At 37.0% G+C, this 72,089-nt stretch overlaps 4 protein-coding genes and 1 long non-coding RNA gene across 5 annotated transcripts; 3 read left to right on the top strand and 2 right to left on the bottom strand.

The window, feature by feature from the left end:
• The first annotated feature begins 29,042 nt into the window (after positions 1-29,042).
• LOC113327992 (zinc finger MYM-type protein 5-like) lies at positions 29,043-30,101 on the top strand. The gene has a single exon (XM_026575092.1). The coding sequence runs from the start codon at positions 29,043-29,045 to the stop codon at positions 30,099-30,101; it is 1,059 nt and encodes a 352-aa protein (XP_026430877.1).
• A 38-nt stretch (positions 30,102-30,139) lies between these two features.
• Positions 30,140-31,389, top strand: LOC113327991. The gene is made up of 2 exons (XM_026575091.1): positions 30,140-30,409; positions 30,610-31,389. Exons 1-2 carry the CDS (start codon positions 30,140-30,142, stop codon positions 31,387-31,389), a joined length of 1,050 nt encoding a protein of 349 aa, XP_026430876.1.
• Positions 31,390-32,316: 927 nt separating this feature from the next.
• Positions 32,317-33,918, bottom strand: LOC113327990. Its single transcript, XM_026575090.1, has one exon. The coding sequence runs from the start codon at positions 33,916-33,918 to the stop codon at positions 32,317-32,319; it is 1,602 nt and encodes a 533-aa protein (XP_026430875.1).
• A 7,094-nt stretch (positions 33,919-41,012) lies between these two features.
• LOC113327988 lies at positions 41,013-42,548 on the top strand. The gene has a single exon (XM_026575089.1). The coding sequence runs from the start codon at positions 41,013-41,015 to the stop codon at positions 42,546-42,548; it is 1,536 nt and encodes a 511-aa protein (XP_026430874.1).
• Positions 42,549-46,006: 3,458 nt separating this feature from the next.
• Positions 46,007-50,368, bottom strand: LOC113327719. Its single transcript, XR_003349158.1, has 3 exons — positions 50,197-50,368; positions 46,434-46,523; positions 46,007-46,343 (listed from the first exon to the last, which is right to left on the bottom strand). It is a non-coding gene; the product is annotated as an uncharacterized LOC113327719 (long non-coding RNA).
• Between the last annotated feature and the right edge of the window lie 21,721 nt (positions 50,369-72,089).

Below are 72,089 nucleotides of genomic sequence, written 5' to 3'. Positions count from 1 at the left end.
TTTAAAATAAAACAAGCAATTCAACACATAAATCAACTAAAATGAAAATTAAAACAACCAATTCAAAAATTTAATCATGCAATTCTGAAATTAAGAACAAAAAAGAGTTAGGGTTTGAAAACTTACGAGTTCTAGGAGACATTCTGTGGAAACTTATTGAAACACTAACTCTCCAAATACACTGAAACAGATCGATTGAAACCCTAAAATCTCCCAATACACTGAAATTATTGAAACCCTAATTCACTGAAACCATTGTTGTAGTTTTGATTGTGTATTAGAGACGGAGGATGAAAGCAGTTTCTAGTATTGTTGATGGTGGTGTTGACGGTGGATGAAACTGATTCCCCTCAATTTGTTATGAGACAGTGGATGAAAACGATGAAATTGAAGAGAAGATAAAAACGATTTCTGGTAACTGGGTATGAAGATGAAGATGATGAAAACGATTTCTGGTGTGGGGATGAAGATGAAGGACGGTGGGGGTGAAAACTCTCTGATTTCCGGAGGAACGTTGTGGTTTTAGTGAAAAGAGAGGGAGATCGTGGGTGGTTTTGATGAAAACGTGGGGTTAGAACGGTTACAAAAGGGTAGTAATGTCTCTCCACACTAAAAAGATTCCATTGGCTATTTGACCCAGGCCAAATTCTAACTGTCCATTTGGCCCAGAAAAAGAGCCTTTTTGCCTATATGACCCATTTTCTGATAAGTAAAATAGTAATGCCGTAAAAGCAGGCGGCTAAATGATGTCTACAAGATACCCCATAAGTTGTAAGAACTTTAAATTAATGGTTGGATTTGAAATTTTGATACTTTCTTTCTTACATAAGTTTGATATTTAAGCCGAATTTTATACGACAAATGAATATTACATGTAGTTTTTGAAGTAAGTATAGTAGAGGATTCATGGTTGTTTAAGTAATATATACAGATAAGGGGGGACAAATTTACAGATACTAAAATTTTCCAAGCCTAATATGGTAATTAGGTAAATCCTAATATGTAATTAGGAAATTCTAGCTGGGGATTGCGGTCCCCATCAGACCTGGTGTAACTCCATTTTTCCCGATTCGAAACGAAACGGCTTTTGAGTGGTAATCGTGGTTGTAACGTTTTTTTACTATTACGAAACGGGGTGCTACAAATCTTTTATGACGGCCCATTAGCCGTTACTATATGGAAAGTCCTAACAGGTTTCAGCTGTTACGAATTATTTTGTAACAGTAACACTGTAAGTAACAGCCATAAGCCGCTACTACGTGTCAGTAAAGCATGCAAGTGAAAGTTTGATAATGACATAAGCCATTTGAAAACTTCAATAACGCCCGGTACTGCCACAAAAATGGGTTCTCAATCATAGGTACCTTCCATTGTCTCTTGTAGTCGGGGTTCTTAATTTGCTGCCAGTATCAAGAGAATAGTTAGAGGCTGGGTATATCTATTACTTCAAGTAAATATATTATACATAACTAGATTTTTTTCCCGTGCTATGCACCAGGCGGAACCGAAAACCATCCACCAACATTTTTTTCTTTTTCTTTTAACCACAATTTTGATTTGGCCTCTCCACTTTGCCTCTCCACGCCGCTTAAGATTTTTTATTTGGTGTGGCTCGGCTTCGTCTCGCCCTGTCGTTTAGGATTTTTTATTTGATGTGGCTCGACTTTCCCCCATTGTAAGCAGCTGTAAGAATCCCTTATGATATGCAACTGAAACAGGTTCTTGCTAACGGTAAAAAGGGGGCTTTGAATGTAGGGGCTGTTCTTATTTTGACTGAGGGATTCAAATTAGGTGATGCATACCTCCAGCATTTCTATGACCACCACCAGGATGCTTTCAATGTTTCCTACACGTTCATGGGACATAGCTTTTTCAGAAGTCAAATTGAATGGTTACAATAGGAACACAAATTACTTAGTTTTTTAATCATTGCTGAAGTATAAAAGAAAAAGATATTTACTTACATGCGCATATTGCATTTGCTGCGCAGCAATGACTTTTTTCTTGGACTGTAAACAAGAGCTGAAAGTTTAGTTAGTATTTCCACCCAATTTCATAACAACTCTTCATAACCTGAAAAATTCAAAACCCCAAAACTCAAACACTATTAAAAGTTTGAACTGGATGTGAATGTATATAGTAGACTTGGTATATACACTATCAATATTATGTATTTTGTCTGCGAAGCAAACTGCAGATAACCCGCTAGGAACCAATCCTTGCATTTCTTTGGTATTTTCTCTTAGATGGTGTAAGGTTTCACCAGCCAACACAGACAAACTCTCTTCGTCACCCTAATTAAGCAGTGATCCTAAAGTAAATGGGGTTAAATCATTGCAGAGCCACTCCACCGGCAACACTACATTGTTAATAAATTTAAAAAATATTAATCGTTTTTATATACTTGATTAATTGTTTTGTTAACATCAAAACTCTGCTAAGGTAAGAAAACTGTGAATCAGATATTTAGATAAACCATTCTATAACCGTGCATATCTATTTTGAGAAGCAAATATACGAAGAATTGCTCAATACCACAATCAGTTTTGAGAAACTTACTTGGAATCCCTCGTCAAAGATAGTCTGTTGCTTTCCCCTCGTCTCCAACACAGATGCCCACTGTGCATCACACATCTGCAAAAATTCAACTTAACCCGAATTGAGAAGTAAAGGAATTTCTTGACTCATTTACCGAGAGATATTGACCACTTGGCAGTAAGCATTATTATCATTCAAAATGTATCACGACCTGGTTGAAGCTTAATAAGGTAACTCAGTTTCCCATTTCTATCATATGGTCCTACCGCTCATTTTAGGTATTGTTTCTGTATTATAGCTTCGTAATCTAATGTCTGTAAAAAGCAATTGACGTTCAACAATTAATTCATAATGGACTGAAGCATGAGCTTCAACAAACAAAATTATGGAAAGACTCAGGTCCATCTAATATTTCAGAAGGGAACTTTTGCATGCTTATACTATTAATTATTGCGGTATCCATCAAACAATTAGAGATTTTATAGCAACCCATTGTTGATTACTAAAAAGATCTCCAAGTAAAAGATTATGAAAGAACTCTAAGTAAAAGATTATCCCCAAATCCCTTAACAGCATGCTTGCTTTGTATAGAAATCAGATATGTACCCAAACCTCTCATAAAGAAACAAACCATAAATACGAAAATCAAGACTAAACTTTAAAAACATTTCAAAACTAAACCCTTTACAGCCAATTGACTACCACAATAAGAGCTCTCTCAAACCCTAACATACCCGTCTCAAATCTGTATTCAAATTAGGGTTTCCATTCGATTCTCCGTAATCAAACTGCTGAATAAATTTCATAATTGGAATTTCAAAAATCGCAACTGAAATTAAATTAAAACTTTAGATCACTTTTTTTGGTAACAGATCAATAAAATATAAAAACACCAAAATCTCAAATCTCAAATCTCAAACCCTAACATACCTGTCTTAAACCCTAAAAACTCTATATTCAACTTGAGAAAAAAAAAACGATAATAACAAAGAAGAAATACCGTAACTCAGCACCATCACCACTCAATCGTTTTGAATCTTGGTACTTAGGCGTGGTCATCACCAAAAAAGTTCCCCAGAAAATACCCTAATGTTTCCGGTAAGTATCTGTTGCTTTTCGGTTCGTGGTGTTGAAGATGCAAACATAGGAGGAGGAGTTGAAAGAGGGGAACTGAGAAGAAAACTTTGGATCTAGGACCGATCCAGTTGGTATTAGCTAGGATCCGAAACGGATGTGTTGTATACCTCCCGTTAAGTATTTGGTGTAAACCAAGTCTAAGTATTTAATTAGGCGTAAATTTACACATAGGTGTTGTATACCCACGTTTTTGCTAATGATGTTACAAACGACCAGTTAAATAAAGTTTGTAAACGGAGTGTAATTCAAATTTTAATGTTCCGACCAATATAATCACCACTTGTCCACTCCAGAATTGCTCTAATTCAAAGCTTTTATCTCATTTAATTTGAGGGGATGTCACACTCAACGTGCGACGTGGGAGCTCATATGACTTAATGTTTTAAAGGAGGGGAGATTGTTCAAACCTTTGCTATCCATGGTCCCATGTATTCAGGGTTGGGAACTGTTGAAGTTGTCCATTCACCATATTCTATCTCATCTTAGTCTGCAGATTGCAATAGGAGTCATCACTTGCAAATTGTAAAAAGCATGGATACACATAGAAACACTTACAAGTTGTGCATAACTGACTAGCTAGCCTTCTCTAATTCTTCCATGTCATGGCACACCTGTTCCAAACGGTTGTGAACATTCTAATAAGGTTATAAACTCATTTCATAATTGTTCCAACTTGTGTCTCATCATTTGGATGCTCGCAAAGCCAAGAACCAACTATAACCGTCACTTGAGACATAATGCGAAATTATTGTGTTGCATCACTGCGCCATGACCTTGATCTGAACTTGCTTGGACGCTTAAGTTAAGTCAAACTCATGCCAAAATTCCTTCCAAATGATTCCAATAATGCACTCCGTATTATTTGCTCATCTGGGTCATTCTTTTTACATAGCGAATTGCTAGACAATAATAATGCATACTCTTGCACCACTAGTTTGCTTACATTGTCCAAGCTTTGGCCAGTCTTGGACTAATGCATAGACCGACTCTTGGCATGTTCCATGTTCTTGCATCATCCTTGAGTTGGGCTAACTCAATTCCACTGATATGCATCAATGCTAACATCGCATGTTACATTTTTCATTTGAACTTGTCTTGTCTCCCTCAATGAAGATTCATTGTGTCGGACAATAAGCTTCATTGCTTAGCCACTGACTTGACAGTGTACGCTATCTTAGCGCTTTATTACTGGCCCTATAGGGTCCCTCTATCTTTGTGCTTCATGGTCTATGCAGTGTAACATCATTATAGTTGAACACTCACAAGACCGTCTATGCTGTGACGCGCCACTATGACGCTTCACTAGCCATACCTGTTATAGTTACTAAGTAATGTAGTAGTACGCTGTTTGGAGCTTAGCTTGTTAGGCTTCCAACTAGTTTCTTGTTTTTATACTATGTTACCAACTATATTGCATAAATTCTAAGTACGTATCATTTATGATCTCAAATTAAGCCTACGATGTGTTTGCTTAGATGGGATTCTAAAGCTGCTAATCAATCCTTCATGAAGAAGATTTACCTTGATTTGGTGGTGGTTTCTTTATAGAGATGAAGGTGATGGATGGAATCAAATTAAAACTTATGTACAACCAATGGACTAAACAGTCCATCACTTTCTTAGTGATGCCTTATTATCTCAAACATGAGACTAACTCTCCTCTTTGTTAGTCTACTGTTTGAGAATTCCTCTCACACTATTTATAGAGTAGTTACATGGCCATAACCGTGTATAACTGAATGCACCAAGCCTTGGACAACCAAGTGTGCAAGGGGTAGTTTTCATAACTGACTAAAGTTGTGCATAATTGACTAGCCTTCTCTAATTTGTGCAAGTCATAACACACCTGTCTGTTGGAGCTAGAAATGTAGTCCTAAAAATTCTACTGCAAGTGCACAGTGTCGGCAAGCAACACAGGGCAAGCACAGGTCAGTTCCACAAGGACAAGGGGGAGCAAGTGTGATATTTCTTATTGTGACATTAAACAGAACTAATCATTAGCATTCAACAGAACTAATCATTAGCAGTTATTAACTTCCCAATCATTACACAGAATTAGCATTTACTTTCCACTAACAGCCATCAACAGAACAAGCATTAAATTCTCAATCATTAACAGTTATTAACTGAGCTAGCATTAACTTCTCAATCATAAACAGAACTAGCATTTATTAGACAGAACTAACATTTATTTTCCACTAACTTTAAACAGGACTAGTATTAACTTCTCAATCATCAACAGTTGCTAATCATTAATCAGAACTCACATTTATTTCAAACAGAAGTAACAGAACAAGCATTAAATTTCCACTAACAGTTATTAACATTCAATGCATTGACTTCAGGTTAGCATCAAAATCAACACAGTCTTTATTCCTGAAGCATTTATCACTAACTACTAATCATTTACATTAACTGAACATTAACATTAATCATTAACCATTGACTAACATTAACATTAGCATTTATTTCTGGAGCACTAATCATTAATCATTGATACCAATCATTCACATTAACTGAACAACAGATTTGGAGGCAGAACATTACACTAATTCAATCATTGAGATTGAAGCAAGGTTACACAGAGAACTGAAGATGAACAAGCAAATGATGAGGAGAAAATTTCTGAACAGGTAGTAAAGATATGGTGAATCAGATGAATGGAAACCAGGGTTGAGAATTCACCTCTCAGCCCATACTAGCATGTTAGCTATTGCACTACTCAGCTTCTTAAAGTGGATAAATCACCTCCAATCACTCAATCAAGGCAAGCATTAGTTGTCTGTTTAAAGCACAACTAATCAAAACACAGTAACAAGCAATTTAGAGTCAGTGAACATACATAGGGGAATTCTAACTACCTAGGATGCTTGACATTCTAGGTGAAAGCAACATGTTGTTCATCAACAAAAATTATATCCTACACAGTGATCTTGGCATAAAACAGCAGCAATAGACATACATTCTAGTATTAAGGCTAAGGGTTTCATCTTAACCCTAGTTAAGATGCTTAGTTCATGATTAGGGAGCCTAACATGATACTAACAATGTGGGTATACATGGAGAAATGCAACAGAGACAGAACACAGAACAATTTCAATTGATAGAGAAATTTTCACTGAAATTAAACTTGGGTCTCCCCTCCCTTCCTTCACAATGTTACACAGTGCCCCTTATATATCAGAACACTCAACCTAATGGTAAATCCCAAAAACAGAAAATTAGGTTTTCTTAAAATACAAAAAATTGGACTTACAAACTCCCAAAATATGCTCGACCCATGCTTTCTTCTGCTCCTTGCTGTCGATTACCCATACTTCCTTCTGCTATGAACTCAGTTACCATCACCCTAGTTCTCTCATGTCAGAACCCTAACAGTGGGTAGAGTTAATGAAATGGGTGAAATAGGGTGATGGGCTTTGTTGTCTGTTGATGGAGATGGTGGTGTTGTCGGGTGTTTGTGGTGGTGGTGGAGCTCGAGGTCTGGTGGTAGCAGGGAGTTGCAGGCGATGGTGGTTCTGGAAGATGTCGGGTGGAGGAAGATGAGATCGATGTTTGGGAAGAAGGGGGTGTTTGGGTGGTAGTATAGGCTTCGGTGCTAGGGTGTGAAGCGGGATTATCTGATTCGATGTTTGGCGAGCTGATCCGTAGGATGTGACGATGGTAGGTGGATCCAACGATGAGATGGGAGGCTGTGGGTAGCGACCGTCGGATGGAGGAATGCAACGAAAAGGACGGCCCAAGATGGAGATCGGCGTTGCGATGTAAAGCGGAAGCTTCGGAGTTTGATGTGCGATGATGGAGCGACCGTCGGATGCTGAGATGCTTCGATCTGACGGCTGAAATCCGATACGGGCTTGGGTAGTGGAAATGGGTTTGAGAAATTAAGGGTTTTGGGCCTTGGGTATGCCAGGCCCATAACTTCTTTAAGAGCAATTCTTCCTTCTTGAGCCCATTTCTACCCTCTTGGTCTTGTGCACAACATTCTTCGTGGCTTCCTCGCGTAATTCCTCCCGGCTTTTTACTACTTTTCTGCTCTTTTTGCTCCGCAATTCATCCAGACTTCATTTATTACCTAAAAATATAAAATTAAGTAAGAAAAATATTTATTCTTGAAAACACTGAAAATACAGAATATGGGATAAAATGTAGAATTAGTGCACAAAAGATGAGTTAAATGCCAACAAAATTATATATAAATATGCACTATTTAGCACTCATCAAATACCCCCAAACCTGAATTTTACTTGTCCTCAAGTAAAACAAGACTAAGGAAATCCTAATTATACCACTGTCGCTGGTCTCTCGAATGCATTTAGCATATGCACTAAGCCTTTTAAACCACTAAGTGTCCCTAGTGGACGAGTTGAAGTCTCGTGAAGGTTTACCAGAGGTGTGCCTACAAAACCTAAGGACAAAATATAAGCTCATATTCCGTCAAATGTGACATGTGCAAAACAGTTTAAGCTCACAGCAAAATGGAGATGTCAATCTAGCTATCAAGGCACAATCCTAGCACTGATAACAAATAAGGACATGTGATAAGAGTGTAAAGTGTATCTACACATGTGTAAAGAAAGATCTGAAGTTATGACTACTAATCACCAAGAGATAGTTTCTCGGGCTAAGAACTGAGGTTGAAATCTAGCTAGCTGTCCGGACTTTACGAGAATTGTGAATGAGTTGGAGGTATTTCACAATTACTCGCGTTGTACATCAATGGCATACACCCTTCCTTGCTTATTACAAAAGAAACAACAAAAGAAGACTATTTACATGACTCTTATTTACATTGACAAATCTCTTTTTATTTTTTTGGAACAAGAGATGATGGAATTGATAAATACTTGATTTTTTTTTATTTTTTTTATTTTTTTTATTTTTTTTTTTTGATAGATACTGATTTTTACATATGGTAGCACTTTTGATAAATAACAAAAAAGAAACAAAAAAATTACATGACACTTGCAAGAGGTAGCCCTTTTTGATGCACCCAGTTAAATTCGATGGTTGTCTTTCTTAATGTAACCTCCATCTTCTATCCCAACCAACCAAAGAACAAGCTAGTCAAGTTTCGTTCAGTATTCTAAAGTGATTGGCAATCGTGACTTCCTATCCAACACCTTGAAGATCGAGGCCATACATGTATTGGTAGATCGTGCGCGTGCAAATTTCTTATCACTATGTGAATTGTGCTAGAATCAGGGTGCCTAAATATCTAGACTAAGACTCCTAATAAAAATACATATTTGCACAAGAGTCAACATTTCACGGTAAATGAGCTCCATTTTTATGATTTTTTCATTTTTTAATTTTTTTGAATTTTGATTTTTATATTTTTTTTTTTTTTTTTTTTTTTTTTCAATTTTTTCAAAAAGATGGAGTTCGTTTTCTATTATGGCAATTTATCATGGTATCTACTCTATACCCCCAAACCTAAACTAAACATTGTCCTCAATGTTTCAAAACATGGAAAGAATTATAAAACAATATATGAAGAGGAACATGCTGAGTAGAGTAAAAGGAGAGAGAATACCCGATTGTACGGTGGTAGCTCGATTAAAACTCCGTTATTCAAGGCAAAAATCCATCATATTAGCAGTCACAATGGATGAGCACAAAATATATACAAAAGGAAATTTAACTAACACATTATCTACAAGAAATTTGGTTTTTAATGGGATTGGACTTTTTGGAAAATTTTGGTTTTGTCGGGAGACATTTGGTTTGGATGGGAAAAAGAAAAATTTTGGTTTTTAGGGAGAAAAACATTTGAAAACTTTTTGGTTATTTAGGGAAAGAGTGGACCAGTTTAGTCCACATAGACCGGGTCCTCCAGGTTGGTTGTTTCAATGTCGGGTGGGAATGGCTCAAGGAATGGCTTTAATCTCTGCCCGTTGACTTTGAAAACGTTTTGTTGGAGACATCCTCCAACTCTACAGCTCCATGAGGAAAAACTGTGCGTACTAGGTACGGACCCTTCCATCTGGAACGCAGTTTTCCTGGAAAAAGATGTAATCGGGAGTCATACAGCAAGACTTTCTGACCAGGAGTGAAGGATTTGCGCAGAATACGCTTGTCATGAAACATCTTCATCTTCTGCTTGTACAGCTTGGCACTGTCATAAGCCTCATTCTCAATTCTTCCAACTCGTTGAGTTGAAGTTTCCTTGAATTCCAGCTTCGTCCAGAGAAAAGTTCAGCTCCTTGATTGCCCAGTAGGCACGATGTTCTAATTCCACAGGTAGATGGCACGGCTTTCCATACACTAGACGATAGGGGGACATGCCAATTGGTGTCTTATAAGCTGTTCTATAGGCCCACAAAGCATCATTCAATCTTAATGACCAATCTTTCCTAGACGGGTTGACCGTCTTCTCCAGAATGTGCTTAATTTCCCTATTAGAAACTTCTACTTGTCCACTAGTCTGAGGGTGGTACGGAGTAGCAACCTTGTGAGTTATGCCATACTTGCGTACTAAAGACTCAAAGTACTTGTTACGAAAATGTGAACCGCCGTCACTGATGATAGCTCTAGGGGTACCAAAACGTGCAAATATGTTTCCTTTAGAAATGAAAGTACCACCTTGTGGTCATTTGTTCTGGTTGCTATGGCTTCTACCCACTTAGAAACGTAATCAACTGCGACTAGGATGTACAATCTACCGTCAGAAATAGGGAATGGACCCATGAAGTCGATCCCCCAAACATCAAAAATCTCCACAATCAAATGGGGTTCAATGGCATCATGTTTCTCCTCGAAATGCTTCCTAGCTTTTGACAGCGTTCACAAGCAACGCAATAATCATGGCAATCCTTGAACAATGATGGCCAATAGAATCCACACTGCAAGATCTTTGCAGCGGTTTTCTTGGCACTGAAATGGCCTCCACATGCCTGGTCATGACAAAAATATCACATCTTTCTGTGCGGTGTTGGGGACACATCTCCTAATGATTTGGTCCCGGCAATACTTAAACAGATATGGGTCATCCCAAAGGAAGTGTTTAACTTCACGCCAAAAACTTATAGCGGTCTTGTCTCGACCAATGTGAGGGCATCCTACCTGCAGCAAGGTAGTTAACGATATCAGCAAACCAAGGAAGGTCTGAGATAGACATCAGCTGTTCATCTGGGAATGATTCTCTAATCAGCTCAGATTCATCAATAGACTCTAAAGTTAATCTAGACAAGTGATCAGCAACCACATTCTCACACCCCTTCTTATCACGGATTTCGATGTCGAATTCCTGTAATAAGAGTATCCATCGAATAAGGCGAGCTTTAGCATCCTTCTTAGAAAGAAGATACTTCAAAGCCGCATGGTCAGTGTATATGATGATCTTAGATCCTATCAAATAAGATCTAAACTTGTCTAATGCAAATACCACGGCAAGTAACTCCTTCTCGGTAGTCGAATAGTTGAGTTGAGCATCATTAAGAGTTTTACTAGCATAGTATATCACATATGGTAGTCTATCAACACGTTGCCCTAGAACAGCGCCAACGGCATAATCAGAGGCATCACACATGAGCTCGAACGGAGTTTCCAATCTGGTGGTCGGACTATAGGAGCGGTGGTGAGGAGAGTCTTGAGTTCTTCCCATGCCTTCACACAAGCAGCATCGAAGTTAAAGACAACATCTTTGGCAAGTAGGTTACACAAAGGTCTTGAGATTTGGCTAAAGTTTTTGATGAATCGCCGGTAGAACCCAGCGTGACCTAAAAATGATCGAATCCCCTTCACAGAGTGGGGTTGAGGTAATTGCTGAATGAGGTCGACTTTAGCTTTATCTACTTCAATTCCTTTTTCCGATACGATGTGTCCTAGAACTATGCCGGAGTTCACCATGAAGTGGCATTTTTCCCAGTTTAAAATCAGATTCTTTTGCTTACATCTTGATAGCACAAGGACTAGATGGTCCAAACATTCGTCAAAAGAGGAACCAAACACAGAGAAATCATCCATAAAGATCTCGAGAAAACTATCTATCATGTCTGAAAAAATGCTCATCATGCACCGCTGAAAAGCGGGTGCATTACACAGCCCGAAGGGCATACGTCTAAAAGCAAATGTCCCAAATGGACACGTGAATGTAGTTTTTTCCTGATCTTCTGGTGCAATGTGATTTGGTTATAACCGGAAAAGCCATCTAGAAAACAGTAGTGACTGTGTCCAGACACACGTTCTAGCATTTGGTCATGAAAGGGAGCGGGAAGTGATCCTTCCTTGTTACTGTGTTCAACTTCCTGTAGTCGACACATACTCGCCATCCTGTGGTTGTACGTGAGGGACTAACTCATTCTTTTCGTTCCGAACTACAGTAATGCCTGACTTTTTAGGCACAACTTGAATGGGACTAACCCATTTACTATCTGAAATCGGATATATGATACCCGCATCAAGTAGCTTCAAGATCTCACTCTTAACGACTTCTCTCATGTTAGGGTTAAGTCTCCTTTGCATTTCCCTAGATGGTTTGGCATTCTCTTCAAGATTAATGTGGTGCATGCAAATGGTGGGGCTTATCCCTTTGAGATCTGAGATGGTCCATCCTAAGGCTTCTTTCTGCTCCTCAAGTACTCCTAAAAGCTTGTTTTCCTGTTCTATGTTTAATTGTGAAGAAATGATAACAGGTAAAGTATCAGAAGGACCTAGAAATGCATACTTCAAAGTATCAGGTAATGGTTTCAATTCCTGGTTGGCCTTAGGCGACTCATCCGAAGATATAACAAACTCCTCAGAAAGTGGGGGTTGTTCCACTGTATTCTGCCACTTAGTGATGTCCATTTGAGGTACAGATTCGAGCAAAGATTGGACTTCACTAGTGTATTCATCATCATACAACTCCAAGTTAACACCTTCCAAACATGCTTGCAGGGGATCTTTTGACATAATGCTAGTCAATGAATCTTGTATCAAACTCTCAATCATATTGACTTCATGTACCTCCTCATCATCAAGATTCACAGGTTGTTGACTAACATTAAACGCATTCAATTCTACAGTCATGTTTCCAAAAGAGAGTTTCAACACTCCATTCCGACAGTTGATGATCGCATTGGACGTCGCCAGAATGGACGTCCTAAATGACAGGAATGTGACAATTTGGGTTTTGGACAGGTTGGGTCTAAGACAATGAAGTCTACAGGAAAATAGAATTTTTCAACCTTAATCAAAACGTCTTCTACCACTCCACGAGGAACTTTGACAGATCGATCTGCTAATTGGAGAGTTATAGGTGTAGGCTTCAACTCTCCAAGACCTAACTGCACATAAACAGAATATGGCAGGAGGTTCACACTTGCACCTAGATCTAATAAAGCTCTATTGACCGTGTGTTCTCCGATAGTGCAAGAGATTGTTGGACAACCTGGGTCCTTAAACTTGGGTGGAGTTTTGTTGAGAATAATGGAACTCACTTGTTCAGCTAAGAAAGCACGTTGTGCACATTAATCTTGCGCTTTTGAGTGCACAAATCTTTGAGGAATTTGGCATATGCAGGGATTTGCTTAATTGCCTCAAGAAAAGGAATGTTGATGTTGACTCTTTTGAACAGTTCTAACATCTCATTGTAGTGGGTGCTTATCTGTTGGCGAACTAACCTCTGAGGAAAAGGAGCAATAGGAACATTAGGAGGTAGAGGGACATTCCTAGCAGTAGGTTTGTCGGCTTCACTAATGTGCTCGGATTCTTTTTCTGGACTGGAGGTTTCCTTAGGTGGTGTAGGCAATGCTAAGTTTGGCTCGGATTCACTTGTTTGTGGTATGCCTACATTGTTCTCAACAACTTTACCACTTCGGAGAGTGGTGATGGAATGGACTTGATCGGGTGAGGTTCTTTCGCAAGATGATGATGTTGTGCCTGCTTGAAATATCCTCTTTGGTTCTTGTTGGGGTTGGCTAGGAAGTTTACCCTTTTCTCTTGTATTCAATGCATCGCAAATTTGACCCATCTGTAGTTCTAGAGCGGTGACTCGCTGATCAGTTGCTTTCTCGTTTTTCATCAGATGTTGGGTCAATTGATTGATACTTTCTTCAATGTTGGACAATTTCTTGTCAGCAGTGTATTGAGGGTACGACTGCTGTTGAGGATTTCTAGGGTATTGATAGCCTTGGTTGTTTTGATAGCCTTGATTTGGTTGAGATGGTCCTCCTTGGGCAGGGCCTTTGGACCATGAAAAGTTGGGGTGGTTTCTCCATCCTGGATTGTAGGTCTGTGAATATGGGTTGTGCTCTTGTTTTTGAAACATAGCATGTGCTTGCTCAAGCTTAGATTCCTGGAATGCATGCATTTCCGGACAATCATTGACTTGGTGATCAGATCCATTACATAGAGCACAGATAGCCATTTCGACATGTTCACAAAAGGTAGTGGGAGAAGGGTTTGCGTTTTTCTGTAGTTCTAACGCTTCTATTCTTCTTGCTAGCGCAGCCATCTTTGCACTTCCTTCAAAATCAGACTCAATCCTATGGACTCTAGCTACAGGTGTAGTCTTTCTAGGTTCACGAATGGATTCCCACTGTTGCGTCTTCTCAGCTACTTCAATCAGGAAGTCCCAAGACGCATCAGCAGTCTTGTTTACAAAAAGACCATTGCACATTGACTCAACCGTTGTTCGGGTGGACACATCTAGACCTTCATACAAAATTTGCACAAGTCTCCATTTTTCAAAACCATGATGGGGACATTGGAGCAATAATTCATTGAATCTCTCCAAGTATCTAGCTAGGGTCTCACCCTCTAATTGCACAAAGCTATTCAGACTTTGACGAATTGTCGCAGTCTTGTGATTTGGGAAAAACTTTTTGAAAAACTCCTTGATGAGATCATCCCAAGACATGATGGATTGAGGCTGTAAAGCATACAGCCAGGCCTTAGCCTTATCTTTAAGGGAGAAAGGAAAAAGCCTCAACTTTAGGATTTCGTCGACATTTGAGTGAAACGCAGAGTTCCACAAATCTCCTCAAATCTCTCACGTGGTGGTACGGGTTTTCATTTTCTACACCCTAAAAACTGGAAGCATTTGTATTGTGCTCGATTTCAGCTCATAATGGCCATTGGCTTCGGGTAGCACAATACAAGATGGTTGACTAGTTCTAGTTGGGTACATATAATCCTTGAGTGTACGGGGTTCTCCCATTGTTTCTGATTGATCTGGACTGTCTACCTCAGAACTAAGGATTTCGATTGGATCGTCCGGGTTAATTCTAACGAGTCTGTTTGTTTGGTCTCTGTAGGTCACAATCATGTCCTAGCAGGTACCTCAACTAACATGTTGGTCAGAGCAGTCGGAAACAATTTTTGAACCACAAAAGGCCCAATATTTTGGTTTAAAATGGGTTTTTTGATGATTTGGTTTTGAGTGGGTTTTGGTTTCACAATGGGTTTTGGTTTATAAAATGTAGAGCCCAATTTTTTTTTTTTTTTTTTTTTTTTTTGTAAAGTTAGGAGCCTAATGGATGGGATATAAACCTAAAGTCCAAATTAAAAGACAAGCCCACAAAAGAAAAGAAAAGAAAAGAAGTAATAACAAACAATAAATACAAGCCCATAAAAGAAAAGAAAAAGAAAAAAAGAAAGAAAATTAAAAATTATTACAGGCCCAAATAGAAAGAAAACTAAAATTAAAAATTATTACAAGCCCAGATTGAAAAAATTAATACAAGCCCAAATGAATTTAATGAGGCCCAGTTGGGTTAGCTCATGGGTTAGGCCTACCTGAATAGCACAGCCCAGCTGTTCGGTTTTAGTTGCAAAAGCCCAGTTGGGCTTGGATCGTCCTACACAGCTTTGGCTCTTCTGAGGCCCAGTTGGGCTTTGATTCACCTCTGCAGCTTACGCAGCTTACAGCCCAGTTGGGCTTTTGGTTCAGCAAAGCTGCAAGTGCACCAGCAGCAGCAACACAACAGCAGCAGGAGCAGCAGCTTGGGAGAGGCTAGCGGGTAAGCAGCGCAAAGCAGCAACAGCAGGAGAAGTAGGTTGGCAGGGAAAGAAATCTGCAGCAGCACAGCAGCTTGGCAGCCCAGTTGGGTAACAGGCTTAGCACAACAGCAGAAAGAGAAGCAGCACCACAGCACAGTTCAGTGAGCAGCAGCAGTTTAGGATCAACCCACAAGAGAGAAAGAGCAAGTGCGCCGCAACCGAGTCCCCGGCAGCGGCGCCAAAAACTTGTTGGAGCTAGAAATGTAGTCCTAAAAATTCTACTGCAAGTGCACAGTGTCGGCAAGCAACACAGGGCAAGCACAGGTCAGTTCCACAAGGACAAGGGGGAGCAAGTGTGATCTTTCTTATTGTGACATTAAACAGAACTAATCATTAGCATTCAACAGAACTAATCATTAGCAGTTATTAACTTCCCAATCATTACACAGAATTAGCATTTACTTTCCACTAACAGCCATCAACAGAACAAGCATTAAATTCTCAATCATTAACAGTTATTAACTGAGCTAGCATTAACTTCTCAATCATAAACAGAACTAGCATTTATTAGACAGAACTAACATTTATTTTCCACTAACTTTAAACAGGACTAGTATTAACTTCTCAATCATCAACAGTTGCTAATCATTAATCAGAACTCACATTTATTTCAAACAGAAGTAACAGAACAAGCATTAAATTTCCACTAACAGTTATTAACATTCAATGCATTGACTTCAGGTTAGCATCAAAATCAACACAATCTTTATTCCTGAAGCATTTATCACTAACTACTAATCATTTACATTAACTGAACATTAACATTAATCATTAACCATTGACTAACATTAACATTAGCATTTATTTCTGGAGCACTAATCATTAATCATTGATACCAATCATTCACATTAACTGAACAGCAGATTTGGAGGCAGAACATTACACTAATTCAATCATTGAGATTGAAGCAAGGTTACACAGAGAACTGAAGATGAACAAGCAAATGATGAGGAGAAAATTTCTGAACAGGTAGTAAAGATATGGTGAATCAGATGAATGGAAACCAGGGTTGAGAATTCACCTCTCAGCCCATACTAGCATGTTAGCTATTGCACTACTCAGCTTCTTAAAGTGGATAAATCACCTCCAATCACTCAATCAAGGCAAGCATTAGTTGTCTGTTTAAAGCACAACTAATCAAAACACAGTAACAAGCAATTTAGAGTCAGTGAACATACATAGGGGAATTCTAACTACCTAGGATGCTTGACATTCTAGGTGAAAGCAACATGTTGTTCATCAACAAAAATTATATCCTACACAGTGATCTTGGCATAAAACAGCAGCAATAGACATACATTCTAGTATTAAGGCTAAGGGTTTCATCTTAACCCTAGTTAAGATGCTTAGTTCATGATTAGAGAGCCTAACATGATACTAACAATGTGGGTATACATGGAGAAATGCAACAGAGACAGAACACAGAACAATTTCAATTGATAGAGAAATTTTCACTGAAATTAAACTTGGGTCTCCCCTCCCTTCCTTCACAATGTTACACAGTGCCCCTTATATATCAGAACACTCAACCTAATGGTAAATCCCAAAAACAGAAAATTAGGTTTTCTTAAAATACAAAAAATTGGACTTACAAACTCCCAAAATATGCTCGACCCATGCTTTCTTCTGCTCCTTGCTGTCGATTACCCATACTTCCTTCTGCTATGAACTCAGTTACCATCACCCTAGTTCTCTCATGTCAGAACCCTAACAGTGGGTAGAGTTAATGAAATGGGTGAAATAGGGTGATGGGCTTTGTTGTCTGTTGATGGAGATGGTGGTGTTGTCGGGTGTTTGTGGTGGTGGTGGAGCTCGAGGTCTGGTGGTAGCAGGGAGTTGCAGGCGATGGTGGTTCTGGAAGATGTCGGGTGGAGGAAGATGATATCGATGTTTGGGAAGAAGGGGGTGTTTGGGTGGTAGTATAGGCTTCGGTGCTAGGGTGTGAAGCGGGATTATCTGATTCGATGTTTGGCGAGCTGATCCGTAGGATGTGACGATGGTAGGTGGATCCAACGATGAGATGGGAGGCTGTGGGTAGCGACCGTCGGATGGAGGAATGCAACGAAAAGGACGGCCCAAGATGGAGATCGGCGTTGCGATGTAAAGCGGAAGCTTCGGAGTTTGATGTGCGATGATGGAGCGACCGTCGGATGCTGAGATGCTTCGATCTGACGGCTGAAATCCGATACGGGCTTGGGTAGTGGAAATGGGTTTGAGAAATTAAGGGTTTTGGGCCTTGGGTATGCCAGGCCCATAACTTCTTTAAGAGCAATTCTTCCTTCTTGAGCCCATTTCTACCCTCTTGGTCTTGTGCACAACATTCTTCGTGGCTTCCTCGCGTAATTCCTCCCGGCTTTTTACTACTTTTCTGCTCTTTTTGCTCCGCAATTCATCCAGACTTCATTTATTACCTAAAAATATAAAATTAAGTAAGAAAAATATTTATTCTTGAAAACACTGAAAATACAGAATATGGGATAAAATGTAGAATTAGTGCACAAAAGATGAGTTAAATGCCAACAAAATTATATATAAATATGCACTATTTAGCACTCATCACTGTCCCAAACGGTTTTGGACACTGTTATAAACTCACTTCATGACTGTTCCAACTTGTCTCGCATCATTTGCATGCTCGCAAATCCAAGAACCAATTATAACCGTCACTTGGGCCATAATGCGCCACTATTGAGCATCAATGTGTCATGGCCTTGAGATGAACTTTCTTGGACGCTTAAGCTAAGCCAAACTCATGCCATAATTCCTTCCAACTGATGCCAATAATGCACCCTGCATCATTCTTGCTTTACTTAGTGAATAGCTCGACAACAGTAATGCATACTCTTGCATCACTAGTTTGCTTGCACTATCCAAGCTTTGGCCTATTCGATGTTCTTGCATCATCCTTGAGTTGGGATAACTCAATTATACGGGTATGCATCAATGCCGACATTGCAAGTTGCATTTTCACTTGGATGTGTCTTGTATCTCTCAATGAAGATTCATTATGTCAGCCAATAATCTTCAGTGCTTGGCCACTGACTTTACAGTATAGCGTCATCTCAACGCTTTATTGGCCCTGTATGTACCACACTCTCTCAGTGATGCATGGTCTATGCTGTGTAACACTATCATGGTTGAACACTGACTAGGACGTCTATGATGTGATGCGCCACTATGGTGCTTCACTAATCATACCCAGGGCCGGCTTATACACAAGGTAGTATAGGCATCCGCCTACAACCCCATTTTGCTGGGGGCCCAAAATTTTTAAGTCATGCTACCTATATACATCCGTCAAAGAAAAAAAATCTCTAGATTGCGTGTCTCTTTCTCTTACACAACTACCTTTCCTCTTTTAAAAATCTTAAACGAGATTGCATCGTTAAATCTTATCATCTCGATCAAAAATTCACAATCAACATCTATTTGTAGGGTTTGTGAGTCTCATAAGGTATTATTTACTTGCTCTTGCAGATTAATATGTTGTTGAATGATTAATGATTTGATGTTGAAAATGTGGGGGTATAACAACCATACTCAACAATTCATTTGGCAATCTGAGAGGACTTACTCCAATACATTTTCTAGAGAATCAACTAGACAGTCAAACTCAATCTAGAGTAAATTATATCAAAGAGATTAATATCTCTAACTCTTAATTCAATCCGCAATCAGCAAATAGAAATCTGCGACCCCGATTGAATATAAGAGGAGTTACTTGAACGGTACTAAAGACCAATGTTCAAGTGTCAATCAAAGTAAATCAACAACCAAATGTTGGATATTCTAATTGATTGATCTTAACGCACAACCTGTGATATTTCAATTATATAACAAAATATAATGCGGAAAAGAAATAACACAGACACCAGAATTTTGTTAACGAGGAAACCGCAAATGTAGAAAAACCCTAGGACCTAGTCCAGATTGAACACCACACTGTATTAAGCCTCTACAGACTCTAGCGTACTACCAATTAACTTCGGACTGGACTTTAGTTGAACTCTAATAAATCTCACACTGATTCAAGGTATAGTCACGTTCCTTACATCTCTGATCCTAGCAGGATACTACGCAATTGATTCCCTTAGTTGATCTCACCCACAACCAAGAGTTTCTACGACCCAAATTCGAAGACTTAATAAAAAAATCTGTCACACACAGAAAAGTCTGTAGATTGAATAAATTTGTCTCCCACATAAATACCCAAGAGTTTTTGTTCCGTCTTTTGATAAATCAAGGTGAACATGAACCAATTGATAAACCAGACTTATATTCCCGAAGAACAACCTATTAATATCAATCACCTCACAATAATCTTAATCGACTAGCGAAACATGATAATGTGGAATCACAAATGATGACACGAAGATATTTGTGATTACTTTTATCTTTCCTATCGTAGAAATTAATCTCGAGTCAATTATTTCAATTGTACTCAATACGATAGAATCGGGAAAGATCAGAACACACAACTACAAAAAAATAATTGGGTCTGGCTTCACAATACCAATGAAGTCTTTGAAGTCGTTAACCTACAGAGTCTCGATAGAACCCTAAGGTTAAAGGAGAATCGACTCTAGTTTATGCAACTAGTAACACACCGGGGGTGTGGGGATTAGGTTTCCCATTTGCTAGAGTTCTCCTTTATATAGTTTTCAAATCAGGGTTTGTAATCCAAATTACCTTGGTAACAAAGAATTCAATATTCACCGTTAGATGAAAAACCTGATTCAACCAAGCTAATATCTTTCAATCGTTAGATCGAACTTAGCTAGTTACACACAAATGAAATATACCGTCATTTAGGTTTTTGTAACCGTACGTACCTAAACGTGTACACCATGTTGGTTCATAAATAGTTAACCGAGGTTATCCATATGATTACTCTCATATCAACCTTATTCATCTTAACCATAACTAGTTCAAATGAAACTAGTTAAAAAGTTGTTCAATTGCTATATTCTCATAGAATTATACAAGAACACAATTGAAGCAAAATCGGTTTGATTCACTTTAATCAATCATGAAAATTATAGCCACGGTTTGCAAAGATTGCATTCCTTATTATATAAATGTTTATGTTCATGTTTAAAACCGATTTTAGAACTTTAACCTTCAAGTATGCAAATGGGTACGCATACTTGAAATATCTGGACTAAGATTGAGTTACGCCAGTATGCAAACGGGTACGCAAACTTCAAATCCCAGCAGAAATTCTCGGACATGAACCTGTACACCAGTACGCAAACGGGTAGGCATACTTAGGTTCCCGTATTTCTCAAACCAACCGGTACGCAAACGGGTGCGCATACTATGGTTCCCGTACATGGATTACATATGTGCAAGAGTACACAACATGACATATCCAATAATGGTTAAGTGTTCTAAACTCTTATTTCAATCATTGAAACTTTCTTAAAGGATGACAACAGTCGTTTTTCACACACTAATAACATCAAAGCAATTCAAGTTAGTGAAATAATCATTACGAAACATTCCAAGATAACACCAAATGATTGTATCACATAAAGCATATAGAATGTTACTCGGCAATTTTCACATGATATAAGATGAACTTGGTCGAAACGAAAGCTTGCCAACACATATTTCGAGACATATGTAAGCGAGTTAAACTCAGCTCGAAATCTCAAATGTGTATATAGAAAACTATATCGTAATACGACTTATGTCTCAATATAGGAGATAGAGTAGAAATAGACTTTCCAAGTGATAGATGAGTTCAAGTCTCCACATACCTTTTTTCGATGAAGTTCCACAAGTTCCCCTTAGTAGGTTTTCATCTTCAAATGATGAACGCCGTGAAAACTAAGTTCAACTACACAATCTATGTCCTAGTCTGAGACATCTATAAATAGGCTAGAAATCAAGACTTATAGTTTTGATTACTAACATTGACAAACATGCTTGAGATAGCAACGCATGCGAGTTCGATCGAGCAGTGCTCTAAGAATCTCACTCTTTGTCAATTTTACTGACAAAACTATCAATACATATGGATTACAAAATAAATAAATAAATTTAGCTTCTCATCCAAATGCTTGATCTCCTTGACATCTTCAACAAGACTCGAAAACTTCGTTACTTCCAAGTACTCCATGATCCTAAAGGTGTTCAACTTAGCACAATAGTTGTTGAAGATACGTAGCGATAACAATGAGAAAACAAATGCTCTCAATCATTGTTATACAATGTCATAGTATTATTACACAACATAAAAGTTCAATTGTATCACAACTTTGACAACAATACTCTGGTGATATGTATCACTCCCCTTTAGTCAATACTTCATCTCAACATGAAAACCACTCCCCCTTACATAATGATCCGTAAACCATATGATATTGCACATTACTTCTCCCCCTTTTTGTAAATATAAATTGGCAAAGGTACGAAAACTAGTGGTATCCTCATGAAATTTTCAGAGAGATACTTCATGACCAAAAGAGAATAGCATACTAACTAATTTATATGCAATCATAAAGCCGAATCTAAATGCATTCATCAAGGAGTTTATAAAGATACAAGATAACCCCTACAATATTCCACAGTCGCACTCCCCACAAAGATTTTCCAATTGAGCACAAGTTCAAAAAGAACTCTCCCTCATAAAATGTCATTCCCGAAAGAACAACAAATGCGACCTTACTTTTACAAGAAAAAAAAGGATTTCGAAAGAACACTAGGATACTTGACAAAAACACATCTAATAGAAACAAATGCAAACATGAAGAAACACCTCTCTAGGAATTCCAAACTCAATTGCCTGACAGATTGAGATAAAAGAAGGGGCAAGAGTTATGGAGAACTAATGAACTAAAACAACACCAATAGACTGTCGTAGGTGTTGAAATGTGACAGTGTCTAATGGTTTGATGAGAATATCAGCCAATTGTTGTTCAGAAGGCACAAATTCCATAGTAATGATACCATTTTCATAAAGATCTCGAATAAAATGGTACCTTATGTCTATGTTCTTAGTCCTTGAGTTCTCAACATGATTCTCAGTGATGTGAATTGCACTTGAGTTATCACAAAAGATATTCATTATTCCGGAACCATAATCATCAAGCATTTATTTCATCCGTAAGAGTTGAGTACAACATGAACCTGCAGCTATGTATTCTGTTTCACATATTGAGAGAGATTGTGAATTTTGTTTCTTGCTATGCCAAGCTACAAGATTCATCCCTACATAGTAGAACCCCCCTGATGTACTTTTTCTGTCTTCCACACATCCCGCCCAATCAGCATCTGAATAGGCAGTATGGTCAGTGTTAGTATCAAAATTGTAGGAAAGACCATACCTGAGAGTGTGATTAATGTAATGTATGATCCTCTTTGTGGCGGAAAGATGAGATTCCTTTGGATTTTCCTGGAACCTAGCACAAAAACCAACACTAAAAGCAATGTCAAGTCTCGTGGCAGTGAGATACAAGAGACTTCCAATGATAGATCGATAAAGTTTTTGATCCACATTTATACATTTCTCATCTCTATGTAGTTTACCCGTGGTAGGCATATGAGTGAGTTTTGGAGTTGACTTATCAAGACCGAATCTTGAAACAAGATTTTTTGCATATTTCTATTAAGATAAGTAAATTCCATCCTTGTGTTGTTGAATAGGTAAACCGTAAAAGAATTTTAATTCACCAACATTGCTCATGTCAAACTCCTTGCCAAGAGAGAACTTGAAAATCTTTTGCAAGTTTCTCTGATATTGATCCATAAATGATACCATCTACATAAACTTGAGAAATTACAACATCTTTCCCACTCCATTTGGTAAACAATTTTTTAACAGCTCCACCTCTTGAAAAAACTTTCGTAAGAATGGAAGTAGTTAGTTTTTCAAACCAGGCACGAGGTGCTTGTTTTAACCCGTACAATGCCTTATTGAGATTAAGAACATGATCGGGGAAATCAGGGTTTTCAAATCCCTTAGGTTGAGCGACATAAACTTCTTCCTTTAAGTTTCCATTTAGGAAAGCGGATTTAATGTCCATTTGAAACAGCTTAACCTTAAGAAAACAAGCATGAGCTAATAATAATCGAATGGACCCAATGTGTGCCACAGGAGCAAAGGTTTCGTCAAAATCGATTCCTTCAATCTGTGAATATCCCTGAGCGACCAGTCTAGCTTTGTTTCTGACAATGGTGCCAAATTTATCGGACTTGTTCTTAAATATCCATTTGGTACCAACAATATTTATATTGGGGGCACAAGGTACGAGTTTTCATACATCTTGTCTTTGGAATTGATTTAACTCTTCATGCATAACATTTACCCAAAAGGGATCACTAAGTGATTCATCAATATTCTTAGGCTCCACTTACAATAGATAACAACCAAAATTCCAAATATTTTGAAGTTGACCTCTCGTCTTAGCAGTAGAATCCCTACCTCCAATGATATTGTTAGTATCCTGATTCCTTTGAACCCAAAGATGTCGTGGAGTGACACGTTATTGTTCTAAAGGAATAGCCTGACTAGGGCTTTTCTCCTCATCACTAGAGACATCAGGATCAGTAACTATTGGAACAACTTCTTCTGATTCTGACGTTTCTTTGATTTTCTCAATTGTCTCGGTTGGAGGCAGTTCAGCAGGAGAGTCATCATGATGAAAATTACTTAGGTCATCCATGATAACATTTGCCGATTCCATCATGACTTGAATTCTGAGATTAAAGACTCGGAAACCACGACTGTCAGATGCATATCCAAGAAAAATACCCTCATCGCTTTTTGAGTCAAACTTCCCTTTTTTTTCACGATCCTTTAGAATGTAGCACTTACTTCCAAACACTCTAAGATAGTGTAAGTTGGGTTTCTTACCATACCACAACTCATAGGGGGTGTTTAAGGTCTTTGACCGTAAGTAAACACGATTGATCAAATAGCAAGCCGTAAAAACAGCCTCACCCCAAAACCTTAATGGTAAGTTTTTGTTATGAGCATTACCCTTGCCATTTCCTGAATGTTTCTATTCTTCCTTTATGAAAATCCGTTTGCTTGAAAGTGATAGGTGGAGAGTATTATTGGATGATTCCCAAAGAACCACAGTATTCAAATACTTTGGTGTCTTTGAATTCTTTGCCACGATCGCTTCTAATTTTCTTTAGTTTGCGGCTTTGTTCATTCTGGATTCTATTAACAATAATCTTAAACTCACTGAGTGCTTCATTCTTGTGAGCCAAAAACGCCACCCAGGTGAATCTGGTGTAAGCATCTACCATAACCAAAGCATACTTCTTCCCAGCCACTGTAGATTGTTGAATTGGGCCAAAAATATCCAAATGAATTAAATCAAGTGGAGCTTTGGTGAGAATATTTCGAGATGATTTGTATGTAAGTTTCGTATGTTTACCCTTTTGACAGGCACTACATACACCTTCAACCTTATCATTTATTTTGGCAACGCCTCTAACAAGTTCTTTGTTAATGATCTTAGTTAGAAGACGATAATTGATGTGACCAAAACTCTCATGCCAAAGGTGTGTAGATTCTGCCTTAGTCAAATTGCAACAATTACTGAACTGAGTATCTAGAAGATAACAGTTATTTTTGGCTTGTGATCCTTGAAAAATCATTTTTTCAGATTTGTCGACAATGTCACATCATTTATCATTGAAGACAACTTTATGGCCTTCGTCACAGATTTGACTAATAGAAAGAAGATTAGCAGTCATACCTTTAACATATACGACGTCATGAATTTCAGGAACGCCAGGAAACTTGATCGTTCCCTTCTTGCTTATGTAGCAGCAGTTTCCTCTCCAAAAGTTATTAGTCCACCATCAAAATCTCTTGAGTTGATAAACCATGAGAGATCTCCAATCATGTGCCTTCTACACCCACTATCAAGGAACCATTGAAAGGGTGATGTTGACTTCAGAGAAAAATCTCCCATACTAACACTATTAACCACTTTAGGCTTTCTTGTTAGTATTGAATGTCTTTTAAGGGATGACAAAAGTTGAATAGCTTTCATATGAAGATCACCAGTAACCTTTAGTCTTCTCTTGAAAGACAAACACACATGCTAAAAGTGATTATGATAACCACAAAACAAACATGTACCAACATCATGAACCTTGTTCGAAGAGTTCTGAGCACTGTCAGGTTTCACAAAGCCTAGACCTTGCTTATCACCTGACTTATGACAATTATTCAAGGAAGAATTAAAGGAGTCATTTCAAACCTTTGAAAAAGACTTTATAAATTTCAAATCCTTAAGCTTTGCAATTTTTGCAGTAAGAACAGAATTGATCTGGATTTGTCTATCTAACATTTTCTGGAGGTCAACAACCTCTTCAGAGAGTTCTCGAGGTTTAGGTTTTAAGATATAACCTTCGCAATGAGAACCATCAATTTCCCTTTTCCATCAAAGTTTTTCGAGACAAGAAATTGATGAGTTTTTTCAAGTCAGGATTCTCAACCTTGTCGATGGTTTCTAAAACACTCTCGATCTTGAGTTTATCCATTTCTGGTGAAGCGTTTTCAAAGACAATATTATCCATCATCAGATCGCTACAAACACAGACTTTTAAGGTCTTTAATGTGTTTTCCTGCTCTGATACCAATTGAAAATGCGGGGGTCTAACAACCAAACCCAACAATTCGTTTGGCAATCTGAGAGGACTTACTCCAACGCACTTTCTAGAGAATCAACTAGACAGTCAGACTCAATCTAGAGTAAATTATATCAAAGAGATTAATATCTCTAACTCTTAATTCAATCCGCAATCAGCAAGTGGAAATCTGCGAGCCCGATTGAATATAAGAGGAATTACTTGAACGATACCAAAGACCAATATTCAAGTGTCAATCAATGTAAATCAACAACCAAAGGTTGGATATTCTAATTGATTGATCTTAACGCACAACCTGTGATATTTCAATCGTATAACAAAATATAATGCGGAAAAGAAATAACACAGACACCAGAATTTTGTTAACAAGGAAACCGCAAATGCAGAAAAACCCCGGGACCTAGTCCAGATTGAACACCATGATGTATTAAGCCGCTACAAACTCTAGACTACTACCAATTAACTTCGCACTAGACTGTAGTTGAACCCTAATCAATCTCACACTAATTCAAGGTACAGTTGCGTTCTTTACGTCTCTGATCCCAGCAGGATACTACGCACTTGATTCCCTTAGTTGATCTCATGCACAACCAAGAGTTGGTATGACCCAAAGTCGAAGACTTGATAAACAAATCTATCTCACACAGAAAAGTCTATAGATTGAATAAATTTGTCAACTATATAAATACCCAAGAGTTTTTGTTCCGTCTTTTGATAAATCAAGGTGAACAAGAACGAATTGATAAACCAGACTTATATTCCCGAAGAACAACCTAGTATTATCAATCACCTCACAATAATCTTAACCGACTAGCGAAACAAGATATTGTGGAATCACAAACGATGAGACGGAGATGTTTGTGATTACTTTGATCTTGCTTATCGGAGAAATTAATCTCGAGCCAATTATTTCAATTGTACTCAATACGATAGAATCGGGCAAGATCAGAACACACAACTACAAAGAAAATAGTTGGGTCTGGCATCACAATCCCAATGAAGTCTTTGAAGTCGTTAACCTACAGGGTCTCGATAGATACCTAAGGTTAAAGGAGAATCGACTCTAGTTTATGCAACTAGTAACACACAGGAGGTGTGGGGATTAGGTTTCCCAATTGCTAGAGTTCTCCTTTATATAGTTTTCAAATCACTCTTTACAATCCAAGTTACCTTGGTAACAAAGCATTCAATGTTCACCGTTAGATGAAAAACCTTATTCAACCAAGCCAATATCTTTCAACCGTTAAATCGAACTTAGCTTGTTACACACAAATGAAATGTACCCTCATTTAGGTTTCTGTAACCGTACCTAAACGTGTACACCATGTTGGCTCACAAATAGTTAACCGAGGTTAGCCATATGATTACTCTCATATCAACCTTATTCATCTTAACCATAACTAGTTCAAATGACTCAAATGAAACTAGTTAAAGAGTTGTTCAAGTGCTATATTCTCATAGAATTATACAAGAACACAATTGAAGCAAAATCGGTTTGATTCACTTGAATCAATCATGAAAATTATAGCCACGGTTTGCAAAGATTGCATTCCTTATTATATAAATGTTTATGTTCATGTTTAAAACCGATTTTAGAACTTTAACCTTCAAGTTGCAAACGGGTACGCATACTTGAAATACCCAGACTAAGATTGAATTACGCCAGTACGAAAACTTCAAATCCCAGCAGAAATTCTCGGACATGAACCTGTACACTAGTACGCATACTTAGGTTCCCGGATTTCTCAAACCAACCGGTACGCAAATGGGTGCGCATACTATGGTTCCCCGACATGGATTACATATGTGCAAGAGTATACAACATGACATATCCAATAATGGTTAAGTGTTCTAAACTCTTACTTCAATCATTGAAACTTTCTTAGAGGATGACAATAGTCGTTTTTCACACAGTATTAGCATCAAAGAAATTTTCAAATTATTGAAATAATCATTACGAAACATTCCAAAAGAACACCAAATGATTGTATCACACAAACCATGTAGGATGTTACTCGGAAATTTTCACATGATATAAGATGAACTTGGTCGAAGTGAAAGCTTACCAACACATATTTCGATAAATATGTAAGTGAGTTAAACTTAAATCGAAATCTCAAATGTGTATATAGAAAACTATACTGTAATACGACTTATGTCTCAATATAGGACATAGAGTAGAATAGACTTTCCAAGTGATAGATGAGTTCAAGTCTCCACATACCTTTTTTCGATGAAGTTCCACAAGCTTCCCTTAGTAGTTCTTCGTCTTCAAATAATGAACGCCGTGAAAACTAAGCTCAACTACACAATCTATGTCCTAGTCAGAGACATCAGTAAATAGGCTAGAAATCAAGACTTATAGATTTGATCACTAACACTGACAAACATGCTTGAGATAACAACGCATGCAAGTTCGACCGAGCAGTGCTCTAAGCAATATTACTTTAGTTATTTTGAGTTATTTTGTTAGGATTTGAGAGTTGTGAACCAAAATATCGGATATTTATGAATGTTGATTGTAAAAAGGAAGTAAGGAACAACCAACAGTTAACAATCGTGGATTTATGTGTAAATTAGAATTTTGAGATGAATTTAATTTCAATTTAGGCATTTGCTAAGATTTTCTGCAATATACTTTTTAGTATATGAAATGGGCTTTTGCCAATTCTGATACTTTTATCATGTGTGTTACTAACACCTTCATAAACAATTCATTTGTTGGTCTGTGTACAAGGTAATATAAGCAATTCAAGCCGACAACCATGATTAGAAAGCAGAAAAGTGGTCACGCCAAAGCGGTAATACGACAAAGAAGGGATGCCGTAGAAAGATCTCAAACCGGAGATATGAATAAATATTTGGTACCAAGAATCATCCAACACACAGAGACAGTAAGCGATGAAGACGAAACCAATGATATTGATAATGATGAGGAGTATGAAAACTTAGTAAATAATATGTTAGAAGAGGATGCTTTGCTGAATGGTCGGGTAAACGATGAAAACGTGCAAGAAGAACTAAGTGACCAAGAATTAAATACAGGTGAAGACGACTTAGAAGAGAATATTCAAGATGACTTGGAAGAGGTTCAAAATAGAGACTTTGGACCAGTAAATATTCATGATCCGGGGAATTGGAAAGAGATTAACCATTACTTGAGAAACCTTTTGGTAGAGCATGGTCATGTCAGAAGAAATAACACTGATTTTGTTTTTCCCAAAGGTGCCGGTGCCAAAGTTAGACGTTTTGAACATCACCACTACATAAGGCAAATGAGCAACGGGGAAACCGAAGATAGAAGATGGCTAGTATATTCAAATGTTTTGGATCGAGTGTTTTGTTTTTGTTTCAAATTATTCAAGCAAGGTGGACGTAATTATCAGCTGGATACAAATGGCAGTAGAGATTGGCATAATATGGGCGCTAAGCTTTCACGCCATGAGTTATCTACTAGGCACTATACTGCCATGCATAAATGGAAAGAATTGGAAATTAGACTTCACAAGAATGAAACTATTGATAAGGAGATTCATGAACGAATCAAGAGGGAGAAAGAATACTGGAAACAAGTCTTAATAAGAATAGTTGTTGTTATAAGAACCCTTGCCAAAAATAATTTAGCATTCCGTGGAGCAAACGACAAGGTTGGGGTAGCGAATAACGGTAATTTCTTAAGCTTTATTGAAATGATTACAAAATTTGATTTGGTAATGCAAGAACATCTTCGACGTATTAAAGACCATGAAGTTTATCATCATTATCTTGGTCCTTCAATCCAAAATGAATTAATTGCATTGTTGGCACGTCATGTGAAAGATTAAATTGTTCAGAAAATTCAAGAAGCAAAGTATTTTCCGTAATGCTTGATTGTACTCCGGACATAAGCAATGAAGAGCAAATGTCTCTAGTTATAAAATGTGTAGATATGTCCACGTCTCCGACCAAAGTTGAGGAATACTTTCTGGGATTTGTAAAGGTGGACGACTCGACGGGAAGAGGACATTTTAATAAACTTGAAGAGCTCTTACAGGACCTAGACCTTGATATTCGTAATGGTAGACGGCAAGGGTACGATAATGGAGCTAATATGACAGGAAAAAATAAAGGGGTGCAAAAGAGACTACTAAAGGTAAATCCTAGATCTTTTTATATGCCATGTGCTTGCATAGTCTTAACCTTGCACTTTGTGATATGGCTAGTTCTTGTCCTAGAGCAGCCTCCTTTTTCCAAGTTGTGCAACATATATATATATATATATATATATATATATATATATATATATATATATAACTTTTTCTCAGCATCTGCAAAATGTTGGACGTGCTTAAGAAACACGTAAAAGGTCTTACCGTTAAACCATTATCAGATACTCGATGGGAAAGTCATATAGAAGCTATCAAAGCAATCCGATTTCAAGCTCTTGAAATACGAGATGCCTTATCAGAGTTGTTGAGTTTGGCTGATTTTGATGCGAAGACAAGGGGTACTGCTTATTCCATATTGACACGGGAGATTGATAATTTTGAGCTTATTCTTGGTATGGTTGTTTGGCATAAACTACTTCTTGCGGTTAACTCAGTGAGCATTAAACTTCAAACCAAAGATATGCATCTTGATGATGTTGTTACTAAATTAAAAGATTTATTTTTTTTCTTTAAGGATTACAGAAGGAATGGATTTGAAGAGGTATCGGAAGAAGCTAAAACACTTGCAACATTTATGAATATAGATTCTATTTTTTATGAGGTACGAGCACGAAAAAGAAAACAACACTTTGATGAAATTGAGACAGAAGAAGTACAATCACCACTGCAAGGCAAAAAAGCCTTCCAAATTGAATACTTCATTTTTATAATGGACCAAGCTATATCTTCTCTAAAACGTAGGTTTAAACAGTTTCAAGCATACAAGGAAACTTTTGGTTTTTTGTTCGATATAGAAAAAGTAAGGTATCTTGATAATAACACCTTAAGGAATTCTTGTGTTAAACTTGAAAAATACCTAAGCTATGAAATGGAATTAGATATTAATGGGGATGAGTTATATATGGAGTTGAAGGTTTCACAAATCTTTTTGCCTAAGGAAACTAAAAAAGCTATCAAGTGTTGAATTTCTTAACAGATATGGGTGGCTGCTATTCAAATGCGTCTATTGCATATAGAATTTTATTGACAATCCCTGTTACAGTTGCAAACGCAGAGACAAGTTTTTCGAAGTTAAAGTTTATCAAATCCTACCTTCGATAAAAGATGTCTCAAGAGAGATTAAACGGACTAGCAATGTTATCTATTGAAGTAGATACGCTATGTAGTATTGACGGTGACAGTATTATAAATGAGTTCGCATCGGTAAATGCTAAGAGGTCCATCTTTACATCCATTACTAGCATTGTATCTTCTTGAAAAAAATGATAAATGTTTGGTAATATTATACTTAAATCACCATGTGTTGTCGGGTATGTTTTTTGTTGTTAATATTACACTTGAATCATCATTTACTGTCAGCTAAGTTTTTTGTTGTAATGTATTGGTAATTCGGTAATACAAAAAAGGCCCCATTTTTTTTGGTCGCCTAGGGTACCCCGATTCCGTAAGACGGCCCTGATCACACCTGTTATAGTTACCAATTATATGGCATAAAGCGTATGATGTGTTTGATTAGATGGGATTCTAAAGCAGCTATTCAATCCTTTGTAGAAGAAGATTTACCATGATTTTGGTGGTGGTTTCTATATGGAGATACAGATTGATGGATGGAATCAAATTAAAACATTTTTTTTAGGGAGAATTACATTTCTCAGGGGAAACCACTGTTTAGTAGGCGTGGCGCTTGACAAATTACTCATGAACCTTTAAAATTAGAAACAGACAAACACACAAGAGAGACATCAATTTTCCGGTGTTGAGCAGAAAAACAAACAAAGAAGCAAAGTCAAACAAACAAGCAAACGAAGATCACTGCATGCAAATCGAGGTGGATGCATGCACTCAAATTCGTCAATCATCACCATCATTATAGCCACCAATAAAGCGAGCTTTACTCTAGAGCTGGAAGCGGCTCGAGTGGTAGCGGGGCAACTTCGAATTTATAGCCGTAGCCATTGTTGCCAGTAAAAACACCATCGTGCCTTTCAATAGGTTTTTTATCCCCATTTTTTAATATGTCATGCTGAGTGTACGAGAAAGGTATGTCGTACGAAAGCCGTGTTGCCATCAGAGTCGCTTTCAACCTATTCATAGGTTCCACTGTAATCGTTTTCGCAGATCCCACTTCAACGCTTTCTTCCTCTGTTCCTCCCCAATCCGTAGATGTGGTACTCTCAGCGGAAACCTCAAGCGAACCCGATGCTATGAATGGGACCCCATAGGTTAAAGTCACCTTGACACCCACTTTGAATGCGACACTCGTACTCCAATTAGTTGTATTAATAACTGAAGTCTTAAGATCTACCTCCGACGTTAAGGGATTCGGAGTTCTGTTGCTTGAATCATCAGTTATAAGCGCAACACTTTTCTCATTGTAAAGACGTGCATCAGTTAGGTGATATATTACGTTAGAGATCGTCCTTGATACAATGGGCTCCTCAATCTCCAAAGAACTCCACTCGTCGGGATAGGGAGAAAGTGTGGCGAGGCCGCTCAACCTACCATCGTGACTGTATCTGTTGCAGAAAAGGCCGTTCTTCAAGCATTTCATAATGATGCGGTTGCCATCAAGTACAGTGGGCAAGAAAACGGTGTTGGTGGCATGGACTGTGGGGTCATCAAGCTGCTTTAATAATACCCAAGAACTGGTATCCATATCTGTCCAATAGGTGCCAAATTGAGTACTCTTCAGGCGGACGCCTCCGTCGCGACTCGGAGACACCTCATAGTCAAACATTGAGGAATTATCGGCTTGTTGAAGGAAGTCCATATACCCATCCCCATCAGAGGCCTTAAGGTGGTTTCCATTATCGCCCTTGATCCTGATAAGGTCGGGCAACACAACGACGTCATCCCAGTCAATGAAGGTGCACACATCGTCATCTTTGTCATCCATTAAAGACAATGAATGGTCGTAATGTCCGGCACCATAAAATAGTCTAACATAGTAGCCGGTGTTGACATGGCGGAGCTTAAGCACACGGTTACTGTTGGAATAGACGAAAATTGGCTGGAAGAGTGTGCAGTATCGGTCAGATTGATTCTCCTCAGGTTTGACGGCCATGGCAGTAACCCAATTGTTGCCCGTACCAAAATTTGCCCAGTACTTATTGTTTTGCAAACACCGGATATGGACGAGTCCCGCTCCGGTGGTTGCTGGCACCACCTCAAACCTAGTTTCGAGCCCGAAACTGTAATCTCCAGTATACCGGAGGGCATCAGGCACGTCTGGATTTGCTGTGTACAAGTGCACATACACATTATTAAGGTTTGATTGGATGATAACATACTTTGGGAGTGTTTGTGCCATGATGGCGTGAACATCTGTATCATTTCCATTCAAAGAAATAACTACTCCTTCTTGTCTTCCATCAACAAGTGGAATCCGACTTTCTAATGGTACTTCCTGCACGTACACGTGAGTGGTGTCATCATCATTAAGAGTTAGAGAAGAAAAAGTGGTAGAAGTTGCTGCTGCTGATCCTGCTTCCATTTTTCTCTTTGATTCTCAAGTAATTTCTTTCTTTTTTTTTTTTTTGTTTCTGTTTGTGTTTTTTCCTTCGTTGTGTGTTTGTCTCGATATAAATCATGTGGTATTTATAAGCGCCATTGCATGACTAGCCAAGACTGATAGATAAAAGCAATCATTCACCTACTGGTCAAACATGTAAAACATTGTAATTCACCAAGTCAGAACCATCAGTCCCATCTCAGGTGGTGACAGTCATCCATCAAACAAACAAAAAAAAAAAAAATCTAGCATATAGGATCATTTGTTTTCCTTCTCAGATGGACTCAGCGGCTGGTTTTTTTTCCAGGCCCCGACCAAGTGTTTAAAGAAAAAGAAAAAAGTTCAGGCCAGTGGACTGGAGATCTACCTAGGCTAAAGCCTACAAGTTATTCCTCTCGTAGGTTTATCCCTACTTCTTAGGAAACTTGAAAAAAGAATTGTTAGTTTAGGCATAGTAGTGGGGAAAATCTGCACCAATGATAACTTTGTTTTCTTCTTTTTTAGCAAAATACTAAAAGAAATGTTCGTTTAAAGATGGTATGATTGGGAAATATCTGCAAATATTATGCCTGTTTGTTGGAAAGCCAAAGAGACCACCTATGCTAAATTTATATATGCAAGTGCGCTTCTATGTTCGTTTACCTATAGTCGGGCTAGTCCCAACAGTCATTCAACACTAGAATCAAACACAAGATTTTTAAGGGGGGAAATCCCATCTTCACTAACATATATTCACTTCATGTAATAGTAATAATCTAAGATGTATTGAACACTACCCAGTGCTACTACTTCATGTAAAACAGACGCGGAGAAATCCCCTCGTACAGTCGAACCTCGATAAATGAATGCTCTCGGGACAACGCAAAAATATTCGTTTAGCGGGGTTATTTATTTATCGATACATGAATATTTATTCATTTAGACAATATTTTCTCAATTAAGAAGTTAAATTGTATAGGAGAAAATGTACAAGTATACCAGAAAATGGTCAATTAGAAGAAAAAATCCAAAGATTAATTGGTGTCGTTTCTAATTTACGTTACAGAAATGTGATCTTTTGAACTATCCTAACGAGAATGATGCAGTTATGGAGTCTCCAACAGACAAAGAAATTATTGAGTCGGTAATGAATAATGAGAATGATCCTGAACCAGATGATAGTAGCGCCGTACCAAATGTGTCATCTAAGTGCTTTTAAAGCGATAGTCACTTTAAAAAAATACTTGCTACAACACGAGCAAAATATTCCAGAAATTGTTCAAACATTGCATAAAATTAAGTATACAGTGCATTTTGGTTTGGGTGGAAGAAAAAAACAATCAACCATAAATGATTTCTTTTGAGTTCATTCCTACATATACTTTTATGTAAAATTTTCTGATTATGTATTTTGGTATATATATATATATATATATATATGTATATATAGTTCACTGATTATTCGTTTATATTTCTATAGGGTCTTTAAGGATCCAATTTTTTTATTCATTAATGCATTAAGCGAGGTTATTCATTTATCACCTTGGCCCAAGTCGGGATCGGAGAAAATTATTCATTTGGCGAGGTTATTCATTTATCGAACATTCGTTTATCGAGGTTCAATTGTACATGTTGAAACTAGTAATTATCGTATGAAACCCCCCCCAATCATGCACAAAATCTGGAAATTTAAATAGTTTGAAAGACTCATGAACGCTTGCACAACTGAATAAGCAAGCCTTCACAAGAATAATAACCCGCTCTTTCATTTAGTTTTTTTGTTGCGAAAAACTCTTTCGTTCCTCTCCTAGAGTTGCTTCATACCGCGAAAGGCAAGCGAAACTTAAAAAATTTAGCTCGTTCAATGTTGAATTTCAACTGCCAAGACATACACGAATCTGGCGGTCTCCTCTGTAGCTCTAATAGGTCTAAGAAATGATTCCACACCTTCTTTGCAAAAGCACAATGAATAAAGATGTGTGATATTGATTCATTTATTTGACGACATAGACGTCGGTTTATGTTTGTAATTGACATACCTCTTCGAATAACACGATCAGTCGTTTGTAATCCATTCTTTCTGAGAAATCTTGAAAACTGATGGTATTATTATTACACAAAAACGTTATCTCATACAGATATAATTATATACCTTAAATAGGCAATGATTAACACAAATATAAGACACACAGGACTTTCACACACTTACAGAATAAGGTCAAGTCAACATTAGTTGACTTGACATACAGTGTCCAATACACCCCCTCAAACTGGTAAGAGCACACACAATCAGTTTGAAAAGTAAAAAAAAAAAGAAAAACTATAACTCTGAAAGACTGAATGCTGAAGTAGACTGTAATTGAGAACTCTGTAACTGAGTATATCTCTGTAAGACTGAGCACACACAATCAGCTGAGGATGCATACGAGAACAGACAAGGAAACTATATCTCTATAAGACTTAATGCTGAAGTAGGCTGTAGTTGAGAATTCTGCAACTGAGTATGCATAAGAGAATGGAGCAACATGTTGAATTTGTAAGAATCCCTGCTCAACCAGCTTCCTTATAGTGTGATACTGAATTTTTATGTGCTTTGTCCTGGCATGAAAAACAAGATTAGTTGCTAAAGCCATTGCACAGGTATTGCCACAATAAAACAATGTTGGAGTAATAACTGAAATATGTAACTCAGATAGCAAATATACTAGCCACTTCAACTCAGAAAAAGCTACATACATACACTTATATTCAGCCTCAGCAGAAGACTTAGAAACAGTGGGTTGTTTCTTAGAAGACCAAGAAACTAAATTTTCACCCCAAAAGACTGCATATCCTGAAGTAGACCTTCTAGTATCTGGACAACCAGCCCAGTCTGAATCTGTAAAAGCTTTTAAACACTCTAAACTACCTTTCTTCAAGGTAATACCCATACCTATTGTGCCTTTCAAATATCTGAGTATTCTCTTAACTAGTTGAAGATGAACATTTGTTGGAGAATGCATAAATTGTGACACATAGTTGAATCCAAAGCAAATATCCGTCCTTGTGAAAGTTAAATACTGTAAACTACCTAAAATTGTTCTATATTCACTGACATCAGTTATCTTAGTACCATCATGCAAAGACACTCTTGCTCCTTTTGTAACTGGTGTATCACAAGGCTTACAATCAAGCATGTTTTCCTTAGACAACAAGTCCAAAGTATACTTATTCTGAGTTAAGACAATAGAATCAGGTCCTCTAATAGATTCAATTCCCAGAAAATAACCCAAATTTCTTAACTCTTTCATAGAAAATTCATTCTTAAAAGCAATAATCAAATCATCAATCAAAACATAAGAACTGCCAGTTAACAAAATATCATCAACGTATAGCAATAGAACAATGATATGCTGCTGAGAGAAGTATACAAACATAGAATTATCTGAGACTGCCTTCTGAAAACCTTATGAAATCAAAAAACAACTAAACCTATGAAACCAATATCTAGGAGCTTGTTTCAACCCATATAAGCTCTTCTTCATCTTACAAACAAAATGAGAAGGATAATCAGGATTGATAAAACCTTGAGGTTGTGTCATATACACATTTTCAGTCAATTACCCATGAAAAAAGGCAATACTCACATCCAACTGCCTAATTTTCCAATCAAAAGCTAAATCCAAACACAAAATAACTCTCACATTGTAGCTTTAACCACTGGACTAAAAGTTTCATTAAAGTCTATTCCATCTTGTTGATCATAACCTTTTGCAACCAATCTAGACTTGAACCTATCAACTGTTCCATATGGTTTCTGCTTGATCTTATACACCCATTTACACCCCAAAATGTTCATATGTGGCTCTGGAGCCACATAATCCCAAGTATCATTGTTTCTCAAAGCAACATATTCATCCTTCATAGATACTCGCCAGTCAGGAATACTCATTGCTTGCTTAAAAGTTTTGGGCTCAGATAAAGTAGTTAACATAAAAGTAAAAGCAGAAGAAATAAGATATTTGGAGGAAAAATGAGCAACATGTTCTGGAAACAATTTAGGTTTTAAAATACCTTTTTGGGATCTAGTAACCATAGTAGTTTTAGAAGAAGAATCAAGAAGAGAAGGTGTCTCAATAGGTAATGAATCATGGAAAAAAGAATCATCAGGCACAAATAAAGAATTTGAGAAGTAGAACTGAGTTTCATCAAAGACAACATTTCTTGAAATATAAAGCTTTTTAGCTACTGGGTTATAACATTTATACCCTTTATGGAAAGGACTATAACCCAAAAAGACACATTTAACAGTTTTAGGAGACAATTTGTCAGCTCTTGCATAAGCTAGATGAGGATGACAAATAGTCCCAAAAATTTTAAGAAAAGAATAATATGGAAGTGTTCCAAAAAGAAATTCAAAAGGAGATTTAAAATTTAAGACTTTTGTAGGAGTTCTATTGATCAAATAAGAACCAGTTAATAAAGCATCATACGACAATTCTTTGGGACAAAAAGCGTTGAACAACAAAGCATTGCCCATTTCAATAATGTGTCTATGCTTTCTCTCAGCTAGACCATTCTGCTCTGGAGTTTGGGGCAAGAATTTCTAAGTTTAATACCACATTGATCAAGAATGGTTTTAAAAGGACCTTTCACAAGTTCAGCAGCACCATCCACTTGAAAATAAATAATTTTTGTAGAAAACTGATTCTCAGTGTGTTGTTTAAAATGTGCAAAGCACTGAGAAGCATCAGACTTAAGTTCCATTGGATATATCCAATTGAACCTACTAAAGTCATCAATAAAACAATATAATATCTATATCCATGCAAAGAAGAAACAGTTGGACCCCATAGATCACAATGTACAAGAGATAAAGGTTTGTTTTCATGAGAAGTAGACAAATCAAAAGGAAGTTTCTTGCTTTTGGCAAGCTGACAAGGATGACACAAAGACAAAGAATGAGAAGTTGACAAAGAAATTTGATTTTAAGATTGTAATTTTTGAATAATAAGATTAGAAGGATGACCCAGCCTATCATGCCAGACTTGAGAAGGAGCAGACAAGACAAGTTGTTTGGATGGAAATAAAACAGAATGATTCAAAGGATACAATTTATTAACTACATTACCATGAGCAAGCAAAGCATGAGTATCCAAATATCTAATTTCATAACCTTAAGGAAACAGTTGAAAGTAACAATGGTTTTCTCTAGTATATCTAGCAACAGACAACAAATTATGCTTCAGATCTGGTACTAACAAAAAATTGTGTAACTCAAGACTAGTTTTAGGTATTGAAATAGTTGATATACTAGTAGAAGAGATAACAAGACACTTACCATTGCCAACTTGAACTGAGTCTTTGCCTTTATAAGAAGAAGTATTCTGAATTAAACCATCATTGCCAGTCATATGTGTTGTATCCCCTGAGTCAGCTAACCACTGTGGAGTTTCAGAAGTAGAAGCAACTGAATGATTTGAAAAGTGTACATCCTCCATAGATGAAAACCCATGTTGTGGTTGAAGCTGTTGTTGCTGAGAAACATTTATAGAACTAGTAGCTGAAGAAGATGGTGGTGGATAGTACCTAAAATGGCACCTACTAGCATAATGTCCTTTCTTTCGACAAATCTGACACTCAACCTGAGAATAATCTCTCCTTCCACTTGCAGCTCCAGAAGAATTCGAATTTGAAGTATGAGAATTCTTGTTGTTGTTGTTGTTATTGAAATTACCACCTGCTGAAGGTTTATTCTTGCCTCTCCTATAACCATTACCAACATTGTTATTGTTATTACCGAATCTTGAATAAAAACCAGAAGGATGTTGAGTATCAAAAACAAAATTGGTAACTTGATTTTGTTCTGTAAGCCATTGCTCATGACTTAATAACCTTGGTTTAATCTCAGCAAAAGTAAAATGAACTTCTCTATTTTGTGTAGAAATCACAAAATTATCGTACTCTCTTCCTAAACCATTCAACACATACATAATCAAATCTGATTCACACACTTTTTCTCCAATAACATCTAAAGAATCAGCATTTTTCTTAATAAGTTGAAGATATTCTTGAATATTAGAATTACCTTTCTTGCAACCATGTAATTGACTCCTAAGCATACTTTTATGAGCCATGAATTGAGTCTTGAAGCTAACTCCTAAGCAGTTGATAACCCCAATACATCAGCAGAGATAGAAGGAGTAAAAGTAGCTTTTAAACAACTCATCACATAAGAATCTGCCTTTTTCCAATAGACCCACTTTGGATTTGCAGAAAGAATTCCATTAACCAAGATTTGTTTTTCTGGTTCGACTTCTTCTCCATTAACATACCCAAACAAAGAAGCAGAACAAAGAATCGATTCAAATTGGTCTCGTCAGATGAGAATGTTGGATGAATCCAATTTTTCTGAAACAAAATTACTTATATTTGTAAAAGGGATAACAAAATTACCATCATTATCAGCCATATTCTTTCGTCTAGTATATACGATGAGAGGATTCGCAGCGGACATTAACAAATTTCAGAACAAAGAATGCCAATTTTGATGAAGAACCCTAATTTGATTTCTGAATATGAATAGTAATTTTGATAAAAAGATTGTTTGAAGTGAATCAAAAGATTATCGAGGAAAGGTTGTTGATGGATTCACACACTGCTGAAAAAGATTGTTTGTAAAAAGGTGTATTGCAGAAAAAAATCAGGTCCTTTGGATTAGAACCAATGATACCATGAGAAATCTTGAAAACTGGCAGTATTATTACACAAAAACGTTATCTCATACATACATAATCATATACCTTAAATAGGTAATGATTAACACAAATATAAGACACGCAGGTCTTTCACACACTTACAGAATAAGGTCAAGCCAGCGTTAATTGACTTGACATACAATATCCAATACATTCAACAGGACCAGTTGCAGATAAGACTGATGGTTCTTATAACTTGGTGAAGTACAAACGTCCTACATGTTTGACTAGTAGGTGAATTATAGCTTTATCTATCTCACTTGGCTCATCATGCAACGGGTTATGGGTCTTATAAATACCACTTGATTTGTACCCAAAGATACACACAACCAAGAAAAAGCAAAAAAAAAACAAAAAAAAATGGAAGCAGCAGCAGTAGCAACTCCTACCACTGTTTCTTCTTTTGATGATACTACTACTACTCGAGAAGGAGATGTAGGAGTGGTTTTTAGTTTGAAAGTGGGTGAGGCAGTTGTTAATGTCAACGAGGCAAATACACTACCTAAATATGTCATACTCCAATCGAATCAAAACGATAGATACCTGCATCACTACCCAGAAGATCCAGTTTTATCTAATGCACTCCGGTATACCGGAGATTACAGTTTCCACCTCGATACAAGATTTGAGGTGGTACCAGCTACCACTGGAAATGGACTCGTCCATATCCGGTCTTTGCAGAACAACAAGTACTGGGTAAAAATTGCTGGCCCAAACAAATTTGTTAGTGCTATGGCTGACAAACCTGAGGAGGATCAATCCAACGAATTTTGCACGCTCTTCGAGCCTGTTTTTGTTGATTCCATCAGGCTCCGTCATGTCAGCACCGGCTACTACGCTAGGTATTTACAGTACCCTGGCACACCTTACGACGGTTATTTGTATTTATCAGATACTCACAACGACGATGATGACGTGTGCTACTTCATCGACTGGGAAGACGTCGTTGTGTTGCCCGACCTTATCAGGATCAAGGGCGACAATGGAAACCACGTTAAGACCTATGAAGACGGGCACATGGACTTTCTTAACAAAGCCGATAATTCCTCAATGTTTGAGTACGAGGTGACCCCGAGTCGTGATGGAGGCATCCGCCTGAAAAGTACTCCATTTGGCACCTATTGGACGGATATGGATGATAGTGAATGGGTATTGTTAAAACAGCCAGATGACTCCACAGTGCATGCCGCCAACACAGTGTTTTTACCCACAATACTTGATGGCAATCGAATCATTCTCAAATGTCTGGGGAACGGCTTGTTTTGCAACAGATACAGTCGTGACAGTAGACTGAGCGGCCTCGCCACAGTTAATGACTATCCCGATGATTGGAGCTCCATGGAAATTGAGGAGCCCGTTATCTCAAGGAAGATCTATAATGTCACATATCATCTTACCGATGCAAGGCTCTACAATGAGGTAACTGATTCACTTATCGATGATGATTCGAGCAACAAATCTTCAGATCCCGTAACGTCACAATTAAATCTCAAGAAAATAGTTACCAATACAACTAACTGGAGCACAAGTAACTCGTTGACAGTTGGTGTCAAGATGAGTATAACCTTTGGTGTCCCATTCATGGAATCGGGTTCGTTGGAAGTTTCCGCTGAGGGTACCAAATCTTCGGATTGGGGTGGAACTGTGGAAGAAAGCCTTGAAGTGGGATCTGTGAAAACTATTTCTGTGCCACCTATGAGTAGAATAAAGGGAACTCTGATGGCAACACGAATGTCTTATGACATACCCTTCTCTTACACTCAGCATGACGTATTGAAAAATGGGGATAAAAAAACTACAGTAAAGCAGGATGGCATATTTACTGGCAACAATGGTTACGGCTATAGGTATGAGATTGTCCCGCTGCCTCTCAGCGATGATGAAGGTGGTGATTGACGTATGTACTCCCGAGTACAGCTTGCTTTGTCGGCTGACTGGAGATGCGGATTGACCTATTTACTTGCATGTATCCACCGCAATTTGCATGCAGCGACTTTAATTTGCTTATTTGTTTGTTTGGCTTTGCTTCTTTGTTTGCGATGTGTTTGCTTCTCCGCTCATAGTCTGTGGTGTGTCTGTTTGCTTGGCTAAAGATCGCGCAATAGATATCTCTTCCGGTTGTTGTCTACTCACTCAGGGATAAGGTAAAACTTAAATACGAAAATTTGCTCAGCATAAAACGTGCCCAGTCAAAGTTCAGTATCAAAGTCTTAAATCTTAACAGCAACTCCCATTTTACGGAACAGACGAAAAAAAACAACAGAAAATGTGAATTTTATCATCAGTGTAACGCTAGAAGGAAAAAAAAAATGTATACAAAAACCAAACCTAATAGAATCTCTCTGCTTCCCAATATATCATGTGGATTCTTTGGCGAGAATGGAATTGCGGCATTTTTGAGAAAAATTATTAGTACATGACTGATACGGACCTAGTTGATAATGCTAGAGCTTTAGTTTTTTTTTTTTGGAAGAGAAGGTTATATTAAAAAGAAAAAAGAAAACCAAGAATCAAGCCAAGGTTAATACAACGGAGATTACATACACTTTAGAGTATCTCAATTACTCCAAATTAAGCTAATACTTGCATGGGCAGTAGCTTCAGGAGATAGGTTACATTTTATTTTGCTCATTCTGTTCAAAATTGGGACAATGTATTTTATTAGTTTTTGGCCTTTCTCTATCTCTGGTAGAGCATTTGTATATTCTCCTTATTCTACAAAAAATTCTCTTCTGATATGGACAAGTGTACTTCTTTGGGTTATGATTTGGGTGTTCTAGCCTTCTCTACTTTAGGGGAACTGGGTGATGAAACTTTGTGTTTTTTCAAGCGTTTGAAAATTGTCTAGTCAATAATAATGCTAGTAGTGGTTTTGATAGTTTTATTTTTCATAGATTAGGCGTTATTATTCAAAGAGGTGTTGGAGCCCAGCTTGTTGCTGGGCTTCCACCCAAAAGCTTTGTTCGATTAATTTCTCTCTTTTGCATAAAAAATAAATAATTAAGGCAATACTTGACCGAGGAACAATTATATAGCTGTTCATCCCCTACATGACCAGTTGAGCATATATCAAAACAATTTAGGACAACATACCATTTCCTTTAAGTAAATTCCTGTAATGAAATGGTCGAACTACTGCTCTTACAAACAACTCAGGCGGTATTCTGCTCTTTTTTATCTTCTGCTAGTCCACTTCCCACAATCTTCCACTCTTCTTTGCTTCATTTTTCCTACTCTCAATCACCGTCTCTTGTTTCCTCTCTATCATCTGCGGTAATCTTCCAGGTTTCTTCTCCTTCACTTCTCAACAATTTTTTGAAACGAAACTTTCCATTGAATCCGCATGAGTTTAATAATTGTGATGTACTAGACATGGATTGTACTCCTTACTAATTAATGTATGCGCAAGCTTAGAGCATGGGCGTCCAGTTGCACACGTAGCCTATCTGGCTCCCAAGCCCAGTTATATATGTACGTTTTGACATTTATTTTTAGAACGATTTTTTGGGACCATGGTTTTATATTGGGTAAAGGTATTAGAAGTAATTCTAGGTCACCCCATATCTAGTTATTTATTTAATACCTAATCTATCCTCTTAATTAATTTTAGGTTATGATTAGTGAATGATTTAGTTAAAGACAATTAGTGAGATTAAATTAAAAGATGGGTTTATTATTAGTTGAGTAGAATTATTGAGAGAGTAGAGTTAGAGAAGATGAAGGAGAAAAACATGGAAAATAAAATCTTTTTTTCCAATTCAACAAGTTTGAGTATTCATATGATGAAAACTCATCTGATTCTTCATCTCCATCCTCTCCTAGAATACTTGTTAATCTTCAAAATGATCCGGATTTGAACTGGATTTTGAACAGTTCGGTTACTTTATATGAAGAACAAGTAATCGAACTCATCTGAAGTTGTAGTTTAGTTGCCCCGTGAGATGAACAAGTAACCGAACTCACCTGAAAGTGTAGTTCGATTACTTGTTCCAAACATGCAGGTTACCGAACTCTCTAATAATTTCTAGGAGTTACAGCGTTATGTTCGGTTGGTTCGCAAACTGCATGCACTTTTGATCTAACCGAACTTTACGTAATATAAGAATATATAAGTTTACAAAGTTCGGTTCTTTCGCAAACTTGAACCAAACAGCTAACCAACCGAACTCTGAGTTCGGTTTCTGCGATAAAATTGTGAAGTTACCGAACTTAACAAACAAACAAAAATGTGAAGTTCCAGCATCTATTGGCTAAGTTCGGTTACTTTGTAGTTTTAAAATTTTTTGCGAACAAACCGAACTCTATTGGCTAAGTTCGGTTATTTTGGAACTCAACATAGTGGCCACAACAACGCAGTTCGGTTAGATGGATTTGTTTTTTTCGGTTCTAAGGGTGGAGTTCGGTTACTTTGTAATCTTAAATTTTTTTTGCGAAACAACCGAACAGAGAGTTCGGTGACTTAGTTTTAAATCCAATAGAACCGAACTGTTCTTCGTGTTCTTCATTTTCAAGAAGTTCGGTTAGTAAACTAGGGTTTTTTGGAAAATCGACCTAACCGAACATGACTCTGTAACTCCTATTAAAACCCTATTTTAATGATTTCTATTCGATTGAAGCAATCAAAATCAAATTAAAGCGAAGGGTTTGTTGGAAAATACCTCCGGAGTGGTCCCATGGCAGAATCAAGTTGCGACTGGCGTCTTTTATACTCGATAAAATTATTATGTAACCGAACTTAATTGTGATTACATTGATGTTGTTACATTTCTTAAATAGGCAGTGGTGGTGGTGGTTGGAGGAGGTGGTGGTTGTAATCGGTGGTTGGTGGTGGTGATAATCGTAGGTGGTGGTGGTGGTAATCGGTGGTTGGTGGTGGTGATAATCGGAGGTGGTGGTGGTGGTAATCGGCGGTGGTGGGCAGTGGTGGTGGGAGGAGGTGGTGGTTATATATATATATATATAGGTGGTTATTAGGTTGGTTTTAAATTAAATTAGGTTAAGGGTAGGTTAGTCATTTCAACGTTTTAGGACACCCCTTAACATTATAGGGAAGGTGGCCTAATAAAATCATGATCCCCTCAAAAAAACCATGGTCCCTAAAAAATCATTATATTTTTATTTTTAGATTGGGCTCTCAAGTCCATTGTGCACCCATGGCCATGGCCTATATCCAACTTGTGGCATGGATAAGTAAAACCTTTTGCACCCCTTTTCCTACAAAACTGGCTCTGCCGCTGAATTTTTTTTTTTTTTTGATAGGAAGAGAAGATGTATTAAAAGGAGAAAGAATGCACAATAACACTACCAGAGGTAGTGAACAAAAAATAAGAAAACAAACATTACAGCTAGTGAAATACAGATGCCCAGTTTATGATGGTGTGTGAAAAATTTGCATGGATTTTGTTTCCAGCCGCAGCAGCCAAAAAGAGAAAAAGAACCTTAGCATTATCACATAGATCTCCATCCGTCTTGAAGATTTACTTTTTTTCAAAAATTCGACAATTTCTCTCATTCCATAGCGTCCAAATAATCCGCTGCCGGAATTAAATTCCATATAATTTTCCAAGAATTGCCAGAAATGTGGTTAATGAAGAGCCCATGCCCATGCCCAATCTTTATCTGGAGTTAATGAAGACCAAACCTTGTGTGCCACTTTGCAATGAATTAAGATGTGATCTTGAGATTCTGCCGCTGAATATACGAAGGAGTTAGAAAATCTGTTCACCGAAATTCGACTTTGCTAGACAATAAGCTCTTGTGTGCAAGATGCTTGTAACTTACCTTATGTGGATGCCCCAAGTCGAAATCTGTAAGCCTTTACGGGTGAACAGGGAAGCCATTCGATTTAAACCAGGGTACCAGTTTTACTTTCTATTGTGCAACATGAAGGAAATACATAATGAGGTTTGGTTAATGACTTCTGTTTATGACAACTAGGAAGGACACATGGGCGATGCACATACTTGAATCTTTACTCATCCAACAATACTAAATTTGAAAGCCATGAAATTTTTTTCCTAAAACAAAAATTTACTATTCTTATTTGTACTCGTTATGTAGATAATTGAAAGAGTTTTTCAAATATATAAATTTTAAAAAAAATCCGGTGTATATTTTGAAAGATATTAAGTTTTGAAAATTTGATCTATTTTTAAAACAATGGTACTTATGTAAATATGTAAAAAAATGGGGACAACTAAGTAATTTAGGGGATCTCCTACCAAAAAGAGCTCTTTTCTTTATATTAGTATAAGATAAGAAGGAATCTCCAACAAGTTGAATCCGTTGAAATTCTGTTAAGATTCCAATCTCTCTACAATCAAGTCATCAAGGGAAGATTCACCGGCAATTATTATGAAGCAAGGCAAAACACCAATGAAGACACTTATTTAAAAATTAATCCTGTTACTTTTGTATTAACTAGTCTTAATATCATACATAGACTACCAAATTTTACAATCTCTAAACATCGCTATCGCTTGTAAGAACTATGAAAATAGTACTCCTACCAGTTTGGACACCGATACTTCTACTACTTTGTCTGATTGTTAGGCCTTGCCTAATTTTTCCTATAAAAAAAAAAGAGGTTTGTTTACTTTAGATGATAATGGTCCCTTCGACAAAATCAGGTGTCACAAAGAGACTTGTAGTCTGTTTGTTTGAGCACCACATATTGTTTTTCAATACGATTATGTCATTCTGTGCAATAATTCAATACATGAAGCCAATTTATGCGGACCTCACCGTTGTTGCCTCTATTGATAATAAAACAACCCTTCATGATAAATATCATGGAGCGTTGCAATATTTCGGAATGGTCCTGCGATGTTTGAAAGGCTTGAAGCTACACAAAAAAAATGGAAGCAAGCAAAATGGGCAGCTGACAATGAGATTCGTTTCCTTTCATCTTCTATCAAAGTTCTAACCCGGCCATTCATCTTTTATCAAATTCGAACCCGTCATTGTCCACTCCCTAATCATAAGTTATCTTCGCCAATCTTCCATTTTGTTCTCTGACCTTATAAATCGTTGATGTTACCTATGATAAACGAAGTAAGGATCGATTTTTTTTAATAAGAACAACTCTTCAGTACAACTGCCGTTAATTAGGTGTTGAGGTAACTTGGTCCCTAATATAGCCCATTCTATGTTGACCTTAGAATTTATTGCCTGTATTGATTTATTAGACAAATTATCAAAGTAAGCAAAACAAATGTATAGCACGCTACTACCCAAAAATTGAATGTGTATAAGGAATTGAATACACCTGCAAGGTCTATCAGTGGGAAGAGATCACCTGGAGCAAGGAATTCTGGAGCCAATTGAGCACTTGAGGAGACAGCGTTGCATCTTCTCCTCAAGGGCCACGAAACAAACAAGATGTCCTATGCAAGACAAACTGTTATAGTTATAACAGGCATGAAAATTTAGTAGCCACAATCTTTCCCTTTTAACACAACTCGGTTAATTATCTACCAAGTCAATTTTTCTCCTTCGGAATACCAAATCCAATAGAATTTTCCGCTTTCCAAGATGAAGCTGCTAACTAGATTGCATATTTTCTTTAATGTTAACCAAAATGAGAACCAACCAATTACATGAGTAAGGCAATATTTAACCGACGAACAAATTCGTTTCCCAAGGCAATACTTTCCACATGGCCATTGATCACAAACGAGGAAAACTGATCAATTCTTTTAACCTTTGACACAAAGATCACCAAATTTCATGTCTCATAGAATAAGGGAGCGCCCCTGCTAGGATGTGGTCGGACCGCATACTTAAAATATGCGGTCCCTTTTTTTTTCTAATATTATATAAACTTAAATCTGCCTCTTCTAAATCCCTGCTAAACATTCCTCTTATGAGAAAAAATAAGAAGTTAATTCAAAAAAGTTAGCTAAATATTTTTGTAATAAAAGTGTTTTTCATTTTATCTTTTACTTTATATACGTGTCAAAAAAAGAAAATGGACCACATATTTTGAGTATGCGGCCCGACCACATCATAGCCGCCCCGATAAGGAAGATAAACCGGTATACAACTGTTATCAAGTCTGAAAGACACTGAAAGACAAATATATCCATCTTTTATTGACATTTGCAAATCCACTCTGATGCTTTTTCCATCTTCTTGGTTAAATGCCAATACAATTTACTTATTTACCCTTTGCCCTTTCCATGTTGATTTTTTATGTCATTTTTCAGATTTTGTCGAGCGCGATTCAAGATAATATGACCATTTTCAATTTTGTTACATCGTTTCCCAAAAGGGTTCATCATTACCAAGTGTATTGGGAAATCGACCTTCTACAACACTTTTCAGATTCGTCGAGCCAGATTCGGGATCGTTAAACTGCTTTCAGGTCCGCTGATCCCGGTTCAGGATCGTTACACCGCTTTCAGGATCGTTGAATCATTTATCCTCCCCACCTAGAAGATGTGATTAAGGGGTAAATAAGGATTTTTAATAGGTGAGATAACTGTCACTTTGCACTTAACTAGAGGAAATTCGTTTTTTTTTTTTTACAGTAAGACTAAATCAAAACGGACCTAGATTTGCAAAATGCAAAAATATATAGAAAAACGCTGTGGATTCGAAAAGTCGAAAAAAATAGGACATTTGTATTTGGCCCGAGAACAATCTCTTTAACTAAATTCATGTGCGTAAATGGTTGAACAACTGCTAATCTTTATCTTCCTCCTACTCCGCTTCCCTCGATCTTTTACTCTTTTTGCTTTATCTATTTTTTCCTAATCTCAATCACCGTCTCTTTTTTCCTCGATATCATCTCCGATATCTTCCAGGCTGCTTCTCATTTTCATCTCATCACCTTTTGAAATGGAATTTTCCATAAAATCCACATGAGGTTGATTGACAAGAGTGGTTTTACTGGCATTAAGTTATACTTATTGGTTGATCAATCTAAATAATATTTTTAGCATTACCAGGAGAAAAATGTTAGTATCACAACTCTTGTGATGTACAGGACGTGGCATGTGCTTAATGTGTAACTAATGGAAGCGGGGGTAGAGCTAGCTTAGAGCATGGGTTTTCAGGTGCACACACAGACCAGCTGGTAGGGGTGAGTATGTATGAACCGGTTTTCAACTCATCTGCATCCAATCCAACTCATTAAGGATTTCAAATTTGACATCTACATCGAATCTAACATCAAACAGTTGCACGAATGAACGGATTGGATACGACGAATAATTTAATGGATTTGTTTTATGATCATCTTATGAGTTAAATTATAAAATAATTATTGGTTTTTTTGGTTATTGAACGAACAGGTCTGTCATGAGCAGTGAATGAGAAATCGTTGATTAAAACTTTCTCTTATTTTGGAAATATTACGTAAGGTAAATAAATGAAGTTATTTTTTTTATTCAGATATGTGCTTAAGGAAGTGTCTGAATGAGCTTCATCAACATTTTAATGCAAAAAAAGCAACACTGCATCTACCTCAAACCTCTACTATAAAATTGTAAATTATATTTACGTTCTAACGAATAATACTAAGTTGGGGCATGTAACTAACCTGACATACCTCGGTTAAGGATTTGCTCTTGTTTTGATTAAAAGACACTTCTGTTGTAAGCATGATGCATCTCCTGGTCACCATGGGCGGTTGGACTAGATAAGATTTTGAATAACTTTTTAACCACTCTTTTGAGTTGTGGATGTCAATATAATGGTACGAATGTCCAACGAATTATCATGATTGCATTCATGCCCAATTCATAATACGTTGGATTTCAAAAATCTTATCCGCATCCAACCTAATAGCAAACGGTATGAAAACCAACTCGCAAAAATACAATTAGGATGGGTCAAATCCCGGATTTTAGGCCAAATGCTCACCCCAACCAGCTGGCTCCTAAGCCTAATTGTTTACGCTTTGGCTCTTGACCCGTTTTGCATCCATATCAAGTTGTGGCATGGATGAGTAAAACATTTTTTGTCCATTTCTCCACAAACCTGGCTCCACCTCCGAATGGATAGGGAATTGAAAAACTTGTTCACAGAAGTCCGACTTTGCTAGACAACAATCTCTTATGTGCAAGCTTCTTGTAAGCTTCCTTATGTGGATGCCTCAAGTGTAGGAATCAGTAAGCCCTTAGCCATTCTATTTAAACTAGGGTGTCAGTTTTACTTTTCAATCTAGAAACATGATGGAAATGCAAAATAAACATGTTTCGTTTTTTATGATAATATAGCTATTGCTACACCATATATCGCCACACCTTCAATATAGGTGTGGCAAAAGAAAATTTCTAGTCACAATACTTTTCAGCTACAGCTAAAAGCTATAATTTATTGCTGCAAAATGAAAGTTTTACCACACAACTGTAGCAACAATATGGAAAGAGTGTGGCAAAAAAGTATAATCTTTTGCTGCAGCAATAAAGATTGGGTACAACAATAGACTTCTTGCTATATAGGTTATCGCGACACTAGTAGGGGTTTATGCCATAACCATTGGGTGCTGCAATACGTTAAGTTTCTTGTAGTGATATATATAATTGAAGAAGGATTTTATTCAACAAGAACAAATCTCCAGCACGCTAGTGCCTAATAAGGTATGTTTTACTTGAGATTACAGTATAACCCCTATAAAATAATAGCGTTGGGACTGGTAAAATTTATCAATTTATCGCGATATTAAATAATATTATAAATTAATAATTAATAATTAATAATTTATTAATTTATCAAAATATTGTTAAATTTTACAAAAAAAAAATAATCAACAAAATGCACCAATACACCTTATTCCATTGCAAATTGTTTTCGTTATTGCAAGATTCGTTCAATAGATAACACCGTACCAAAAACTCCAAGTAAAGCGTTAGATAATAATGAAGGAATTGGAAAATTGTTAATCAATGGATTGATTTTTCACAGTGGAATGAATGTTGAATTTCATTTAAACTGCCCTCAAAAGGATATTATTTCAGACTTTTTGACTGACGAAGAAATAATTGAGAGTGTCATGGAAAAGACGAAAGTGATGATGTGGAAGTCGAAGATGAAAGTGTAGTTACAGAGCCACCTTCATGTAAATAAGCTATCAAAGTTGTAACGATGTTGAATAGGTTTTTATTGCATCAGGAAACAACAATACCAAAAACTCTTTTAATGTTAAGAAAAAACCAACATGAAATTTAATGTGAAATCAATTTTAAGAAAAACCAAGTCACAATTAAATCATTCTTTACCAAATTAGCATAAACGTAAAATTAAATTTATATAAATTGGAGAGTTATTAATTTATATATTCGAAGGGACCTAAAGGAAGCTAAAATAAATTATTATTTTATAAATTTAGCGAATTATTAATTTAACACGTTGGTCCTGACTTGGGACCGGCAAAATTTATTAATTATGGTGATTATTAATCGGAAAATGGGTCATTTGTCCAAATATTTTTAAATCACGGTTTAAATGGACGAGTAAAAAATAGTTTGGGTGAAATGGCCAAAAAAAAAATAGTAAGGATGAAACTGGTTTCATCCTAGCTTAAATTTAAAAAATAGCAAGGATGAAACTGGATACATCCTGTGTAAATTAAAAATAAGAAAAAATATTTGAAAATGGGCATGATGAAACTGGTTACATCCTGCCTATTTTTCCATTTTTGTCCATTTAAACAGTATCAAAATCTAACTGTCCATTTCACCCAGGAATTGTTGATTTTGGTCTTTTTAACTAATTTTGTGATTATTAATTTATCGCGGATTAATTTATAGGGTTCTACTGTATATGGTTCATGTAGCAAACTCAGGAGTGACAAAGACACTTATGGCGGGTTCGTTTGAGCACCACGATTTTATTTTATTTTTTTTTTGCGATACAATTATTTACAAAATAAAAATCAATACAAGAAGCCATTTTTTGCGGACCTCACCATGATCTGAATACAATATTTTGAAGCTACAGCAGAGTAAAGAAAAAGAAAAAGAAAAAGAAAAGGGCAAATGATAATGAGATTCGGTTCCTTTGGTCGTCTAACAAATTCAAACCCGGCCTGGACTTTTCTACTTCCCTGATCATGTTATGTTCTCCAAAGAATCATAATAAGTAGCACAGTTTTGATTTGGTTTGTAAGGGAAACCAACCCTGTTTATAGGAAAACAAGCCCCAAGAGAAAACTTCTCTAAAACAAGTATATTTCATCGATATCCTGTCCATGAGAGATTCATGAATGCCCTGATGAAGAATATATGTAGTTTTAGAATTCTTCTTTCTGTTTTTAGTTAATAGAGTTAGCGCAGCTCCTTCAAGTACTACTCCTTCTGCTGGTTCAGCATAACCATCTTTCACAATATCCCATACTTCCTGGTATGTGAAAATATTCTCCATCTGCAACCTCCAATGTTCAAAGTTTTTACCTTTAAACACTGGTACCGTAATCGAACTCAAACTCGTCATCTTCTTTAACTCAAACTATCATACCCACAGCCCTAGAACCTGATACCAGTGCTCTGATACCAGATGTAGAAAATCTGATATCAAAGACTTAATGAAAGAACACAAAACTAAACTCAAACAAACTTCTCCTAATTGATGTATTTCGACTCATGGCTCAACAACCTATTTATATGACTAACAAACCTGACTCTCAAGTAAAAAGACTTTCTTAACATAATCAAACTCTAACAAAGAAACTTCTAGACAATTCTCACGTAAACAAACTCTTAAAACCAGTAATACTTGCAACCCAAGTAAACTTCTAAATACCGTACCACCATATCAACAATACTTGTTGATCCCTTCTGTCTTCTTCATAGTATCTTGGTTTATTCTTCAACAGTTTATTCAACATCGTCCAAAATGGTTTGGAAATCTCGGGCATGGGCATTTCGTAGCACCAGTGGAATCATAATCCTCATCGTTGATACAAAGAGGGGGAAAAGTCGGCCAAAATTGACATGGGGGAATCAACAAAGATAATCGAAGGAACAAAGCAGTGGCAGAGCCAACCCATTACAAGGGTAGGTAGTAGCCTACCGTGTCGGGCTGGCTACCACGCCCAACTTTACCTATCCTAAGCCATCTCCGCACCCCAAGCCTAATGTTTTCCTTTTGCGTACCCTCAACTGGTTTTGCCTCCCAATGACTCTGCCCCTGATACGAAGTATACCCAAAGGGCATACTTCTCATAGTAGCGCGTGAAAGTCAACAACTGACGTACCACAACTAATACACCTTACCCAAAGGATACCCAGGTTATCAAAGGATTGATTTGGGATTGATTTCTAAGCTTACCCAGGTTTATCAGGGACTAGTTAAGGGATCGGTTGTTGATGTCGGACCAATATACACCTTGCTCAGTACTTCGCTGCTGAATCAAGCCACCGCGACATAATTAAATAAACAGCTCATGGTTTTGTCAGTAGATGCAAGTCGCACCACGTTCAGCATTGAACTGTTGCTACGAGGAAACCATTTCTTTTATTCAAGTGGTCATGAGCGGTGATTCAATCAAACAAAAAAAATCTACTTGACCATTTTTTATATTCAAGTGGTTCATGGGCGGCGATCGAGTGAAACAAAAATCTAGTTAAATTATACGGAAAATGGGTCATTTGTCTAAATATTTTTAAATCACGGTTCAAATGGACGAGTAAAAAATAGTTTGGGTGAAATGGCCAAAAAAAAATAGGAAGGATAAAGCTGGATACATCCTGTGTAAATTAAAAATAAGAAAAAATATTTAAAAATGGGCACGATGAAACTGGTTACATCCTGCCTATTTTTACATTTTTGTCTATTTCAAATCTAACTGTCCATTTCACCCAGGAATTATTGATTTTGATCTTTTTAACCAATTTTGTGTAAATTATACATCGAAATTTCTTGGAATCTCATAAAGGAATTGTTTAGCTTCTGGCAGAAGTAATTGTGATTAAACATTGTTCACATTAACTAGCACATGAAGTAAGCACCGGCGAAATCGGAGTTGTGCACTCTGCAGTTTCCAATTAATTTTGGCCGACCAGATTTGAAATCATCATACATAAATACAATGCAATTATGCACAAAGGCAATTCAATCTGTTTCACTTTTAAAGATAAATTATTTGGTGTAACTAGATTTTTATTTCTCCTATTTTAGTTTTGGAAATTTCTAAACTAACCACGGGTTGCCCGGTTTGTCATATCTTTCACATAGATAGGTCAGTGTAAACTAACCACGGGTTGCCGGCGAGATGGTACCCTGTAAAAAGGACTTGTTAAATTTACGTTCTCCGATTGAAATTCATTAATATTTTGCACAATAATCATCTAAATATAGAATCTGATACATAAATGTATCAGTAGTTCTCTGCAGACCGAGAAAACAAACCAGGTAAAAACCACTTCTCACATCTTTTTTTCTATTCTTTTTGTGGTCCTCACCCTTCTGGAGACGTGCAGGGGTGAGATGTGAGGGGCGGTTCTTTTTGTATGGTTTTTATCTCGGTCTGCCGAGACTTTTTGTAAACGTATAGACATATTTAAAAAGAAGTGGTGTTTGTGTTTAGATACGGCCGGTTCTGATTTGTGGCATATTACGGCTGGGACCCAACCGTGAGAAATAGCTAGGGATGTCCAAGAGGGACAAAGTCCGTGGGATAAATCCGGGCATCCGTTAAGGTATATATTTGTCCGCACATTATTCATACTAGATTTGTGCCCGTTACGATTCTTTTTCCTTTTAACTTGGTGTATGCATGTGGCTTCACCCCTTTACGTGGCGATGATTTGTGTTACAGTGCGATTACATTAATAAATGAGCGAATAAAATATATGAATATATGCGATTTTATTTATCTTCTCTTTTAATTTTTGTAGAAAATTATGTGTGGTTTTTTTTTTCTTTTCCTTATATGTATGAATTTTGAAAAAACAGTCCTAATATGATGGGTTCTCTACTTGCAAATTTAATTGGAACTTTCATGGCCTTCCAAGCAGGGTAAGTTAAACCAATCATACATTGTAAGTTAAACCAACAGGCAGAGACGGTTTCCTCACTGTTTAACATGGGATCTTTTTTTGTCTAGATTTATGGCCGTATTACACACCGGACATGGATTGATATCTACTTTAGCGCAGAGAATTTCCCTATTTTCTCAAGCTTCCATTGTCCGTTTTTGAGTCCAATAACCACGTAGTGCAGAGAATTAATCATCCTACACCGTCCCCATAAATATAATGTTCTTCCGCCAGTAGCAAACCCTATTGGGAGCATATGACAGGAAGTGCCGACCCCAAATACCATCATGCACACGATGAGTTATTATTCATTTAAATGGTTTTCATGGTTGATTAAAACCCAATACTTCGTAGCAATCCAATCCACGGTACTGACTGAAGCACAACCATCTTGTTGGAAAATCAGGATAATAGAGGATGAAAACAAGAAAGAAAAGAATGTTGTATCACTGGAGCTTCAAGGCCTTGCGATTCTTTTCAGCAATTATTTCGACCCTTCCCAATATATTGGCGAGTACAATCGGTCAGCAAAATATTGCTGTCAGGATACAATGAAGCCCTAACAACGTTGTTGGATTCAAAGGTTCTACTCCCTTGACCCAACCAAGAACACATTGTATTTGTTTCTGAAGATGCTTAGAGAGAAAGAGTTTTTGATGATTGAAATGGGAGAAAGCCTTCGCTATTTAAAGAGGTATTCATGCCTTTTCATGATGTCTTTCATCACGAACAGACGCTTTGAACGGGAATCCATTAATGGTGTCTCTTGAAGAAACCCTATGCGAACAGACATGTTTTGTGGAAATTTCTGGAAAACCGAATAGGTTTTCAAATTCATTAACCAAAAAAATTTCCACGAGACGCCCCCCTATGCGAACAGTCGGGAGGGGCTACCCCCCCCCCCCCCCCCCCCCGAACCCCCAGAAAGCGGCAAACAATATTGAAAATATCTAACACATCTAACATTGCACGATCAAATTAACCCCAAATTTCAAATCAATAGATTTCCACATAGAAAAGGAAAGCTAATAAATTTTACTACCAAAAGTTAATTATTTAATGTCCCTCCCTAATCTCTAAATGCGAAACCACCACATATATATTAGATGGATGGTTTTAAGTTGTGCACTGTCAAGCAATTAAGACCACTATTGTAGTTGTCATAAATCTGACAATTACATTCAACTATAACTCGATAAGAACTTAAGTAATCATTTTCTTATTACATGAACTGTAGATAGAATTACAAGGATTGATTCAACTATTACAATGATCTATTTGCCCTAGGTTTACTTTCTCTCTCTCTTAATTTCTTGACTAAGACTCACTCAAGAACTCTCCTACAAGTAATGACCTCTCTCCTTTATATAGGATTTTACATAGTGGATGACAACTAAGAAACCCATTATTTTCGGGATCACTATGCGACACATTCGCTCATGTACAATCGCTCATCTTCGCATAGCGTACCTCTTCGCACAGTTCTTCACACTTTACTCGTGACTTTGCTAACATCATCTACTGTTCATCTCAACTTTGTTGTGTGTGATGCCCTTCGCTTAGGTTGTATTCTTTACTTCGCTTGATTACTAACATGTGCGATATTTTACTCCTACATTTTGCCTCTTCTCATATTGTTTATTCTTCAGAGGGAGATATATGAGAAATTCCCCTCTTGTAAATCGCACATGCTTGTCTTTTTTCATTTTAATTTGCCGACAATTTCCCGGGTTTCAAGTTTCTCTCCACACGTATCGATTTTCTTCCTTTTTACCGGCTTGAATTGTTTTCAATCGGTTGCTTCTTTTCACCTATTTAAGGGTTTTTCAACAGTAAATAACCCTTTTTTCCTTCTTTTTATTCTCTGCAACTATACTTCTACACTTATCTTCTCTCTCTTGTTTCTATTCATCTTCATTTGTTATTATCCATTTCTGTTGCTGCTGTCACTGATTTCTTCTACTGTTGTTCTTCCACCATGAACTCTGAATCGAAGTTTGTTTCCTTTCCTCATGATGATTATAATTATTCATTTTAACCATTCTCATCTAAGTTTTTTATTAACCTAATTCTCATATTTTCGCAGGAAAAGTTCTTCTATTAGCGCTCTTCAAATCATGCAAAAACCCGAATCTTCTTCGAATGAAAATAAGGAATCACAAAAGAAGAAACCAAACATTGATAATAAAGAATCTCATAAGAGGAAGACTTCGCATAATAAAGAAGTAAGAAATATCCAATCTGTTTGAAATAATATTGTTGCCTCTATTTCTTATCTATTTTATTTTCGCAGGCTTCCGATTCTGAGATGGTTGATGGTAAGAAGCAAAAAGCTAAGAAGCCTCACAAGGCCGTACCAATCCCTTCAAATCTTTGTATTCTAGATTTTAGTGCTACAGATGTTGTCCCTATAACCACAGTTCATCCTTCGCATACTAATCCTCCTATCACTCCTACAATAATTCAAACTCCTGAGAAAAATGTTCTTGTTACTCCTACACCATCTCAAGCTTCTGAGAAGAATGTTCCTGCTACCTCTTCACCAACAATCCATCTCACAGATGAGAATGCCTATGTTACTTATGATGAACTTTTTCTTGAAAAGGAGTCTCCTGTGAATAAGGAGTTTTCTCTTAATCGAGGAATAAAAAGTACTCATCCTATTGCCTCTGCGACTCCATCGCATGAAAATCAAGTTTTTACTTCACCCATTAATTCTAGCTCTCAACCAAACCTTCTTCAAAAGAAATCCCCCCCTCCCAACAGATTTTACTACTCCTTCTTCTCTTTCCTTATTAAATTATTTTCCTTTGAACAAGAAAGCTTTAGATAGTGTAAAACTTGCTGCTCAAACTCTATCCGATGTCATCAACTCTAACCAATCTTTAACTGAGCAAGTTTCTCCCTTGTTCTGCCTTAAGCAAGCTTCTATGTGAATTTCCCGCTGATAAAGCTTCAAGGAATGAGGTCCTTTCCCAAATTGACCCGAGCTTCCATGTTGCTCTAGATGTTCTGGTAACTATCTTTCGCACCTTAGCTTTATCTTCTTTTATGCTACTTCCAAGTTATACTAACTTCATCTTTTTCCTTTTAGGACTCTCATCGTCGCATGATGCTAGCTGAAAAGCATTTTGAATCTAGTTGTTCTTAGTTGGAACTTTCGCAGAAAAATGTTTCTTTGGAGAACGAAGTACAAAAGCTGAGAGGAGAACTCCAAGTTACGTGTTTTGATGTTGAAATTCTTCGCAACGAAAATCAAAAACTTAGAGGTATTTATTATTATATTTGAGTCATTTATCGTGTTCTATATTACTTCGCATACGTTCATTTTTGTAAATTTCTTCGTGCATTTATTAAGATTTAAACCGGAAGCGAACGAATGAGAGGTATGACTTTCAATTCCTTGTTGAAGATACTCAAGCGAATAATGAGAAGTTGCAGTCTCAACTAAGTCAATTAAATAATCAATATTCATATTCTCTTGATCAGATTAACAATCTTTCCCATCAAAATAACCATCTCACTCAAAAAATTAAGTTTTTTAATGATCAAATATCCTATTTTTCTAAATTTTCACGCGATGCTGATTTACTACATCAAACTTTATCAGAAGAAAACCATGCCCTTTCTAGGGAGAAGTTATCTTTCTCGAAGAAAGAAGCAATATTTTCACATCAGTATTCAATTCTTCATGAAATAAATGAAAAATCAAGCGCGAACTCTTCGCGTACTGAAGGAACAATACGAGACTTCGCTTAAAGATTTAAGCTCCTAAAATGAGAAACTTATCCAAAATAATATAAGTCTTTCTGTAAACAAGAATCAGTTTCAAGAACAATACAGTCAATTGAAGAATTCTCATGATGTTCTTAAGAAAAAGAAGAAATCTCTTTCTCCTGAAGAAAACAAGATTCGATCTCGCCTCAGTGGTTCAGTTGGTGATGGATTTGATAAGGCTATGGAAAGTATGAAGGACAATACCCTTTCTCTTTCTGAATTCTTCCAAGGTAGTCAGCTAGAGTTGACTGTCTTATTATGATTTCTTGGTATTTCTCCGCAGAGTGTTGATTTAAAAAAAAAATTATTTATGGCTATTTATTCTTTGTAGATTTTGAAAGATCGCACCAGTCTGTTGTTACTCAATTAAAGTCTGAATTATCCAAGGCTCGCAAAGAATGTGGGAATCTGGAAATATCTCGTGGGAATCTTAAGATCTCTCTTTTTGCTTCTTGATGCAGAGCGCGAAGAAGGTTCGCATACCAAAAGAATTTTTTAGAGATGAATGCTAGAAACCTTGAAAGAGATGTTATTCGCAAAGGCCATTCTAGTGCCCAATCTGTTATTGACGGAATTCTTTTAAGCAACTCTCTTCTAGCAGTAAAACTCCCCGTATGTAACGTGAGTGCGGATGAAAAATATCCTGAACCAGATAGTGATTATGACTTTTTAAGTGATGATGAAAAGGATCAAGATGATGAAGAAAATCAGCAAGAAGAAGAGAAGTTTGCTAATGAGGCCAATACTGAGATTGAAAATCCTGGACCCAGTGCTAAGATTTGAAAAGTATTTTGAATAGTAGGAATTACCTATAGGTACTAGTTTGGTGATACTAGTTAGTGGAAGGTCCACCCATTAAAGCCCAGTAATCAGAGGTCCATAATTAAAAGAAAACATAAAAATGGACCAAATTTTTTTATTGCTGGTCCTATACACGTGTGGCTTTAGGCATGTGAAATATGAAAATACCAAAAATAACCTTTCCTATTTAAAGACCTATAAGCACGAGATGAACATTTCACGTTTCATATTCTTTTTCTCTTTCCTCTCACTGCTATGCGATCAGATTTATGGTCTTCTTCAATATCTCTCGCTTCTACCAAATCAGATGAAAATTTCTTTGTTGCAATGTTTATATTAGGGTTTTCATGATCTAATCGTGGTTGTATTTGATTTCTTCTTTTATCTACGTGTCTAATTTGTTGATTATTTTACTAGATATAGATGAATAATCAGATTGTTTGTTCATTTCGTTATTAGATCTGATTATACCAGTTCCATTTTTGTTGGTTTTAGATTTATTTCAGTTTGTTGTTGTGTATGAACCAGCAGTACGTAAATCCCGTACTGACAGAAACCTAGTCTACTTTTAAGAAGAAGAAGAAGAAGAAGAAGAAGAACAAGATGGTGCATCGTTATGAATTACGAGGAGAATATTTTTTTTCTGTTTCCAGGTATGCTTTCTAATCATCAAGTTTGATTATTTTGTTCGGTTTTTCTTCTTTTGATTTGTTTTTTTATTGTATTATGATAATCAAATCGATTTGATTGACGCTTTTATGGTTTTTAGGTTTGTTACAGTTGTTTTTCGTGTATGAATTGACAGTACATATATGGCGTAATGATACAAAACTCTTCTGATTTTGTTTTATTCAAAGTTTTTCCAATTTTTTTGGTTCGATCCATGAGTATGTATGTATAATACTGAAGTTTTGCCCTTTTTTGTCTTATCTGTCAGTACATATACGAAATACTGTAATATCTGTTTCGATCCTCTTATTTTTCATAGATCCGTTACCTATTCTTGTCATCCAGTTGATTTGTAGTTCATGAATCTTCAGTACATATATCGCATACTGATAGGAAGTGCTATTTGGTTGTGTTTTTGCTCCTTTTTTAGTCTTATCTGTCAGTACATATACGAAATATTGTAGTATCTGTTTTGATCCTCTTATTTTTTATATATATGTCACCTATTCTTGTATGCAATTGAGTTTTTGCCACTTTTTTGACATGCAGTTCATCTTTTAGTAGATGAATCCGTAGTACATATATGTCAAACTGATATAAACTTCTTCTGATTCTGTTTTATTCAGAGTTTTGTCATTTTTTTTGTTTGATCCATGAGTACGTATGTGAAATACTGAAATATGTGTTTTGATTTTTGATTCGGTTATATTCATGGATTCATCATTTATTGACATGCAATTGAGTTTTTAGTTTATGAATCTGTAATATGTAAATATATGACGTAATGATAGAAACTTCTTTTGATTCTGTTTTATTCATAGTTTTGCCACTTTTTTTTGTTTGATCCATGAGTACGTATGCGAAATACTAAAACAGATGGTATCTTTGTTGTTGTGTTTTAATATTGTTATATTCTGCTCACATTTACAGGTTCATATGTCAAATGGATACGTACTCTATATGTAACCAGTGATGCAGATGTATACTCAGATTTGTAAGTGGTGTAGCAGATATGTATTCAAAATTTTGTAAGAAGTGTCGCACATATGTACTCAAATTTGTAATCAGTGTAGCAGATATATACTCAAATTTGTAAACAGTGTAATAGATATGTACTCAGATTTGTAAACAGTGTAGCAGATATGTACTCAAATTTGTGGTCATTTCCATGTTTTAATCAAATTTGGACCTCAAGATAAAATAAAATCTCGATTTGGTATAAACAGTGTTGCAGATATGTTCTTCTGACCGTTTCAGCGGTTTTAGTACGAGAAACAAAACCGTAAGAATGTGTTGCATTCTTCACACGTGTTTAGCTCTAGGGTAATGTGGTCATTTTTCTTGTTTCAAATAATTATGGACCTAGTGATAAGTCTAAAATCCGGTTGGACCCTAGTATAACTAACTTATTGGGCCTAGGACCAACCAACAAATTTTCCTTTTGAATAAGATGTTGTTGTTGAGCATTCTTGATTTCCTTTCTTTATTTTGACGTATTTTGAACCTTCGTATTTTTAGACTTGTTTGTTGCAAGGAAGATAATATATCGTTGTTTTAATTCCCATACTTGCCTCTTATTATTTTTCTTGTAAGAAACAATTGTGCGAATTTATCATTAGTTTGTTTAATTTACTTGGGAGGTCTTATTTTGCCTTCCTATTTAAAGGTCTTATCTTGCCTCATTCTTGTGCGACGAGATCGCAGGCGGTCTTTGCATTTTAGTACATCGACCCATTGATCTCGTCTATTCTTTTTCGCTTGTATTATTTCCTCTTCAGGTTTGTCGCATAAATATCACAAGTCTTAATACTCACATGAGTAAAAGCCTTATGATATTTACGTCTTTTGACACAATTCAGCTCCATAATGGAGGGTGTCGTCCTTATCTCCCCTCTGGTTGACCCTTCAAGGAAGTTTACCTCTATCGGGTTAATATTATGGCTCTTCCCATCCAGTTATTCAACAACCAGTTGATTTCGCAGTCTCGCATACACTACCGATAAGGTTTATGGCAACAAGACCGCACCCTAAGTGGGGTATCTTCGGACCGAGTGCATCATAGTCAGGACTTGTCAAGAGTGGCAACGTACGACCCGGGCACTCTTGACTCAACCGTGTACCTCGGCGCCCTGATCGATTTTATGCACTCCTTGGGAGAGCCTTTCTCACCTTAGGCTCTCAATCTAAGATTACTATCTTAGACTGAAAATTTAAGGTGTCTCTCCCGGATGGGAATTATCGTTTAATTCTCACCCCAAATATTCACAACTCAAGTTCCGGGGTCGGTGTAGCCTTCCCTTGAGTCATGCCTTCTATATCTTTCCAATTATGACGTGCGATAGGTCTTACTGTATTGCCTCTTGCATATGAGCGAACTAGGGTGCGTGCCACATTCGGATTCCTAGCCAATCTGATAATAAATATCATTTTTTGTAGCCTTGTATCAAGGTCTTACTTTGCTTTTATAGAATTTCTTAACTTTCAAGCGAAATATTCGCATTACAGACTCTTGTTCAAAAATATGAACTTACAGACTTTTAACTGTTTATCCATGCGAGTTGATTCGCAAGTGGCTATGGACAATATTTTTTCAAGAACTTCCTATTCCAAGGTCGATCTAATTTACGACCTATATTTCGTCCTTCAGGATCCATTAATTCATAGGCTCCCTCTCCAACTATTCTTTTTATTATATAAGGTTCATCCCAGCTTTTCTCCAATTTTCCATCTTTTCCTTTTTGATACACTGGAATTTCGCGTAGAACTAATTCTCCTGGTTGGAATTCTCTTATTTTAAACCGCTTGTTGTATTCTCGAGCTAGTCTTTTTTGATAATTTTCCATGTGCTGCAAAGCGACTTCTCTTACTTCCTCCAAATCATCAAATTTTGTTAAGATCAAGTCCGCACTTAAATTCTTTTCCCAAGATTCTCTCTTTGTGGTAGGGATGATAACTTCTGTTGGTAGCACTGCCTCTAATCCATATGTCAAACAGAAGGGCGACATTCCTGTTGCTTCTCTTCTTGTAGTTCTGTAAGCCCATACCACATTCTGTACTTGTTCGCACCATCCTTTGTTGTGCCCTTCTAACTTTTTCTTCAGGTTGTCTGCGATTGTTTTATTTGTAGCTTCTACTTGTCCATTACTTTGAGGATACAAAGGAGTAGATTTGCCACTTTGAATTTTGAACGCATTGAGAAGCATTGTTATATTCTCGCCTTCAAACTGCTTCCCATTATCAGACACCAATTGTGCAGGAATGCCAAATATGCATATAATATTTGCAAAAATGAATGTGAAGATGTCTTTATCGCGAATATGTTGAATTGTTTTTACTTCTGTCCATTTAGTGAAATAGTCTATTGCGACAATTAGGAATCTTTTTGCCCCGTTCCTGGTATAAATGGTCCAACAATATCTATTCCCCATTTTCCAAAGGGCCACACATTTTTTGATGTATTAAGCATAGCCCCAGGTGCATGTATCTTCTTTCCATGACGTTGACATTCTTCGCATCTCCTCAAAAAAAAAATTTGCATCTTCATGCATATATGGCCAGTAATAGCCTTTTATTTTTGCTCTATATCCGAGTGATCTTCCTCCACTATGGTTGCCAGCATCGCCATAGTGTAATATCTTTAGAATTTTGATTACCTCCTTTCGCGTAAGACATTTGAGAGAAGGTCCAAGAAATGATCTTCTATAAAGAACACCATCTCTTAATTCATAATTTGTCGCACGACTCTTTAATTTTTGTTCTTTTAATCTTTTCTTCGGCAATTATCCCTTATCTAGATAAGAGTGTATCTCAGTTCTCCAATCCTTCTCTTCGCTCACATTTTCTTCTTGTGTATCGTCTATGATCATCACATTTGTTTGCACTTCTTCACCCTTTTCTATAGATGGTAATAATAGTGTTTATATTTTTATATCCCTTGGAACCGGATCTACTAACATTGATGGTATGAACGCCAATGCATCTGCAAGTCTAATATCTTTTCTCCCTATATGTCTCCATCTTATTTTTGGAATTTGCACTGCTAAATCCATAACCAACTTTCTATATTTTTGCAAAGATGATTCACTGGTACTATATGTGCCTTCTATCTGACGAATTATCAACTGGGAATCACTAGTTATTCGCGCATCCTCAATCTTCATTTCAATTGATAATCTTAATGCGTGGACGACTGCTTCATATTCAGTTTCATTATTTGTGGATGCGAAGTCCAATATGAATGAGTAAGCCATTCTCGCTCCTGTTGGTGAAATGAATACAATACCAATTTCATTTCCTTCTCCATTGGCGGATCCTTCCACCAATATCTCCCATCTGTTTGGATTTCGCTCAGTTTATAAATCATTAGGATTTCCATGTTCTTCATCCACCTCCATCATTTCTTCTACATATTCATCTTCTTCTATTGGAAATTATGCAAGAAACTCTACGATAACTTGAGACTTTGGTGAAGATAAAATTTCATAACTAATCTCATAGTTTCCTAATTGTGTATTCCACCTCTCTATTCTTCCTGACCTCTTCGAATTCTTCATTGCGTTTTCAATTGGTACTCTTGTTAATACTTTAATTTTGTGAGCTTGAAAATAAATCTGAAGCTTGAATGATGCATATACCAGTGCGAGAATCAACTTTTCAATTTTTGAATAATTATTCTCTGCGGAGTTATATGTTTTGCTTATTCAATATATTAGTTTCTTTACACCTTTATCTGAACGTAACAGTACTGCACGTAATGCATGAGATGTTGATGCTAGGTATAATAACAGTTCTTCTCCCTGCTTCGCCTTTTGAAGAATGGATAAGTTTACCAAATAATCTTTTATGCTCTGCAATGCTTTGTCGCACTCCATTGTCCATTCAAATTTGGTCCCCTTCTTTATTATATTGAAAAAGTGTTTACACTTGTCCGAAGATCTTGCAATAAATCTTCCCAATGATGCTATCAATATATTAAACTTTTGAACATCTTTGACTGTCGCAGGTGGTGGCATATCTCTAACCGCTTGTACCTTCTTTGGATCAAGTTGTATTCCCCCCTTGGATATAATATAGCCTAAGAATTTTCCTGATGATACGTCAATTACACATTTTTCTGGGTTTACTTTAATATTGAATTTTCGCATTTGTTCAAATATTGCTCGCAAATCATCAACATGATCTTTCACCTCTTTGCTTTTAATTACCATATTATATACATAGACTTCTAATATTTTATGTATCCATTTTTCGAATACTTTCTGCACCATTCTTTGATAAGTCGCACCTGCATTCTTCAATCCAAATGGCATTTTCGTGTAACAATATAAACCTCCTGGTGCGAATAAAACAGTGTGTTCTTGATCTTCTTCTACCAAAGGAATTTGATTATAGCCTTATACCAATCTAACATTGTGACTCTATCATTCCCTGATGCCGATTCCACCATTTGAGGTATGTCGGGTAAAGGGAAGTTGTATTTAGGGCACGCTTTTTTTAGATCTGTAAAATCTATGCAAATCCTAATTCTGTTGTTCTTTGTAGGTACCACCACCATATTTTCTATCCACTCTGGATATTTTGCATCCCTTATAATTCCTGCATCTAACATCTTCTGCAATTCTGCTTCTATTTTAGGATGATAATCAGTTGCAATCTTCCTTATCCTTTGCTTGAACGTATTTACATTCTTCTTAATGTCTAATTTATGACATGCGACAGACGGATCTATTCCTGGAATTTCTTCCATAATCCATGCGAAAATATCATTATATTCTCGCATAATGCTTATCGTTTTTTCCTCTTCTTCTTTAATTTCTTTAATTTGTCCACCTTCCTCCGCTGGTTGTTCACATGGTATTCCTTTTCCCTCTTTCGCTCTTATCATGTATATTCGAAACTCCTCTTCTTTCCTTTGTTCTTTTGCTTTTCTCCATCGATCCTTTCGCTTCTTTGGTCGCCCTTCATAATTTCGCACACCTATTTGGTTACAAGTATTCGCAACCTTAACATCTCCTCTGATTTCACCTATACCGCTTGGAATTGGGAATCTAATACATTGATGTAATGTTGACGCTATGGCCTTTAGTCCATGTACCCATGGTCGTCCCAACAACATGTTGTATGGTGACTCAATGTCAGTCACACACAATGTTATCTTTGTTTGAACCTCCTTCAGTAATATTCGCATCACGATTTCTACTTTTGTCTTTGTGATTGCTCTATTGAATCCATGAACATTATAGGATATAGGTGTCATTTCCTCATTTTCATATCCCATTGCTTTGAATGTGCGATAAAATAATACATCAAGTGCACTTCCTGTACCTATCAATGTTCTATCAATCGCCCATCCTTCAAATCTCCTATGTTTTGCAATAATTTTTTCTCGCTCAACTGTGACCGTAATTACCAATGGATCTATTCGCTGTAAGTTTTCTTCTGGAATTTCGTCCCCCGCAAAGAAAATCTTCACCTTTTCCCAATCTTGTAATGGAAATTCTTTGTCTACCGTCTCTATCTTCTTGTCTTCGAAGTTTCTTTTATGAATTCTCCATGTTACTGTTGCTTGAAAATCTTCCTCAGAAATTGATAATCTAGTTATGTTATTACACTGTATATCTCTGCCTCTTCCTTTAATCGATATGATTATTGTTGTCTTCATGGATCCCTTATGATTCTTCCTTAATTTCCCTAAGAGTTTCAGATCTATTAACATGAATTATCATCTAGAGATGTTTCTGGCGCCAAAAATGTAGTTGTCATAAATCTGACAATTACATTCCACTATAACTCGATAAGAACTTAAGTAATCATCTTCTTATTACATGAAATGTAGATAGAATTACAAGGATTGATTCAACTATTACAATGATCTATTTGCCCTAGGTTTACTTTCTCTCTCTGTCTCTTAATTTCTTGACTAAGACTCACTCTAGAACTCTCCTACAAGTAATGACCTCTCTCCTTTATATAGGATTTTACATAGTGGATGACAACTAAGAAACCCAATATTTTCGGGATCACTATGCGACACATTCGCTCATATACAATCGCTCATCTTCGCATAGCGTACCTCTTCGCACAGTTCTTCACACTTTACTCGTGACTTTGCTGACATCATTTGGTGCATCATCTCAACTTTGATGTGTGCGATGCTCTTCGCTTTGGTTGTATTCTTTACTTCGCTTGATTACTAACGTGTGCGATATTTTACTCCTACAACTATGATGGTAACTCTGAAACATTGTTATGGAAGTTACCAATGAGCCACATAAACACCAAAGAGGGTACTTTTATAAAGTACACTTCGACCCATGTTTGTGATAAAAGTTAAAATTGAACTTAGGAAGACTTTAGGCCTTGCATTTGATAACGTAACTGACAAATCAAAATTTTGCACTACCCAAATTCATGAATGAAATCATAATCCATAAACTAAAGCTATTAGTAGTTTTTATGAAAAAAAATGAGGTAATAGATCATGAAAATGGTGTGGTTCTAAATTAAATAATTAACAAAGTAAAAACTTTTGAAATTGAACAAATGCAGTAATTAAAAATATATATTAGGAGGAGGATATTTCCCTAGTTGAGGAAGTATTCAGATATGTTTCAGGGTTCCAAGACCAATGTGGCCAAAAATATACTTAGTAATGTAATATTAGAAAAGCTAAAAATATGAGTTGCATGACCCATAATTTACCATATGATTCAGACCAAAATAGAGCAATATTGTATGAATCAAATTAAATTTTTTTTTTTGAAGCATGAGATTGTATTAAGATTAAGCTGCAATTACACGAGGGTATGTTTTACCCAAAGAGTCATCCATTACAATTTGGTTAATGTAAGATGGGACTATATGATCACAAACCAGGGTTGAAAAGTTTCCTAGGTGGCTACGGTCGGCAGCAAGGTTCGCCATCCCGTCTGCAGCTTGATTACCTTCCTGTAGATGTGTGTAATGAGGCATTGCGGTAGTTGGCCCATGATTAGCTTGGTTTCCGAGATCATAATTGAAATGTACCAAGGAGGCTCAGCATCTGAAGATAGGAATCGAAGCAGGTTTTCCGAGTCGATTTCAAAATGAACTTGTGCCCATTTTCGTTCTTTTGTTATTCTAGATGCTATGAGCATGGCCCAAGATTCGGCAATCAACGCACTGGTGATTCTCAGCGGTTGTGCTACCGCTATCAGGGTGTTAGCATATGAGTCCCTGCATATGAAGCATGCTCCAGCTATTTCGGGATGTCCTCTCGCTACGCCATCTGTGTTGATCTTGATCCAACCCAAATTAGTTTTTGTCCATCCTACCATGATTGTAGTGGAGTCCCGTGTTACATTTCCAAGGTTCATAGAAGTTGGCATTCCAGGTAGCACAGGAGGGAGGTTCGTTTGTGCCCAAGAGAATTCTTGTTGAAGACTGAGAGCCATATGTGTTATGTTTCCCGGGTCTAGTTTCTTTTGACGATATATGTAGTCATTCCTAGCTATCCATAAGGACCAGAAAAGGAAACAAAATGCAGTATTGATAGAACCGTGTACCTTTAACTGTAGGATTTATGAGATTGTCATTTGAGGTCTTGGAAGGGTTGGAAGATTTTGGTCGGTACTTGAATGATTAGGAAGTCCCATGATGAGAGTGTTTCATGCGGCTGTATCTACTTGACAATGAAGGAGAATATGATCAGCAGTTTCTGGATGAGAATTGCATAGTGGGCATATGTCTGTGTCGGTGAGGTGGATATGGTGTAAAATGGCGAGGGTTGGGAGGCCCTTATTGATTGTTTTCCACAAGAAAAACTGTATTTTTGGAGGACATGGAAGTGTCCATAGGAACTTTGATGCTGGTAGTGGGTGGGCGTGATTTGATGTGCTTACCATGCAATTGTATCCAGATGATGTAGTGTACTTTCCAGATTTGCTGAAAGGCCATATGATCCTATCAGAGGGGTTGTTTTGGGGGAGGTGGATATTCACGATTATCTGGGTTATGTGAGGGGGAAGGAGGTTTAGCTTGTCGTGGTTCCAGGTGTGACTGAGAGGATCAATGAGGTCAGCGACCATCTGGATGGAGTAACTGTTCGCCAGATCCAAGGTATTAGTGAATTGTGGGATCCAATTAGCTTGTATGGGGGTTGTTAATCCATTTTTGATTGTGTAGAAAAGTTGTTGTTTCATTGTAGGAATGAGAGATGTTAATTGCCTCCATTGAGGAATGGTTGAAGAAGGGAGTTTAACTGGAGTTTCTGCAAATATAGGTTGTTGTTTCAGATATTTTTCGTTGTAGAGGGAAGCCAAGATCGAATCAGGTTTCTCATAGATGTTCCAAACACGCTTCATAAGTAAAGCCTTATTATGATCACTGCTTTTATGTATGCCTAACCCTCCTTGTGACATGGTTCTAGTAAGCTTATCAAATCCCAAGGGGTGAAGCTTCCTGACGGACGAGTCATGCCCCCAGAAAAAATTCCGAGTAATTTGATCAATTTTCTTGTGCACTTGTGTAGGAAGATATTGTTCTTGCATTATGTGTTTGGAGGTAGGTATTAGGGAGGATTTTATTAGAGAAAATCTTCCTGCAGGTGTTAGGCATTTCGTCATCCAGCCTTTTGCCGTACGCGCTAGGCGGTTTAGGAGAGGTTCAAATAAATGACGAGAAACTCTTACTTGTTTGAATTGGATTCCTAGATACATAGGGGGTTTGAGGTTGTGAGCATATTAAGAGCTTGTTGAAGGGCACTTACCTGAGACGGGTCAAGCTTTGGGTGGTGAATAATAATGGATTTGGATGTATTAATATGTTGTCCTGCTGAGGTACTGTACCGTTGGAGAAGGTGTTGGAGATTATTCGTACCCTCTGATGAAGCTCTGTATGCTATGAGAAGATCGTCTGCATACATAATATGGAGGATTGGTGGAGCTTTTTGCGAAATGCGAAGTCCCTCCACCGATTTTTGTGTTTCAAGATTCCCTAGATTTGTTGAAAGTATTTCCGCACAAATGATAAACACATATGAGGAGAGGGGGTCCCCTTGTCTTATTCCTCTAGTTGGAGTGATATATCCATGTGGTGTACCGTTGATATTGATAGAATAGGTGACTGTTGATGTGCACAACATGATATATTCTATAAAAATTGTTGGGAAACCTAATTTGGTAAAGGATTTTCTAACGAAGCCCCAGTCCAAGATATCATAGGCTTTTTGAATATCCAGTTTAATAGCTATTTTGGGATCTTTGGTGTTGGTTGATGTTCTGATGTGGTGAAACAACTCGCCTGCGATTGCTATGTTATCCTGGATAGATCTTTGGGGTACAAAGGAACTTTGGTAAGGACTTATTATGAATGGAAATAAAGGGCGTATGCGGTTGACTAGAATTTTTGATATGATTTTATACGTGTACAAAGTCCTATAGGCCTAAATTGTGATGGTTTGGATGGTTGATCTACTTTTGGAATTATATTTAGGTTTGTGTGGTTCATGAGCGGATGGATATTTAGGGAGTTGAAGAAGCTACATACCATTTCTATCAACTGTAAATGGGTTGTTTCCCAGAAGACTTTGAAAAACTTACTAGTATAACCATCTGGACCTGGAGCACGTTCAGAACCAATAGAAAAAAGGGCTTTTTTAATCTTCTCGGGAGTTACTTCTTCCGTCAGTGAGGTGCATTGGCGAGGCGTTAACCTTGGGGTTATTTCAGTAAATAAACATAGGCATCACTGTACTCGGCGCCGTATATTGATCGGTAAAATGATCAATCATTAGTCTGACAATGGATGTTTTTCTACTACCGAATTTTTTTGTTGATCTTGAAGTTGTTGTATGTTGTTGCGCCTTCGGTGGATTGTTGCTTTAGTATGGAAGAAAGTGGTGTTACGGTCGCCGGATTGTATCCATTCAATTCTTGATCTTTGCTGCCAGTAGGTTGCATGACAGTCAAGCAATATCATGTGCTGAGATTTGAGTTGCTTTTCCTGAAGCAGCCAAAACGTCAAGTCATTTCCAGTATGGGTAGCACATAGTGGGGAGGTGGCCGAAAGTTTCCTTGTTCCAATCAGTAAGAGTTTCGGTGGTTGAGATGAGCTTGAGATGCAGGTTTACTGTTGGATCTGCATCATTCAGTCTGGTCCATGCAGAATTTACCATTTGTTACAGTTGTGGGTGGGTAAGCCATAAGTGCTCGAATTTATAGTTTTTGCT

Source organism: Papaver somniferum, unplaced genomic scaffold (assembly GCF_003573695.1).
Source record: "Papaver somniferum cultivar HN1 unplaced genomic scaffold, ASM357369v1 unplaced-scaffold_107, whole genome shotgun sequence".
NCBI lineage: Eukaryota > Viridiplantae > Streptophyta > Magnoliopsida > Ranunculales > Papaveraceae > Papaver > Papaver somniferum.
The sequence above is the reverse complement of the archived record's forward strand: the minus strand, read 5'-3'. Positions and strand labels throughout refer to the sequence as shown.

Coding starts and splice junctions, on each gene's coding strand:
- LOC113327988 (XM_026575089.1), top strand. CDS start 41,013: ATGGAAGCAGCAGCAGTAGCAACTCCTACCACTGTTTCTTCTTTTGAT.
- LOC113327991 (XM_026575091.1), top strand. CDS start 30,140: ATGCTTGATTGTACTCCGGACATAAGCAATGAAGAGCAAATGTCTCTA. Junction 30,410..30,609: donor TGCAAAAGAGACTACTAAAG/GTAAATCCTAGA, acceptor GACGTGCTTAAG/AAACACGTAAAAGGTCTTAC.
- LOC113327990 (XM_026575090.1), bottom strand. CDS start 33,918: ATGGAAGCAGGATCAGCAGCAGCAACTTCTACCACTTTTTCTTCTCTA.
- LOC113327992 (XM_026575092.1), top strand. CDS start 29,043: ATGATTAGAAAGCAGAAAAGTGGTCACGCCAAAGCGGTAATACGACAA.